This window comes from Nicotiana tabacum, chromosome 15 (assembly GCF_000715075.1).
Source record: "Nicotiana tabacum cultivar K326 chromosome 15, ASM71507v2, whole genome shotgun sequence".
Lineage (NCBI taxonomy): Eukaryota > Viridiplantae > Streptophyta > Magnoliopsida > Solanales > Solanaceae > Nicotiana > Nicotiana tabacum.
This window is the reverse complement of record NC_134094.1, coordinates 41,504,486-41,576,574: the sequence shown is the minus strand read 5'-3', so window position 1 is coordinate 41,576,574 and position 72,089 is coordinate 41,504,486. Positions and strand designations below refer to the sequence as shown.

The 72,089-nt window shown below is 39.2% G+C and overlaps 2 protein-coding genes and 2 non-coding genes across 14 annotated transcripts in view; all 4 read left to right on the top strand.

Annotated features, from left to right (window-relative positions):
* The first annotated feature begins 26,728 nt into the window (after positions 1-26,728).
* LOC107780522 (uncharacterized) lies at positions 26,729-27,319 on the top strand. Its single transcript, XM_016601077.2, has one exon. It carries the CDS (start codon positions 26,790-26,792, stop codon positions 27,234-27,236), a length of 447 nt encoding a protein of 148 aa, XP_016456563.1. The 5' UTR covers positions 26,729-26,789; the 3' UTR covers positions 27,237-27,319.
* Positions 27,320-35,009: 7,690 nt separating this feature from the next.
* Positions 35,010-41,358, top strand: LOC107780518 (putative mitochondrial protein AtMg00820). 11 transcript variants are annotated; one of them, XM_075230781.1, is made up of 5 exons: positions 35,010-35,445; positions 35,540-35,641; positions 36,061-36,119; positions 36,272-36,372; positions 40,606-41,358. In XM_075230781.1, exons 4-5 carry the CDS (start codon positions 36,358-36,360, stop codon positions 41,032-41,034), a joined length of 444 nt encoding a protein of 147 aa, XP_075086882.1. In that variant the 5' UTR covers positions 35,010-35,445; positions 35,540-35,641; positions 36,061-36,119; positions 36,272-36,357; the 3' UTR covers positions 41,035-41,358. The 11 variants fall into 11 exon arrangements, with proteins under 11 accessions (XP_075086882.1, XP_075086881.1, XP_075086880.1 ...); XM_075230780.1 differs by having other exon boundaries at positions 35,011-35,445; positions 36,058-36,119; XM_075230783.1 differs by lacking the exon at positions 40,606-41,358 and adding an exon at positions 38,965-39,125 and having other exon boundaries at positions 35,042-35,445.
* Positions 37,051-37,169, top strand: LOC142169955 (5S ribosomal RNA). Its single transcript, XR_012699575.1, has one exon. It is a non-coding gene; the product is annotated as a 5S ribosomal RNA (ribosomal RNA).
* Positions 41,359-72,021: 30,663 nt separating the features above from the next.
* The window catches only part of LOC142170019 (small nucleolar RNA R71), a 107-nt gene continuing 39 nt past the window's right edge, over positions 72,022-72,089 (top strand). The window contains exon 1 of the small nucleolar RNA XR_012699638.1: positions 72,022-72,089. This exon is cut by the window's right edge and continues 39 nt beyond it. This is a non-coding gene — a small nucleolar RNA (small nucleolar RNA R71).

Sequence of the window (72,089 nt, the reverse complement as noted above, 5' to 3'; positions counted from 1 at the left end):
AGCATCACGTTGGTTATTTGAAAGTTCCCTGCCCTAATACGGGGTGGGACTATAGCACTTGCATACCCTTCATTCGGCAACACCTGGTGTGGAGCCGCCCGTGGTTGAGGTGGGGGGTGGAGCAGGTATATTGTCTTGAGGCAGTCGGTCTCGTCTATTGTCTTGGGGTTCAAGAGGGACCTTATCCATTTGATCATCCTCAACATCCACATCCCCCAAGGCTATGTTTCCAAGCTCTTTGTTTGCCATGAGTGCACCTACAATACTCACACGTTAGTAACAAGGAAGGAAAAGAAGATATCCCAAAAACACACCTAAATATATAGCTAACACCATTTTTTTAGCTACCCGGCAACGGCGCCAAAAATTGATCTCGTCCAATTTCACTCCTCAATTCGAGGTTATAAAAACGGTCAATGCAATAACAATATATCCAACAAGAGTCGGGGTCGAATTTCGCAGGGAGCTATAAGAGTGGGAGTTAGTAGTATATATCGTAGCGTGTGAATTTGTATATCTAAATTTGCACTTACGCAAAATTTGGTTCTTTTAAAGTCTAATTTAAACTACAGTTGCAATTTAAGAAATAGAACTAGGAAATTGTTTTTGTTGTTTTTTTAAAAACAAATTGTAAAAATCCTAGGGCTATGACCTTCGCCTAGGTGTTTGCCTAATGGGTTATAAACTTTAAAGCTTGTTTTATTGGTCGGGGTGTATTATAGCTATCAACACTCGGTTACCCACTCAATACCTCTCGGTCAGCGAGTGATTTTGCCCAATTTGGCTTTCTCAAGTTCAAATGGGTATTGAACAAAACGGTTGATGAAAATCTCAAGTCGGGTTTTACTATATCTAGGTTCAACCCTTTAATTGGGCTTATCAATCTCTCGATTGACCCAATTTCTTGTTAGGCAAGTTTTTCTAGACTAAGTCTCTCTTTCTACAGTAGAGACCAAGTCAAATAGGCATGAACTAATATTTGCAACCATTAATTCTACAAATAAAAGCAAGAACAATGCTAAATAATAAACACCCAACCATAAACAAGCAATAAATCAAACACCCATTAAGTTTACACACTAGGGTTGGGTCACAACCCTAGTGAAAATCTAGCTACTCATGCTTAAATTGGAAGAAAAAGAAGAAGAAATGATAATTAAACCCATATTGCTAATTAAAATGATGAAATCAATGTTCAACTCACTCAAGATAGAAAAAACTATTAAAAAGAGTAAAAGAAACATTCTACTATAGCAGCTGATGTCAAAAGTTGACCTAAAAAGTGAAACTCTTCTATTTATACAGGGCTAGAAATTTTGGACAAAAATGCCCTTTCAGAGGTTCTGCGGCCGCACAATTCCATGTGCAGTCCGCACTTTTCTTCAGCTTGACAGGATTGGAAATCTGCGGCCGCACTGCACTCTTTCTGCGATCTGCACAATTGTAAGTGCGGTCGCACCTTGCTCTTTTGTGGCCCGCATAATTGTAACTGCGGCCACATAGCTCTTCTTCTACGGCCGTACAATAATTGTGCGGTCCGCACTTTTGGTAGACCTGAAATGCAGGTTCTCTTAACTTTTGCTCTGACCCGGCTTCTGCGGCCACACAATTCATGTGTGGACCACACTTTGCACCAAACTCTGATGGATTTTTCTTCATAACCTGCGACCGCAGATGATATTCTGTGGTCCGCACTTCTGAACTTTTGTGCTTTTTTTTGTCCTTGATTTTAGATTACTCCTTCTTGAGTTGGATTTCATCTTGGGAGCTCATCTTCCAATATTACTGCAATTAAGAACATTTCATCAATTTTCGGGAACACAATTAAGCGCTTTTGGACTAAAACGAAAGCTAAAGGGCGCTAATAAGTAGTCAAAATCCCCACCTATCAATCCTCCCCTGGGAATGGATCTTGCACGAATCATTTATATTGAGGGATGGATCTTCCCTGGACTTGGATCTTGTTCGAATCATTTATATTTGGGGATGGATCTCCCCCTAGGCTGGATTGGCCTTATATAGTACTGAGTGACTGGATTGGCCTTGATGTATATATATATGGGATGGATCTTCCCTCGGCTGGATTGGCCATATACAGTATTGATGTTGTTACACCCTATATTTTCGTACGTAAAAATGCGTCGTAAGCAAACTAATGTAGGACCAAAAATGAGATAATATTTAAAAGTATATAAAGTAAGTTAATCATGTTACCTCTGAGGTTACAAATATTGAAGATCATGAACAACAAGTACAAAGAGGGTTGGACAGTTCAGAAGCTAAAGCAATTAAATAAAACAATGTTTCGTCGAAAGTCGACAAGTTGGAAATGTTATAACATGTACCTTTGGGGTGAGACTAGGGTGATTAACATGATAAGGAGATTATGTTATGATTTATATTAGTCGTATGACATCCGTGTGTTATGTTTTGAAGTCAAGCGAGTTGTGGAACAAAAGTCGATGAAAGTCATCACAAGTTACATTCATAAGTTTTACTGAAACTTTGGGTCAAATGTAACTGAAATTTTCTCCCAATATACTTAGAGTTATGGGGTGTTCCACCCATCAAATTAAAGATCTATGAGTCTATTTTCCAACGCATTAAACCGTTTGTCAATACGACATCGGAGTAGAGAGATATGGGCATTTTTGTGATACTGCACAAGCTGCTAGGTGACAAGTAGGTGTGTCACCTACTTGCTTAAATGAGAGCCCAAAAAATGGGCCATTTCGGGTCGTCCAAAGAGGCCTTTTAAGGGCCTATTTTCTTCATATATTAGATTTAAAATAGAGCATAATAACCAGACATAAGCTCTGCAAAGAATCCTCCCAAAAATTTCCCACAAACCCTAATTGATTTTCTCTCCCTTTCAAGTTCTAATTGGAGGTAAAACCTAGAGTTTGAAGAACCAAGATAAGAGCTGAGTTATCCAACAAATGAAGTGAGTTTAATGCTCTCTTTCATCCAATTTTTCTTCTGTAAATTCATGTTAAGTCGTTCTATACTTGTAAGAACTCACGGGACGGTGATCGGAAGCCGTGAGTTCGAGTTATTCATTTGTAGCGGACTGTTTTGTGGACTGTTTTGTGTTGCTGTTGGGCTGCATGTTTTACTACTGTTTTGTGGAGTTTTGGAGGAGGAAGGGGGTGTAGAAACACCATATAAATGTAGGGTGGTTGGCTGGTCGTTCGTCATAACATTTTCGAGTCGTTTGACACTACTACGGTGGTCGTTTTGTGTATGAAGAGATTGGGGTGTGTTGGGCTGTTTTGTAGTATTTGATGGCGTATATAGGGCTGAAAATGGTGTATATATGTTGTTATTATTCTGTTCTTTTATTGTTGGTGTTATCTTGAATTTGGAGGAAGTAAGGATTATAGGGGAGATGCTGCCCGTTTTAATACAAAATAAGTTTGTCGTTCGTTGTGCGATAGTTGTACCTTTCGTAACTTAAAGATAGTATTATTATCATTCTTGTAGATTAAGGTGCGAAGAGGTGAGTTCAACTTGGTGATTGGAAAGATTGTGATAAGGTATGTTAAGGCTAAGCCTTCCTTCATTTTGGCATGATCTCGTAGCTACATGTGTTAGTAATGAGACAAAAAGAGAAGTTCATATTCATGAATTTATTCACACTATTCTAGTCTCATAAGTTACAATATTATTCCTTATCGAGACTCTATATTCAATTTTAGTATTGTCTTCTTCCAGTCAAGAGAGAAGCAAGCCTATATATACAGTATTACAGTATTTTCATTACCATCGAGCTATAATCGATGGGCAGGCCCCTATTGGGCAACCTCTGATCAGATGGTAAGTTATATATACCGAGCCTACTGTGGCCGAGCGCCTATGAGCGAGCCCAGGATGGCCGAGATACAGAGCCCAGTATGGCCGAGCGCCTATGAGCGAGCCTACTACGGCCGAGCATTTACACGTACCGAGCCTTATAGGGCCGGACATTTATTTTACTTAATATATTGAGAGAGTTGAGTCAGTATCAGCAGGTAAGTATATCTCCAGACCATCTTTGACTCCCAGTTAATTTCAGTTATCATATTATCAGTTCAGTTTTAGCTTTCAGTTATTTTATTGCCTTACATACTCGGTACATTATTTCGTACTGACGTCCCTTTTCTGGGGGCGCTGTATTTCATGCGTGCAGGTTCAGACAGACAGACGGGTAGACCTCCTCAGTAGGTGTTTCCCGAGTTCAGCCTGATCGGTAAGCTCCACGTCTTTCGGAGTTGCCAGGTCTAGAGTTTTTGTGTACATCTTATGTATATCTGTATATATGTTATGGGTAGGTCGGGGCCCTGTTCCGATCATAGTACATCTATCAGTAGAGGCTTGTAGACATATCCTGTTGGTTAGTGCAGTATGTTGGGTTTGTAGGCCTGGTATGTATAATTTGGTGGTTTGTCAGCTGTAGTAGCTATGACGGCCTTTTCAGCCTAGCTTTATATTGATGTTTAGTTAGCGCTAGTTTCCATTCAATTTTATATTTTGCTTCGCAAATTGTCTTGCAAGGTGGCCCCATGGCCAAAGTATGACATTATGTGTTCAGAGTCCCTTAGTCGCAATTTGGTACGCCAGGTTAGGTGAGGCACCAGGTGCTTGTCTCACTCCTAGGTTCGGGGCGTGACAAACTTGGTATCAGAGCAGTTCTGTCCTAGGGAGTCTACAAGCCGTGTCTAGTAGGGTCTTGTTTATAGATGTGTTGTGCACCACATTATATAAGCAGGGCACTACAGGGCATTTAGGAGTTGGTTACCCTTCTTTGAAATCTAAATCGTGCTACAGAACTGAGTTATAGGAAATTTGAATTAAACTTATGTGTTGGTATTTGCATGCACAGATGACGGTGACTAGGAAGACTACGGCTAGCCAGAGGAGAGATACAGCAGTAGGTGAGGGGACCAGCAGGGTACCCCCAGTAGATGGGGCCCAGTCTGAGGCTCAAGGTGAGACCCCTACTCAGCCATTACCGGCTCCTCCACCAACTACGGAGATTCCTAGGGAAACCGCACATCTAGTTCCCCCTCCACTTCCATCAGATCAGGACTTGAGAAGTGCGGTGCATTTGTTGACACAGTTGGTAGCTACCCAGCAACAGGCTAGGGCATCAGCTAGTGCAGGAACTTTTGAGGGGTCTGGGAGTTCAAGGGTCCGAGAGTTTATTGCTTTGAGTCCCCCAGAGTTCACGGGGACAGATCAGAGGGAGGACCCGCAGGATTTCATAGATCAGCTTCACAGGATCTTTCGTGTTATGCATGCCACAGAGAAAGAGGCAGTTGAGCTAGCAGCTTTTCGACTCCGAGATATAGCCATCCTTTGGTACGAGGGATGGGAGAGGTCCAGGGGACGTGATGCACCTCCAGCTATTTGGGAGAATTTTTCAGATGCCTTCCTTGACCAGTACTTACCACGGGAGATCCGACAGGCTCGAGTCGATCAGTTTCTATCCCTCAAGCAGGGTAATATGAGTGTTCGAGAGTATAGTCTCCGTTTTGACTCATTGGCCAGATATGCACCATCCATAGTTGCTACTATGCGGGACAGGATTCACAGGTTTATAGCAGGGTTAGCCCCAGAGTTAACCGAGGCATGTGCCACCGCTGCATTGCAGGATAGTATGGATATCTCCCGGATTCAGGCATTTGCCCAGAATATAGAAAGGGGTAGGCGTCGGCAGCAGGGTACAGAGAGGGCTGAGCAAGGGCAACGTAAGAGGATGAGATTTCCCAGGTCTCAGGAGCAATCTCAGGGTAGTTATAGGACCCAGTACTTCGGACGGCCACCTAGGCCTCCGCCACCTCAGTTACAGGGTTACAGGTATGACCGCTATACTCAGTCAGGACCAGGTGAGAGCTCACGGGCATCGGGTTTGCAGCGACAGCGAGGTTCTGCGCAGACATGGTCATTTCCTCCACGGTGTGACATCTGTGGTAGAGGACACTTGGGCCAATGCCGAGCAGGTTCTGATGCTTGTTATACATGTGGGCATCCAGGGCATATGATGCGAGATTGCCCAAATAGAGATTCGGGGGGAATGGCACAACCAGCGAGTTCAGCAACAGGATCATCTATGTCCGTGCATCCTTCAGGGCGCGAGTCTCAGTCTTCGGCTGGTAGAGGTCGGGGCAGAGGTAGAGATTCCGGTTCAAGTGATAATCAGAACCATATCTATGCTTTAGCGGGTCGACAGGACCAGGAGTCTTCACCAGACGTTGTGACAGGTATATTAACCATTTGCTCTCACGATGCTTATGCTTTGATAGACCCAGGATCTACTTTATCGTATATTACCCCATTTGTCGCGAGGAAGTTTGGTATAGTGCCTGAAATACTAAGTGATCCTTTTGCGGTATCTACACTGGTCGGAGAATCGATTATTGCTAGACGGGTTTACCGAGGTTGTACGGTGACAATTTGTAGTCGTCAGACCTCAGCTGACCTAGTTGAGCTAGAGATGATGGATTTTGATGCTATCATGGGCATGGACTGGTTGGCAGCTTGCTATGCCACAGTTGATTGCTGAGCAAAGGCAGCCAGATTTCATTTTTCGGGTGAGCCAGTTCTTGAATGGGTAGGTAATACACCAACACCCAGAGGTAGGTTTATTTCCTATCTGAAGGCAAGGAAAATGATCGCAAAAGGGTGCATTTATCATATTGTGCGAGTTAGAGATGCAGATGCTGAGATACCTACACTTCAGTCTATTCCCGTAGTCAAAGAGTATGCAGATGTGTTTCCAAATGAGCTTCCAGGTATTCCTCTAGAGCGAGAGATTGATTTTAGCATCGATTTGCTTCCAGGAACTCAACCAATATCCGTCCCTCCGTATAGAATGGCACCTGGCGAATTGAAGGAGTTGAAGGAGCAGTTAAAAGATTTGCTGGAGAAAGGTTACATCAAGCCCAGTACCTCACCTTGGGGTGCACCAGTACTATTTGTGCAGAAGAAAGACGGCTCGCTGAGGATGTGTATCGATTATAGGCAGCTGAACAAGGTAACTATTAAGAATAAGTATCCACTTCCAAGGATCGATGACTTGTTTGATCAGTTGCAGGGGGCTAGATGCTTTTCAAAGATAGATTTGAGGTCGGGGTACCACCAGGTCAGAGTTCGGGAAAAAGATATTCCAAAGACAGCCTTCAGGACCCGATATGGCCACTTCAAGTTCCTTGTCATGTCCTTCGGGTTGACTAATGCACCTGCTGTATTTATGGACTTGATGAATAGCCTATTCCGGCCATTTTTAGATCTGTTCGTGATAGTATTTATTGATGATATTTTGGTTTATTCCTGTTCAGAGGATGAGCATGCGGACCACCTGCGAGCGGTACTCCAAACCCTTCGTGATCGTAAGTTGTATGCTAAGTTTTCTAAATGTGAGTTCTGGTTGAAGTCTGTAGCATTCTTGGGGCATATTGTATCAGATGAAGGTATAAAGGTGGACACTCAGAAGATTGAGGCCGTGAAATCTTGGCCTAGACCTACCACTCCGACAGAGGTTCGTAGCTTTCTAGGCTTAGCAGGATACTATCGGAGGTTCATAGAGGGTTTTTCTTCCCTTTCGGCACCATTGATGAAGTTGACACAGAAAGAAACTAAGTTTCAATGGACAGAGGCTTGCGAGCGGAGTTTCCAAGAGCTTAAGAACAGGTTGACCTCAGCTCCAGTTCTAACACTTCCAGAGGGTCTAGAGGGTTATGCCGTGTATTGTGATGCATCAGGTGTCGGGTTAGGATGTGTCCTGATGCAACATGGGAAGGTAATTGCGTATGCTTCAAGGCAGTTGAGGAAGCACGAGAGGAATTATCCGACCCACGACCTCGAGTTAGCTGCGGTTGTCCATGCACTTAAGATATGGCGGCATTATTTATATGGTGTTCATGTTGATGTATTTACTGATCATAAAAGCCTACAATATATCTTCAAGCAGAAAGAGTTGAATTTGCGACAGAGGCGATGGCTTGAGTTATTGAAAGATTACGATATTAACATTCTCTACCATCCAGGGAAAGCTAATGTTGTAGCAGATGCCTTAAGTCGCCGATCTATGGGTAGCTTAACACATGTAGAGCCCAAGAAAAGACAATTAGCTAGAGAGATTTATCAATTGTCTTCGTTGGGGGTTCGGTTAGTAGATTCTGAGGATGGTGGAGTTGTACTCCAAAATACTACAAAATCATCCCTCATAGCTGAAGTCAAGGAAAGGCAGTACGAGGACCTAGAGTTGGTCGAGTTGAGAGAGCGAGTTCCGCAACAGAAGAAGCCATTGTTAGAGCTCAAGGGAGATGGGGTTCTCAGATACAGGGGTCGTTTGTGTGTTCCAGATGTAGCAGGGCTACGAGACAAGATTATGTCAGAGGCACATTATTCATGGTATTCCATCCATCCTGGATCGACGAAGATGTATCATGACATTAAGGATGTGTACTGGTGGAACGATATGAACAAGAACATTGCTGAGTTTGTCGCCCAATGTACTAGTTGCCAGCAAGTGAAGGTAGAGCATCAGAAGCCCGGAGGGCTAATGCAGACTATAGAGATCCCGACATGGAAATGGGAGGCGATAAACATGGACTTTGTTACGGGTTTACCTCGTTCTCATCGTAAGTTCGATTCTATATGGGTGATAGTCGATAGGCTCACTAAATCAGCTCATTTTCTACCTGTCAGATCTACATATACAGCAGAAGATTATGCAAAGTTATATATTAAGGAGATAGTTCGGCTACACGGAGTACCCGTATCTATTATATCTGACCGTGGGGCTCAATTTACAGCACATTTTTGGAGGTCATTTCAGAGAGGTCTAGGGACTCAGGTGAATCTCAGCACAGCTTTTCATCCACAGACTGATGGACAAGCCGAGCGCACAATTCAGACGCTCGAGGATATGTTACGAGCATGTGTGTTGGATTTTAAAAGAAGTTGGGATGAACATCTACCTCTTGTCGAGTTTACATATAATAACAGTTACCACTCCAGTATTCAGATGGCTCCGTACGAGGCTTTGTATGGGCGTAAGTGCAGATCTCCTATAGGGTGGTTTGATGTTGGGGAATCTGGGTTATATGGGCCAGACCTGGTTCAACAGGCCATAGAGAAAGTAAAGCTTATCCGGGAGCGATTGTTGACAGCTCAGAGTTGTCAGAAGTCATATTCTGACGTGTGGCAACGAGACTTAGAGTTCAGGATTAATGACTGGGTATTCTTAAAGGTATCACCTATGAAGGGCGTGATGAGGTTTGGCAAGAAAGGCAAGCTTAGCCCACGGTATATTGGGCCTTATAGGATCATTCGGAGAGTGGGCCAAGTAGCTTATGAGTTAGAGTTGCCCTCAGAATTGGAGTCTGTCCATCCGGTTTTTCACGTATCTATGCTACAGAAGTGCATTGGAAATCCTACCCGAGTGGTGCCCACGGATGATGTATAGATTATAGAGGACTTGTCATATGAGGAAATTCCAGTTGCCATTCTAGACCGACAAATCTGCAAGCTACGAAATAAGGAGGTAGCTTCCGTGAAGGTTTTATGGAGGAGCAAGAATGTAGAAGAGATGACGTGGGAATCGGAGGAAGAAATGAAGTCTAAATACCCCCACCTATTTCAAACTGAAGATATGGTTCGAGATGGGACGCTACAACATAGCTCTATGTAGGCTAGCAGGTCATCAGGTAAGCTTTTATTTTTCACTTTCAATATTTATGATTTACGGTCGGTGAGGCAAATTGCTGCTATTTATAAAGATTGGCCATGTATGGCATGCATAGTATGTTTTCTAGCTACGTGCAGGTTGGTTTTAACCTAGTGTACGAAGGATACTTTGGCAAAATTTTCCAAAGTCTCTAAGAGTAAACATTCGAGGACGAATGTTCCCAAGGGGGAGTGATGTTACACCCTATATTTTCGTACGTAAAAATGCGTCATAAGCAAACTAATATAGGACCAAAAATGAGATAATATTTAAAAGTATATAAAGTAAGTTAATCATGTTACCTCTGAGGTTACAAATATTGAAGATCATGAACAACAAGTACAAAGAGGGTTGGACAGTTCAGAAGCTAAAGCAATTAAATAAAACAATGTTTCGTCGAAAGTCGACAAGTTGGAAATGTTATAACATGTAGCTTTGGGGTGAGACTAGGGTGATTAACATGATAAGGAGATTATGTTATGATTTATATTAGTCGTATGACATCCGTGTGTTATGTTTTGAAGTCAAGCGAGTTGTGGAACAAAAGTCGATGAAAGTCATCACAAGTTACATTCATAAGTTTTACTGAAACTTTGGGTCAAATGTAACTGCAATTTTCTCCCAATATACTTAGAGTTATGGGGTGTTCCACCCATAAAATTAAAGATCTATGAGTCTATTTTCCAACGCATTAAACTGTTTGTCAATACGACATCGGAGTAGAGAGATATGGGCATTTTTGTGATACTGCACAAGCTGCTAGGTGACAAGTAGGTGTGTCACCTACTTGCTTAAATGAGAGCCCAAAAAATGGGCCATTTCGGGTCGTCCAAAGAGGCCTTTTAAGGGCCTATTTTCTTCATATATTAGATTTAAAATAGAGCATAATAACTAGACATAAGCTCTGCAAAGAATCCTCCCAAATATTTTCCACAAACCCTAATTGATTTTCTCTCCCTTTCAAGTTCTAATTGGAGGTAAAACCTAGAGTTTGAAGAACCAAGATAAGAGCTGAGTTATCCAACAAATAAGGTGAGTTTACTGCTCTCTTTCATCCAATTTTTCTTCTGTAAATTCATGTTAAGTCGTTCTATACTTGTAAGAACTCACGGGACGGTGATCGGAAGCCGTGAGTTCGAGTTATTCATTTGTAGCGGACTGTTTTGTGGACTGTTTTGTGTTGTTGTTGGGCTGCGTGTTTTACTACTGTTTTGTGGAGTTTTGGATGAGGAAGGGGGTGTAGAAACACCATATAAATGTAGGGTGGTTGGCTGGTCGTTCGTCATAACATTTCCGGGTCGTTTGACACTACTACGGTGGTCGTTTTGTGTATGAAGAGATTGGGGTGTGTTGGGCTATTTTGTAGTATTTGATGGCGTATATAGGGCTGAAAAATGGTGTATATATGTTGTTATTGTTCTGTTCTTGTATTGTTGGTGTTATCTTGAATTTGGAGGAAGTAAGGATTATAGGGGAGATGCTGCCCGTTTTAATACAAAATAAGTTTGTCGTTCGTTGTGCTCTAGTTGTACATTTCGTAACTTAAAGATAGTATTATTATCATTCTTGTAGATTACGGTGCGAAGAGGTGAGTTCAACTTGGTGATTGGAAAGATTGTGATAAGGTATGTTAAGGCTAAGCCTTCCTTCATTTTGGCATGATCTCGTAGCTACATGTGTTAGTAATGAGACAAAAAGAGAAGTTCATATTCATGAATTTATTCACACTATTCTAGTCTCATAAGTTACAATATTATTCCTTATCGAGACTCTATATTCAATTTTAGTATTGTCTTCTTCCAGTCAAGAGAGAAGCAAGCCTATATATACAGTATTGCAGTATTTTCATTACCATCGAGCTATAATCGATGGGCAGGCCCCTATTGGGCAAACTCTGATCAGATGGTAAGTTATATATACCAAGCCTACTGTGGCCGAGCGCCTATGAGCGAGCCCAGGATGGCCGAGATACAGAGCCCAGTATGGCCGAGCGCCTATGAGCGAGCCTACTACGGCCGAGCATTTACACGTACCGAGCCTTATAGGGCCGGACATTTATTTTACTTAATATATTGAGAGAGTTGAGTCAGTATCAGCAGGTAAGTATATCTCCAGACCATCTTTGACTCTCAGTTAATTTCAGTTATCATATTATCAGTTCAGTTTCAGCTTTCAGTTATTTTATTGCCTTACATACTCGGTACATTATTTCGTACTGACGTCCCTTTTCTGGGGGCGCTGCATTTCATACGTGCAGGTTCAGACAGACAGACGGGTAGACCTCCTCAGTAGGTGTTTCCCGAGTTCAGCCTGATCGGTAAGCTCCACGTCTTTCGGAGTTGCCAGGTCTAGAGTTTTTGTGTACATCTTATGTATATTTGTATATATGTTATGGGTAGGTCGGGGCCCTGTTCCGATCATAATACATCTATCAGTAGAGGCTTGTAGACATATCCTGTTGGTTAGTGCAGTATGTTGGGTTTGTAGGCCTGGTATGTATAATTTGGTGGTTTGTCAGCTGTAGTAGCTATGATGGCCTTTTCAGCCTAGCTTTATATTGATGTTTAGTTAGCGCTAGTTTCCATTCAATTTTATATTTTGCTTCGCAAATTGTCTTGCAAGGTGGCCCCATGGCCAAAGTATGACATTATGTGTTCAGAGTCCCTTAGTCGCAATTTGGTACGCCAGGTTAGGTGAGGCACCGGGTGCTTGTCTCGCTCCTAGGTTCGGGGCGTGACATGAGTGATCGAGTATTTTGAGATTTTGAGTACACGAGGTTTCCACTGAGGTGTATCACATACAGCATGTACATTAGCATGTAGATATAGAGATGTCATATTCCTCATATCATTTAGAATCGATATATTTTACTTGTACTGAGTTTAATTGTTAAACTTGAAAGCATGCCTACATTTTTGTATTGTTATTTTTACACTGGACTGTACCTACTGAACTCGTCACTACTTTCAGCCCAAAGGTTAGTCTTGTTACTTATCGAGTACATGTGTCACGGCCTAAAATTCCCACCTTCAGAACCGTGATGGCGCCTAACAATTTACTTGCTAGGCAAGCCAACGTTAAAATAATCTTAACCATTTTTAAAAAATTAAATTAAATAGAAGTCAATTACTGAAATAAAGTGCAGAAGACCATAAATACCGAATTATCAAAATACATCCCCGAATCTGGTGTCACAAGTGCACGAGCTACTATAATAATACAATTAAAGGTCTGAATAAAATTCAAGCTGTTTGAAAGATAATACACAGCTAAGATAAGATAGAAGGGGACTTCAGAACTGCGAACGTTGTACAGTTATACCTCAAGTCTCCTCTGAGTAGCTGAATCCGAGCACGTCTATGGTACGCCGCTGGGACCAACTCCAATATCTGCACAAGAAGTGCAGAGTGTAGTATGAGTACAACAGACCCCATGTACTACGTAAGTGTCGAGCCTAACCTCGACGAAGTAGTGATGAGGCTATGACAGGACACGTACTTAAATAACCTGTACAAGTATATACAAATACGAAACAATAATAACACAATAAATAATAATTTATAAATTTGGGAGGGAACATGCGAAGGGGAGTGATATAGAAATTTTATTAGGAGAAGTGTCACATAGCAGCCAATTAATTCATCAACAATAAAATGAGCAACTGATAATATAAAAATGGCACGGCACCACCCTTCGTGCTTTTACTCTCATTCCTCCCATAAACTGACAAATAAATAATAATAATTGGCATGGCATCACCTTTCGTGCTTTAACTCTCTTTTGGCACGGCATCACCCTTCGTGCTTTTACACTCTCTGAAATTGACACGACATCGCCCTTCGTGCTTTTACTTTTGGCAGTGCATCACCCTTCGTGCTTTTACACTCACTAAAATTGGCACGGCATTACCTTTCGTACTTTTACACTCACAAATGGCACGACAACACCCTTCGTGCTTTTACACTCTTCCTTACCATGAAAATAATAATATAAATTGGAAGAGTATTTAAATGTGGGGATATATACTTATCAATCAATTCAATACCAGAATACCAACTTCACCTTCCAAAATATTCAACAATAATTAAATTAATAATAATTTCATGAATAATGATCAAATAATCAATAATAAACTTAAGTAGGAATATCTTAATTAAATAGGCAATTATTCTCGATAAACAAATTCCACCTGCATGCTTTGACTCAACCACAACGCATAAGTACTCGTCACCACATATATACGTTGTACCCGCACATTAAATCAAGTATCAAATAGACAAATAAGTCCTACTCCCTCAACTCAAGGTTAACCACGACACTTACCTCGCTTTGCAACCAAATTCAAGAATCCAATAAACCTTTACCTCGCAAATTCGTGTCCGAAATCCCCAAATCTAGTCATAAACAATTCAATATACTCAATACAAATTGTAGGAATTAATTCCATATAAATTTACAAATTTTTCGGATTAAAATCTGAAATTCATCTCAAAAATCATCAATGGGGACCACGTCTCGAATCTCAAAAAATCTTACAAAATCCGAACGCCCGTTCCAAGACGAGTCCAACCATATAAAAATTATCGAATTCCGACATCGGATTGGCTTTCAAATCTTCATTTTACATATTTGGAAGATTTTATAAAAATCTTATATTTCTTCCATAAATTTACGGATTCATGACATAAATGAGTATAGAATAGTGAAATATAATTAATATAGGATAAGGAACACTTACCCCAATGTTTTCCCGTGAATATCGCCCAAAAATCACCTTACCCGAGCTCAAAATCTTGAATAATGAAAAATGGGACGAAATCTCATTTCCAGAACTTAAGTTGTGCTGTCCAGGGATGTCTTCTTCGCGAACACGACATCACCCTCACGTTCGCAAAGCACATTTTGTGCTGCCCCAGATTTCTTCTTCGCGAATGCGAGGGCAGTCTCGCGAACGCGATGCCTTGCCAAACTTGTCCTTCGCGAACGCGTCTCCCCTTCGCGAACGTGAAGCCTTATCGCCTGGTGCCTAGCCAGGCCTCGCCATTCTACGCGAATGAGAACACTCCCCTGCATTCGCGAATGTGAAGAGTAAATTTTGCCTGCCTCCAGTTCCTCTTCGCGAACGCGAAGAAGGAAACTAGACAGTGCATCAGAAAAATTCCAGCAAAGTTCCAAGTCCAAAATTCCACCCGTTAACCATCTGTAACTCACCCGAGGCCCCCGGGACCTCAATCAAATACACCACCGAGTCCTAAAATATCATACGAACTTACTCGGGGTCTTAAATCATATTAAACAACACAAAAATTACAATTCACACCTCGATTCGGACTTTTGATTTTAAACTTTTCAATTTGCAAAACTCGTGCCAAAATATATTAAACGAATCCGGAATGACTTCAAATTTGTCACACAAGTCATAAATGACATCACAGAGCTATTCCACTTTCCAGAATTAGATTCTGACCCCGATATCAAAGGTCAAATCTGTGGTCAAACTTTTGGAAATCTTTAGCCTTTAAATTACTAGTTTCCATTAAATGGTCATAACTTGAGCTAGGGACCTCCAAATTAAATTCCGGGCATACTCTCAAGTACCAAATCACGATACGGACCTACCGAAACTATCAAAACACTGATCCAAGTCCATTTTCTAAAAATATTGAGCAAAGTCAACTTAATTGAGTTTTAAGGCTCTATTTCACATTTTAATCTATTTTTCACATAAACACTTTTCAAAAACCTATGCGGATTACGCACGCAAGTCGAGGATTGATGAATAGTGATTTTTGAGATCTTAGAAAACAGAAATAATTATTAAATTTAAAGATGACCTTTTGGGTCATCACATTCTCGACCTCTAAAACAAACGTTCGTCCTCAAACGGAATTAGAAAAGTACCTGAGACGGTGAAAAGGTGTGGAGACTCAGACTCCCAGGTAGTTGTCTCAATTGATTGACCTCTCCATTGCACCCGAACTGAAGGATAACTCTTAGACCTCAATTGTTGGACCTGTCGGGCTATAATACCTACTGACTCCTCTTCGTAAGTCAAATCCTTATCCAATTGGATTGAGCTGATGTCTAACACATGGGACGGATCACCATGATATTTTCGGAGCATAGACACATGGAATACTGGATGAACTGCTGATAAACTAGGTGGTAGTGCAAGCTTGTAGGCTACTTCACCCACCCTTTCAAGAATTTCAAAGGGTCCAATATACCTAGGGCTCAACTTGCCCTTCTTTCTGAATCTCATTACACCTTTCATAGGTGAAACGTGGAGCAATACTCTCTCTCCAACCATAAATGCAATGTCACGAACTTTACGGTCAGCATAACTCTTTTTCCTAGACTGAGGCTTGCGAAGTCGATCCTGAATAATTTTGACCTTATCCAAGGCATCCTGTACCAAATCGGTACCCAACAACCGAGCCTCTCCCAGTTCAAACTAGCCAACTGGCGAATGACATTGCCTTCCATATAATGCCTCATATGGAGCCATATGAATGCTCGACTGGTAGCTGTTATTATAGGCAAACTCCACAGGTGGCAAGAATTGATCCCAAGAACCTCCAAAGTTTATAACACAAGCGCGAAGCATATCTTCCAATACCTGAATAGTGCCCTCTGACTGCCCGTCTATCTGTGGATAAAATATTTTACTCAACTCAACTTGCATGCCTAAATCACACTGTACAGCCCTCCAGAAGTGCGAAGTGAACTGCGTACCTCGATCAGAAATGATAGCACGGGCATACCGTGAAGGCGGACAATCTCATGAATGTAAATTTCAGCTAACCGCTCTGAAGAATAGGTAACTGCCACTGGAATGAAATGTGCTAACTTGGTCAACCTGTCCACAATTACCCAAACTGCGTCGAATTTTCTCTGAGTCCGTGGGAGCCCAACAACAAAATCCATAGTGATACGCTCCCACTTTCACTCAGGAATTTCTAACTTTTGAAGCAAACCACCAGGCTTTGATGGTCGTACTTGACTTGCTGACAATTTAGACTCCGAGATACATATGCAACTATATCCTTCTTTTTTCTCCTCCACCAATAATGTTGCCGTAAGTCTTGATACATTTTGGCGGTACCTGGATGAATAGAATACCTGGAACTGTGTGCCTCTTCAAGAATTAATTCACGAAGCCCATCAACATTAGGCACACAAATACGACCCTGCATCCACAGAACTCCGTCTTCCCCCACAACCACATGTTTGGCATCACCGTGTCACACCGTGTCCTTAAGGACAAGCAAATGAGGATCATCATATTGCCGCTCTCTGATGCGCTCATATAAAGAAGACTGAGCGGCTGTGCAAGCTAGAACCCAATTGGGCTCTGAAACATCTAAACTCACGAACTGATTAGCCAAAGTCTGAACATCTGCAGCTAACGGTCTCTCACCAACCGGAATATACGCAAGACTGCTCATACTCACAGCCTTTCTACTCAAGGCATCGGCCACCATATTGGCTTTTCCGGGGTGATACAAAATGGTGATATCATAGTCTTTCAACAACTCCAACCATCTTCTCTACCTCAAATTGAGATCCTTTTGTTTGAACAGATATTGTAAGCTACGATGATCAGTAAATACTTCACACGAGACATCGTAAAGGTAATGCCTCCAAATATTCAGCTTATGAACAATGGCTGCCAATTCCAAGTCATGAACAGGATAATTCTTCTCGTGAACTTTCAACTACCGCGATGCATATGCAATCACCCTGCCATCTTGCATCAATACTGCACTAAGCCCAACGTGAGATGCATCACAATACACCGTATAAGATCCTGAACCAGTGGGTAATACCAACACTGGCGCCGTAATCAAAGCGGTCTTGAGCTTCTGAAAGCTCAACTCATATTTGTCTGACCATCTGAATGGGGCACCCTTCTGGGTCAATTTGGTCAATGGAGATGCTATAGACGAAAATCCCTCTACAAATCGGCGATAATATCCTGCCAAACCCAGGAAACTCTAGATCTCTGTAGCTGAAGTAGGTCTAGGCCAATTCTAAACTGCCTCAATCTTATTAGGATCCACTTTTATTCTTTCAGCCGACACAACATGCCCCAAAAGGGCAACTGAGCCTAACCAAAATTCACATTTTGAAAATTTAGCATATAACTGATTATTCTTCAAAGTTTGAAGCACAATCCGAAGATGTTACTCATGCTCCTCTCGACTGCTGGAATAAATCAAGATGTCATTAATGAATACAACCACAAATGAATCTAGATAGGGCTTGAATACCCGATTCATCAAATCCATAAATGTTGGGGCATTTATCAGCCGAAATGACATCACTAGGAATTCGTAATGCTCATACCGAGTCTAAAAAGCTGTCTTAGGGACATCGGATGCCCTAATCTTCAGTTGATGGTAACCAGACCTCAAATCGATCTTTGAAAACACCTTGTCACCCTGAAGCTGATCGAATATGTCATTAATTCTTGGCAGCGGATACTTGTTCTTGATAGTAGCCTTGTTCAACTATCGATAATCTATACACATGCACATTGAACCATCTTTCTTCTTTACAAACAACACTGGTGCACCCCAAGGTGAGACGCTAGGTCTAATGAATCCCTGATCAAGCAAATCTTGTAATTATTCCTTCAATTCTTTCAATTCCGGCTGGGCCATATGGTACGGTGGAATGGAAATGGGTTGGGTGCCCGGAGCCAAATCAATACAGAAGTCTATATCTCTGTCGGGTGGCATCTCCGGCAAATCTATAGAAAATACTTCTAGAAATTCACGAACAACTAGTACTGAGTCCATAGAAGGAATATCCGTACTGGGATCGCGAATATAAGCCAAATAGGCTAGACACCCCTTTTTTACCATACGCCGAGCCTTCATATAAGAAATAACCCTGCTGGTAGAATAACCAAGAGTTCCTTTCCACTCTAATTGAGGTAACCCCGGCGTGGCTAGGGTCACCGTCTTGGTGTGATAATCCAATATAGCATGATAAGATGACAGCCAATCCATACCCAAGATGATATCAAAATCTACCATATCAAGAAGTAGAAGATCCACACTAGTCTCAAGACTCCCAATAGTAACCACATATGAACGATAGACATGATCTATCATGATAGAATCTCCCACCAGAGTGTACACACACACAGGAGCACTCAGAGAATCACGAGGCATCACGAGATATGAAGCAAAATAAGAGGACACATAGGAATAAGTAGATCCTGGATAAAATAGAACTGAAGCATCTCTATAGCAAACTAGAACAATACTTGTAATCACAGCATCGGATGATTCGGCCTCAGGCCTTGCTGGGAAAGCATAAAATCAGGGTTGGGACCCACCATTCTGAACTGCGTCCCTTGGACGGCCTCTAACTGGCTGGACTCTACCTCTAACGGCCTGACCTTCACCTCTAATAGTCTGACCTCCACCTCTAGCTGCCTGGCCCCTACGTCTAGTTGGCTGAGCAGGCGATGAAGCAACCGGTGCTGGAATCATAGCACGAGAACCCTGCTGTTGCATACTGCCCTAAGACCTGGGGCAGAATCAAGCAATGTACCTCGGATAACCACAAGTATAATAGAACCTCGGTTGCTGTGACTGCTGACCCTGAAATTGACCCTGTCGACCTGTGTAACCACCTTGAAAACCCTAGATCGGAGGTGCACTAATAAGAGCTGGTGGTGCACTGTAGGATGCTTGGAGTGCTGAATGAAACGGCCTGGGAGGATGACCCCTACCAAAATTACCCCTGCCTCCAAAATTACCGACCGAACTGTCGAGGCCTCTTATCAGACCCCTGTTGTCTTTCCTGTGCAAGAACCATCTCGATCCTCCTAGAAACATTAGCAGCCACCTGAAAGGAAATCTCACTTCCGGTCTCCTTGGCCATCTGAAGCCTGATAGGGTGAGTAAGTCCCTCAATAAACCTCCTCACTCTCTCTCCCTCAGTAGGAAGTAAAAGGAGAGCATGACGGGCTAGATCCACAAAACGGGTCTCGTACTGAGTAACAGTCATACTGCCCTACTGGAGATGCTCAAACTGCCTGCGGAAATCCTCTCTCAATGTAATAGGGAGAAACTTCTCTAGAAATAGCCGTGAGAACTTCTCCCAAGTCAGCGTAGGCAACCCAGCTGGTCTGGTTAACATAAGATCTCTCGACCACCACTTAGCGAAACCTGTCATCCGAAATAAAGCACAATCGACCCCATTGGTATCAACTATACCCATGTTCCGCAACACCTCATGGCAACGGTCAAGATAATCTTGTGGGTCCTCAGAAGGTGTACCACTGAAGTGAACTAGAAAGAGCTTAGTAAACTTGTCCAGCCTCAATAAAGCCTCATAAGACATGGTGGGACTATCACCGGCCTGTGCCGCAACAACTGGCTGAACTACCCCAACTGGCGGGGATGCTAGAGCCTGATACTGCGGAGCCATCTGCTTCGGAGCGGGAGTAGTGGGAGTTTGTTCTCCTCCCCCAGCCTGTGAGACGGTTGGTGCCACTGGAAATGTACCATTCTGGGCCACGCCCTCCATAAGACTCACCAAACGGACTAGAGCATCCTGAAGCACTGGAGTGGCTATAAATCCTTTCGGGACCTGAACTGATCCAACCGATACAGTCTGATTGAGAACCTCCTCCTGAAGATCCACCTGAGGTTCTACAATAGGTGTTGCTGCTTGAGCTCTAGACTGAGCTCTACCTCTACCTCTGTCTCTGCCTCTAGCATGACCTCGGCCTCGACCTCTACCCCTAGTCATAGTTGCCACCGGGGGCTCTGATCCCTGTCCGTCAGTAGATGTATTACGTGTTCTCGCCATCTGCGAGAGAATAAGAATAGAATGGTTCAATCATCGATGATAGAATAAAATCGCATGACAGAATAAGAAAGAAGTGATATTGTTCCTAGACTTCATAGCCTCTGAGAGATAAGTACAGACGTCTCTGTACCGATCCTTCAGACTCTACTAAGCTTGCTCATGACTCGTGAGACCTAAGTAACCTAGTAGTCTCATACCAACTGTCACGGCCCGAAATTCCTACCTTCAGGACCGTGATGGCGCCTAACATTTCACTTGCTAGGCAAGTCAACGTTAAAATAATCTTAACCATTTTTAAGCAAATTAAATTAAGTAGAAGTCAATTACTGAAATAAAGTGCGGAAGACCATAAATACCGAATTATCAAAATACATCCCTGAATCTGGTGTCACAAGTACACGAGCTACTAGAATAATACAATTAAAGGTCTGAATAAAATTCAAGCTGTTTGAAAGATAATACAAAGCTAAGATAAGATAGAAGGGGACTTCAGAACTGTGAACGATGTGCAGTTATACCTCAAGTCTCCTCTGAGTAGCTGAATCCGAGCACGTCTATGGTACGCCGATGGGACCAACTCCAAATTCTGCACAAGAAGTGCAGAGTGTAGTATGAGTACAACAGACCCCATGTACTACGTAAGTGCCGAGCCTAACCTCTACGAAGTAGTGACAAGTCTATGACAGGACACGTACGTAAATAACTTGTACAAGTATATACAAATACGAAACAATAATAACACAATAAATAACAATTTATAAATTTGGGAGGGAATATGCGAAGGGGAGTGATATAGAAATTTCAGCAAGAGAAGTGTCACATAGTAGCCAATTAATTCATCAACAATAAAATAAGCAACTGATAATATAAAAAATGGCACGGCACCACCCTTTGTGATTTTACTCTCATTCCTCCCATAAATTGATAAATGAATAATAATAATTAGCACGACATCACCCTTCGTGCTTTAACTCTCTTTTGGCACGGTATCACCCTTCGTGCTTTAACTCTCTTTTGGCAGGGCATCATCCTTCGTGCTTTTACACTCTCTGAAATTGGCACGCATTACCCTTCGTGTTTTTACACTCACAAATGGCACGGCAACACCCTTCGTGCTTTTACACTCTTCCTTACCATAAAAATAATAATATAAATTCGGAAGAGTATTTAAATGCGGGGATATACACTTATCAATCAATTCAATACCAGAATATCAACTTCACCTTCCAAAATATTCAACAATAATTAAATAAATAATAATTTCATGAATAATGAACAAATAATCAATAATAAACTTAAGCAGGAATATCTTAATTAAATAGGCAATTATTCTCAATAAACAAATTTCACCCGCATGCTTTGACTCAACCACAACACATAAGTACTCGTCACCTCACATATACGTTGTACCAGCACATTAAATCATGTAGTGAATAGACAAATAAGTCCTACTCCCTCAACTCAAGGTTAACCACGATACTTATCTCGCTTTGCAACCAAATTAAAGAATCCAATAAACCTTTGCCTTGCGAATTTGTGTCCAAAATTCCCAAATCTAGTCATAAACAAGTCAATATACTCAATACAAATCGTAGGAATTAATTCCATATGAATTTTAAAAAAAAATCCGGATTAAAATCTGAAATTCATCTCACAAATCACCAGTGGGCCCATGTCTCGAATCTCAGAAAAACTTACGAAATTCGAACACCCGTTCCGAGACGAGTCCAACCATATAAAAGTTATCGAATTCCGACATCGGATTGACTTTCAAATCTTCATTTTATATTTTTGGAAGATTTTATAAAAATCTGATTTTTCTTCCATAAATTCATGGATTCATGATGTAAATGAGTATGGAATCATGAAATATAATCAATATAGGATAAGGAACACTTACCCCAATATTTTCCCGTAAAAATCGCCCAAAAATCGCCTAAACCGAGCTCCATAAACTCAAAAATGAGTAAAAATGGCAAGAACCCCGTTTTATAGACCCTCAGCTATTTCGGACGTCACAGGTAGCGTGGGGCGCTGCCTATGGCGCAGTTTCCAGTATCCCAAAATTCCCAATAATTCTTCTTCGCGAACGCGAGGGCAGTCTCGCGAATGCGATGCCTTGCCAAACTTGGCCTTCGCGAACGCGTCTCCCCTTCGCGAACGCGAAGCCTTATCGCCTGGTGCCTGGCCAGGCCTCGCCCTTCTATGCGAACGCGAACACTCTCACGCGTTCGCGATGAACACTGTCCTTTACCCCTTCGCGAACGCAGTCCCCTCTTCGCGAACGCGAAGAGTAAATTTTGCCTACCTCCAGTTCCTCTTCGCGAACGCGAAGAAGGAAACCAGACAATGCATTAGAAAATTTCCAGCAAAGTTTCAAGTCCAAAATTCCACCCGTTAACTATCTAAAACTCACCCGAGGCCCCTAGACCTCAACCAAATACATCACCAAGTCCTAAAATATCAGATGAACTTACTCGGGGTCTCAAATCATATCAAACAACACAGAAATTACAATTCACACCTCGATTCGGACTTTTGATTTTTAAACTTTTCAATTTGCAAAACTCGTGCCAAAATATATTAAACGAATCCGGAATGACTTCAAATTTGGCACACAAGTCATAAATTACATAACGGAGCTATTGCAATTTCTAGAATCAGATTCCGACCCCGATATCAAAAGGTCAAATTCGTGGTCAAACTTTTGGAAATCTTTAGCCTTTAAATTACTAGTTTCCATTAAATGGTCATAACTTGAGCTAGGGACCTCCAAATTAAATTTCGGGCATACGCCCAAGTCCCAAATCACGATACGGACCTATCAGAATTGTCAAAATACTGATCCGGATCCGTTTGCTAAAAATATTGACCAAAGTCAACTTAATTGAGTTTTAAGGCTCTATTTCATATTTTAATCTATTTTTCACATAAAAACTTTTCGAAAAATTATGCGGACTGTGCACATAAGTCGAGGAATGATGAATAGTACTTTTCGAGGTCTTAGAACATAAAAATAATTATTAAATTTAAAGATGACCTTTTGGGTCATCACAACATGGGGTCGGTTGTACTCATACTATACTTCTGCACCTTGCGTGCAGATTTCTGATGCTGATGTAGCTGTGTACGATGAGGGCTGGATCTGAAGATGTACCTGCATTTCAGTCATTGCTTCTTCTTGTTCATGGTAGCTTTAGAATTTTTAATCTGTTCATGTATATTTCAGAAAGATGACGTATTTTTATTTCACACCAGTTTTGTAAATTCTAATCTTAGAAGCTCATGATTTGTACTACTAGTCCTTGGGGAGTGTATTAAAGTCAGTTAAATATTAATTGAATCGGATTGTTGTTATTTGGCTTACCTAGCGGGTGAGGTTAGGTGTCATCACGGCTAGTTAGATTTTGGGTCGCGACACTACGTTACAAAACTTCAGCATGTTTTGGTATGAAATTCTACCAAATGAACTAAATAATTTCAGCATGCATTAGCATGTGCTAATCGTATACTATACATGAGTATTTTTGTGCATTTTTAATCGTAAAACATAACAAACATATTTAATATAGTAATTATTTTGCGTTGGGGTATGTGTTAGTGTAATAATTACATTAATGTGACATTCATGCACCCTTTACACTAGATGTTCAAAAAAATCCTTTATGCCTTTTCATTTATAATGCAGAAGTTGTTTCCTCCTATATAAGTACGCTATGCGTTGTGAGTTTATTCACTCAAACACATATATTTTTAGTAGATAATAAACAAAAGGCATAAAAAACGATGTTGTCATCAGGCAAATCATTGACGAAATAAAATAAGATATCATAGAGGCATTCGAGTTGAAACTCGATGAGTTCATAGACAAGTATGAAAGGGATTTGGGAGAAATCAAGACCAAGCTCGACAGGCTCGAGATCTTGCCCAAAGATGGCTCCTATGATTAGTCTTGGAGCCGCTCGTGGGTCTAACGATGATGACCACGACGATGGAATGGATGTTTAGTTTTTTTTTTTTTGTATAATCCTTTTATTTAAAGGGTTGTTATATTATTTTTAGTTTTAAGTAATTTCTTTATTTAATTTTAATTTCTATTAATTTAGTTTAGTGAAATATTATATATTTTTGTTTTAATCTTTTTGTGTGTTATTTTTTTATATTAATTCTCTTTAAACTCAGAAAATAACATAAGGAAAACATAATTTTTCCTTCAGCATAATACTACAAAACTTCAGCATGTTTTGGTATGAAACTTTAGGAAATGAACTAAATAACTTCAGCATACATTAACAAAAATTTATTAGAAAATTATATACTACAGGACAAAAACTTAAGCATGTTTAGTCTGAAATTTTAGCAAATGAACAAAAAAACTTCAGCATATTGTAGACTGCTTTAGAAAACTTCAGCAATTGTTCGTATGAAGTTTTATCAAATGTACTAAATAACTTTAGCATCCATTAGCCTGAACGTTTAGCTTTAACGTGTGGCATGGAGTTTTAGCTTTAATGTAGTTTTAGCTAAATTTTAATTTCTATTAATGTAGTTTAATGAAATATTATATGTTTTTGTTTTAATATTTTTGTGTGTTATTTTTTTATATTAATTCCCTTCAAATAACAGAAGTAAAAACATAATTTTTCCTTCAGTATAATACTACAAAACTTCAGCATGTTTTGGTATGAAGTTTGAGCAAATGAACTAAATAATTTCAGCATGCATTAGCAAAAATTAATTAGAAAATTACATACTGCAAGACAAAAACTTAAGAATGTTTATCCTGAAGTTTTAGCAAATGAACTAAAAAACTTCAGTTTGTTTAGACTGAAGTTTCGGATAAAACTCATGACAAGACTGTAGACTGCAGGACAAAATTTCAGCATGCTTTAGTATGAAATTTTAGCAAATGAACTAAATAACTTCAGCATGCATTAGCAAAAATTCTTTAGAAAATTACATATTGCAGGACAATAACTTAAGCATGTTTAGTTTGAAGTTTTAGCAAATGAACTAAAACACTTCAGCATACTGTAGACTGCTTGACAAAACTTCAGCAAGTGTTGGTATGAAATTTTATCAAATGAACTAAATAACTTCAGTATCCATTAGAATGAAGTTTTAGCTTCAACGTGAAATAACTTCACGCTACATTAGCATGAAGTTTTAGCTTTAACGTGAAACAACTTCATGCTACATTAGAATGAAGTTTTAGCTTCAACGTGAAATAACTTCACACTACATTAGCATGAAGTTTTAGCTTTAACGTGAAACAACTTCATGCTACATTAGCATGAAGTTTTAGCTTGTATTTGATTAAAAATTCAGACTTCAACGTGAAAAAACTTTATTTTATATCTTTCATGCATTAAATTTGAAGTTTTGAAAAGTTTTTGAAGATCTATAAGTGAAAACTTCATGCTATATCCGTCAAACAACTTCATGCAAGTGTGATTAAATGAGCGTTAATTGAATTCTGATTTTTTAAGTTTAAAACTTAAAAGGATGATGAATTACAAAAATAATTCCAGAAACATTATCATGAAGGTCAATCAGTTTCACAAACTAATTCGAATTCTAAAGATGAATTGCAATACTTACAATGTATTTTGTAATTTTGAATTCGGAATATGAATCTAGTTTAACTTTCTGATTTTTTGATAAAGTTGGTGAGAGGAGAGGAGATTTGAGGAGGGACGGAGTGATGGAGGAGAATGCGATTAATGCGTGATGCAGCTTTTATATCTTTTGTCAGGAGTATAATTGTCATATTATTACGGATTTTTTGTTAGTTGGCTATCAAATCAATAATTTTTAAAAATATGGTACAGGTTAAAAGGTGACACAAAATATAGGGTACGACTGCAAATCTCTTGGGATTCGAACCTCAAAAAGGCTCAATATGAAGATTTTTAGCTCTTCTACTTAAAAAATAACAATTCCACCCCCAAGACCTCTCATTCGAGGTGAATAAACCTTTACCATTTTAACTATCACCTACACATAGCATCGGTAAACATCACTACCAACCTCTCTTCATTGCATAAAGAACAAATCTTCACATTCCCGGAAATATTTAGGACAAAACCAGCCAAGAAAACTGACATTTTACCTTTAAAAATGACTCCAAAACTGATCCTTAAGCAACCCCTTCAATAGTAAACTTTAGAATTATTTAATTACCCGATTTGTGAAAAAGCACCTTAGACAAATAGTAAAACAACCAAGAAGAAGAAACAAAAATATGGAAAGTGAATGTTTTCCAAGAAAACTGCGTTATGATATTAGTATGTCAAAAAGAACAAGAAAATCACCAGTGAATATCAAAGAAGAAGCTATCAAAAGCCCCCAGCACCCTCAACAATTGATCAATTCAGTGGAAAGCAGAGAAGATGTGAATGTAGAAGAAAAAGGGGTAATTAGTAATGAAGAGGAAGAAGAAGATCAGAAGAAGAGTTTGAAGCAGCTGATTGAAGGCAGAGGAACTTCTTTGGGGCACCATTTTACCGAAGAAGAAAAGCAACTTCAGTTGGTAGTGAAACAGCCAGAAGGAAGTTTGATGAATGGATTGAAATTCAAGCAAATGGTGAGTCGTTATACCAAAGTTTTAAGTCACATGATTAAGCTCAAGAGAAAGAAGCCTGCATCTTTCGGATTGAAAATGCAGGTCCATAATAAGCCTACATCTTGAGTTTTATAGGTCAATTGAATATTCCTCGAGCTCTTTTCTATTTGTAAAAAAGAGCCACTCACCACCTGCACAAGCACAACAACAGTGTGCAACAGAGAGTGTGTGTGTATGTGTACCTTCTCTACTTCAATTTAAGCTCTTATACATGCATCTCAATAATTACAAGACAAGCACAGATTTATGACGGATAAATTGATCAACGTTGTATTGCTGTCTCTGTTTTGATGAATATTTGTCACGATCCAAAGCTGAAACAGGCATTCAACGGGCTTGATTCTACCAACTGAACCATCTTGACGAGGCTATCTTCAGCAAAGTTAAACTCATTTCATAAATCACATCTCACAAATAAGGCTTAGGCATGCTAAAGCAAACACAAACATAACATAAACATACTTTAAATTAATATCTGAAATTCTCAATATATTACTCAACATAGGACCTGTACATGGAACAAATTATACTCTAGATCTAGTAGTGTCTTTTATTTCTACATTGCACACTAATACTCCTAAAGATTCATTTTGTTTCAAATTTTAACGAGACTATACTGTCAATGCAACCAAAATATACAGACACAAGAGGTTCATCTTTAGACACTGCAGTGTCCTCATTGGATGTGGTGTTCAAAAAAAAAGGAAACTTCCTTCTCTGGCAAAATTGGGTTATCATTTAGACACAACGTTATCCTAATAGGAAAGGACACTTCATTTTTTCCATAGCATCCTCATTTTGCAGATGCAGGTGTCTCTGGTGTATCAAAGTTTAGCTTAGTTGCTTCGTAGAGGTGGGAAAAAAAATGGAAACTTGGAACTTCACTACTGCAAAAAGTTAGCTTCAGTTTTTCTCTGAGTAGCACTACATCACCATTTAAACTTCAATTTGCATCGGTTAATTCGAGGTTAACACAATGATTCTTTTTATTCAAAGTTACATGCAGAGCTTTTGGAACAGAGGTAGTATTATGTTTGTGGATTAATAATGGTGAAGAAAATGAGAGAAAAGAAGGGGTAAAGAAGAAGGAGAAGGCTGAAAGGAGTCTATGGTACTCATGTCAAAGAGAAAGAAGAAAAGAAAAAGAAAAAGAAAAATCAAAACAAAAAGCGGTATTAAAATCGTTTCGATCGCAAAGTTTTAAGTATTCTTCTGAAAAAACTGGTCAAGTCCAAGCTAAGGGGGAAACTATGTATTAGCCCTATTTTAAAACGTAAGTATCATTAACTCACATTCCGAAAACTGATTTTTTCCTTGGAAGAAGTCAAATTATGTCATCGTTTGTGAAAAAATAAGGGTTAGTTTAATGGAGCTTACGAGCAATTGGGGTACTTAAGAGGTTTGTAAGCAGCAGAAAATGATTTGTTGCTACCAAATTCAGTCTTCTCCTTGGAGGAAGCATTCGCCCCGTTACAGCTTTTCCTGGAATGGAGTAAATTATTTAAAATATATCTACATCCACATTAATTTATTACTATTCAATTGAAACAACTTCCTCAAACACTGCATTATTTATTATTTCCTCTGTTTTATTCCATATGATACACTTTTTTTGAATTCGTTAGAGAAAGACTGACACATTATATTTTATATTTTTCTATTTTGGTGTTAATTTGTTCGTGAAGCATTATTCGAATTCTTGCAAAAGGAATAAGAAATTTACATGGCATATTTAAGACAACTAGATAAAAATGGTGCTTTTGGTATGTTTTATACATTTAATTTATGTGTCAAAGATTTGTTTTTCCTTCAAATTTGCGGCCGCTGAAATTACTTCCATATAAAATGAAGTGGAAGATTTATTTGAGTTAGTCAATAAATTAAAAATAAATTGCGCAAACATAGTAATTAAAGAAAAGTACAATCACTTCCTTCCTTATTGTATCAGTTAACTTCTAAATTTCTTATTTAGAGACTTAGTAGTTAGTACAACTATACTCACGGTTTTGACCTTATTCCAAAGATATATCCCTATACTTGGACGTTATTGGGAGCTATTGCTATAATTCCCCTTTTTCTCCGTATCTAATTATTATTATTATTATTATTATTATTAGCCACATATGATGCATTAACTAATAACTAATTCAGCCATATGGCATAATCAAAAAAAGCCATATATAATTTATTTCTGAATTAATTAATAATAAATAACTAAATCAAAATATTGGAAATTTTAATAAAATATCTATCCATATTTTTAAAAATAAATCTGGAAAAAAAATTCCAACGATCTTATTTTATTATAAATTTCAAATCATTGTTAACCATCCAAAAGGAGTACTTTTCAGCAGTTGATTTCTATATTTTCGGCGGTTCTTCAAAAAATAATTATAGACTAATTCCAAAAAATTGGAGTTTTAAAATTATTTTATAATAAAAAACGGAAAAAAACAAAAACAAACAGCCCATTCAAATTACTAGTACATTATCTATAGATTTATTCACGTTCTAAAATTAGAAGAAAAATGCAAAAATAAGTTTAATTTGTAGCAGAGGATATAGTAATAGTTTTTTGGAACTCCAAATCCAAAGACCAGAATCTTCAAAATGGACTGTTTATTGCTATGTGGTTTTAAACTAAGACTGATTAAAATCTTTCTTATAATTTATCCAAAGCTGTGAATTCATGATCTTATGAAGTGGAGTTTCCTTTCATACTTAAAAGAATAAAATGTAAATTACCTTCCATTAGTTGGTTGAGTATCCCAATCAGTGCTTAATAACCTTTGTTGAGACGCTACAAAATTCTCACTTTCACAAAACTCCATGAACAAACTAGTCGATTTGTCATTGGAAGCTCTAAAGGAAGGCATATTTGTTCGATTCATGGTAATTATGGAGGAGTCATTGGTCTCCACAGCTCCACAAGTAATGAAGTTCCGAAAAATATTAAAAGCTCCACTGGAATTTCTCCTGCTCTTACTAAATGTTGAGTTATCCGAAGTAATTGTGGCACTATTGTTTTGTTCATTTTGATTCTGATAATCAACCTTCTTCTTTTCGGCCTCCTTGTTCGAAGAAGAATGATTCTCAAGTTTTTCACCATGTATGATTATGTTTTGTGAATGTTTATCTTCTTCATGCTTGGGAGAATCATTAGTCATTGGAGATGTATTAGAGCCAAAAGTTAGAAATTCTTCTACAACAATTGATGGGGTTCTTTTGCTTGATAAGTCCATATATGGCTGGATTATTTGACTTACTGGGGTTTAGGTTCTTGTTTTTCGAGAGGTGATGCCTTTTTATGTGGATTCTACTTTTTCACCACATGGAACATCTGAAAGGATATAAGTATTTACCAAGAATACCTAACTGAAGACTGAAGAGATTGACTTGAGTTTTTTTTTCCCCTCAAAAGAATGAACATTGATTGTTAAAGATTGACTAGAAATTTTCCATTTTTTAAATAAGAAAATGTCAGTCAATTCCTTTACCTTGCTATAGAACGTCAAATTTTCTTTTTAGAGGAAATCGTACACGGCAACCTTTATTTTGTATAAATGTAACCGAATTGAAATAATGTGATGGAGTATGCAGGTAATAACATGTAGTAGCAATTTATTCTCAGTCATGCTTTAAACATTAAGCCTCTTGCATTAGTAGACTAGCTTCTTTCTGATAAAGCTTGCCAATCTTACACTCCTTTTTTATGCTCGGTAGAGATATATATTCCCAACCAACCAGAGCTAAATGAGGACCTTACTTGAGATGCTCTTTTTCTTCCAAAGCAAAATAATCACTCCTCTAATTTATTTAGCTTCTAAAAGATTTGACAAACTTTCAAATCTTCAGAGAAACCAACACTATGGCTAAATTTTATTCAAATATGGTTGTACTAATAATGCAACTACTATTGTGCTAAGTATTATTCTAAATTCATGTAATCATAAAAAAGATTGTGACATCACTTGCCATTAACAAGAAAATCTCTCTCTATGTGAGAGCAAGACCTCTTGTTGAATACAAGCCCTATTCTTTTCTTATCTAAGCCCTAGTTTTCACTTTATCTGATCTAGTAATACACGCAAATGAATTATGCTTCTCGACCCAATAGTGACACTACACCTCTGGAAGAGAGATACGCAGGGTTGAATATAAATGACGCGCCAGTCGAACTGGATTATGTTGATGATGAAGAAGTTGTTGTTATAATTATGTATTGCTGTAATAAACAATTAAACTTTCTGGAAAAATAAAACAGAAAGTTAGTAATACTTGTTTAACGAAATAAATTCTGGAAAAACAAAAACAGTAATAAATCGAGCCCACTGAATACACAGTGTGTCCTTAAGGAAATTATTCCCCTCAAGTACCCGAAGTGCTGGAATATATCCTCCCAGGATAGAACGATTTAACTCACCGGAGTGTTGGTATCAAAACGCCGGTGAACAGCGAGCCACTCGAAAGCTGTAAAACACACTGGAATTTTTATGCAGAAGAAGAAGAAGAAGCTCAGAAAATTTCGTAAGGAAAGATTCTAGGATTCAAACTCTATTTATAGAATTACTGGCATTGTTTCTGATAAAATAAACCGGGGAAGAAAACGGACCTGACCGAACCGGGTCGCGGGTCATGGGTTATTCCGGATTGAATTTTTCGTTAATTATTTAATTAATTAATTAAATAATTAAAAGAAATTTTATCCAAAAAAGATTAATCAATCAATCTTTGACCAAATCCGAAGCCGAAGCCGAAGCCGAGCCGAACAAGCGACGACGACGACGGCGCGAGGCTAGCCTTCTTCTTAACTCTTTAAGAGCTAGAAGAAGAGCAATTATATATATACCCATCAAAAGCCTTTTCTTCCTCCGATATGGGACAATGTCCCTTTGCCAAAAGAAACTCAAATATTTCATTTTCCCTCCATTTCTCATTCACCCTCTTTAAGCTACACAAGCTTAAAATCTCAACAATCCCCCACATGAATGGGGAATGGCTATAAAATAAAGGAATGCGCGGACGCGTGTGTGTTTTACATGCAAGAATTAATTGCATCTGGATAAGTAGGTTTCCCTTTGAACTTTCCGTAGTGAACTTATATCGGATATACTCGGCCAATCGGTAGATTTGATATCTTTGAACCGTCGAGCTTTGTTGTATACCTAGACAACATAAGTCACACAATCAATCCTTAACCATCTATGGTTCTCACGGTTGTGTTCGTTTCAGCCATGAACACCGTCTGGTTTCATGAGTGCTTAGAGAATGGGCCTTTGCTTTCATTCCCCTTGAAGCGGCTTATACTTCACACTCACATAGGTGATTTCTAAACGTGTAATCCTATAGACACACTATCTGGTCATATCCTGCCAGACTTAGCAAATCATTAAAAAACCTTTAAGCTTTGTTGACTCATCAAAAAGCCTTAATGCTTTACCTCGATTTCTGAACATTGTCTTCATTACAAGAATGGGTTGAGTTATTTGACAATGTTGAAACGCCATTCATAACTTTGTTTGATCTCTTTGAACCTAGCTCGTGGGATCTCCAGTCGGCTAGGTAGAGTTACCGTCATGATGACTTATCTTAGACCTTAACCCCATTCCCTTTGATGATCTTTCAACTGCCTTTCTAGATAGATCTTTTGTAAGTGGATCCGACACGTTATCTCTTGACTTTATGTAGTCAATTGTGATAACACCACTAGAGAGTAGTTGTCTAACGGTATTGTGTCTCCGTCATATATGACGAGATTTTCCGTTATACATAACGCTCCCTACCCTGCCTATTGCCGCTTGACTATCACAATGTATACAAATAGGTGCCAAAGGTTTGGGCCAAAATGGAATATCTTCCAAGAAATTCCGAAGCCATTCAGCTTCTTCACCGGCCTTATCTAAAGCTATGAATTCAGATTCCATTGTAGAACGGGCGATGCACGTTTGTTTGGATGATTTCCAAGACACTGCTCCACCCCCAATTGTGAAAACATATCCACTCGTGGATTTAACTTCAGATGATCTAGTGATCCAACTTGCATCACTATATCCCTCGATCACGGAGGGATATTTGTTATAATGCAAAGCGTAATTTTGGGTATGTTTGAGATACCCCAAACTATCTTTGACCAAATCTTTGACCGAAGCCGAAGTCGAAGCCGAGCGAGCGACGACGACGACGGCGCGAGGCTTGCCTTCTTCTTAACTTTTTAAGAGCTAGAAGAAGAGCAATTATATATATACCCATCAAAAGATTTTTCTTCCTCTGATATGAGACAATGTCCCTTTGCCAAGGGAAACTCAAATATTTCATTTTCCCTCCATTTCTCATTCACCCTCTTTAAGCTACACAAGCTTAAAATCCCAACAGTTGCTGCACACGAAAATCATGAAGGTAATCCGCAATTCTGCATCATCAGTCGGGTACTTACGGATAGGAATGTTGTGCTTCCATCGTTTCAAGACGCGATGGGAAACACTATACGACCAATGGAAGGGATGGTTCTAAAAGAACTTGGGAATAATGTTTTTGCCTTTAAATTCTTTGATGAATTGGATTATGAGCGAGTCCTGGCCGATGCTCCATGGAATTTTATGCAGAGCCCTATTGTCATGTGGCCACTCTTACCGGGACAAAACCCAAGACAAGTTGAGTTGACACAGTTAAATATTTGGGTGCAAATACATGGGTTAGTCGGTGGCCTGAGATCAGAGAAAGGTATTCGAGACATTGGAAATGCCATTGGAATTTTTGTCTCGGTTTACTCTAAAAAATCATGATTCAATTTGGCGAGAGTATATGCAGGTTATGATTAGTATTGATGTACGTAACCCGCTGAGGAAGAACATGAACATTCGACGGCCAGGAGGAACATGTATTCATGTGACATTTAAATAGGAGCGGCTGGGAATTTTTTTCTTCTACTGCGGTATGTTAGGACATACTGATAAATTCTGTCGAAAGCTCTTTCAAACCCGGGGAGTAGATAAGTCACAGTTTCAATATGATAACTCTTTACGGGCAGAACGTCGATCGTCGAGCATGTGTGTGTGTGTGTGTGGGGGGGGGGGGGGGTCCAGAAGGTTGCGAACAGAGGATTGGGCGGAGAGGCACGGGGAAGCAAAGATGAAAGGTACGCACGGTAGAGCGGAGATCCCGCGTAATGGTGCTAACCCAGCACCGCGAACTGGGAAAGAAAATCTTGGAGATTTAGGGAATGAGCAGACTGGAAAGGAAATGCTAAATATGAGGGAGTGAGAAGGGAAACATTTTCTGGAAATCAGGGAAGAGAGAATAATTGTAGGGAGAACGAGGAAAGCGAAAATAGTAAGGGAAAGAAGCAGATGATATTAACTTGGAGAGGAGATGACAATAGTGATTGCGTAGAGGAGGACGAGGATGATAACGAGATTAAAGTAACAAATATGATAACAAATGCCTTATTTCCTTTGGATAAAAAGAGGAAACTTGATGAGTCGAGTGCTTTGAGCATTGTGGATGGGTCAAAAACCTTGTTAGTGGCGGGCTCTGGATCCCACACCCACCAAGCCCAATGAGTTCTCTATGCTGGAATTGTCGTGGGCTTGGGAACCCAAGGACAATTCAAGAACTGAAGGACATGGTTTCTTCAAAGCAGCCCCGTATTATTTTCCTCGAGGAGACAAAGACAGGTTGGGCCACTTTAAATCAAATTCGGGCCTAACTAAATGTGGGTTAGTGGCGAGTAATCTAATTGTCGTTGAAAGTTGCGGTTTTAGGACCGACAAGTCAAGTCGCTACAGAAAGTTCCACAATTAGTGGCAGATTTTAAGGAGTCGCTGCTAGTACATGCCACTCTAGGTGAAAATTTTCGACTCCCGTGATTAACAAAAATTTAGGCCAAAAATCTTTACTGGCGACCCATTTAATCGCCACTAATCAAATTTTGGAGCGACTAAGTCGCCTCTATTGGCAGCACTTAAAAATAAAACTTTCATAGAGTAAATAAAAAATCAAGCAGTAAATAAAGAATCTTATTTCACTACAACTAATCCATATCTTTCCAAAACCCTTATCTCCCAGGGAGTCTATCGTCTCTCCAAATCCACATCCCCAATGTCTCTCCAAAATTGAAGCCCATCGTCTTCAAAATCATAACAGCTTCGTTTCTCCAAAACCGAAACCCGGTCGTGGAACGTTTCTTCAAAACTCCATCGCCAACGGAAGGTTTTCCCAAATGAAAGCTGAAATGGAAGGAGTTATAGAACATCATAGTGACCCCGATGACGAAGCCGTTAAGTTACCCTTTGTCTCTAGCATTATTAGCACTTCTCTTTTTCTGTGAAAAGCCCTAATTAGTAGTCGATCTGAAACCTTTTATTTGTAAGGAATTGGATGAGATGAAACAATGATTAAAGGAGATGGAATATGAATCTGTTGCTCTCGTGAGATGCAAGCCAAAGTTGCGAAAGACATGGGTTCTGTTCAAGGTCGTCTTTTTACTTTTTTATCCTTGATTTTTGTTTGATCTGTTACTTTTAGTGGATGATGTTTGATATTCTGACAATTTCTGTAAAACAAATCGTGATCTTTGGGTTATTAGATGGAAATAAGAAATTTTTTGTTAATCCCCTAAAAAGAGTGCCGGTTGCACGCCTTATTTGAAACTACTATAATGATACTTTCTTTCGCATAGAGTTATCTATCTTAACTGATTAAAATATTACCGGAGACATTGATGAATTTCGGCTTGTCCTTGAAAATGAAAGATCCAATTTTCAGTACAGATGAGTTTATTGGTTGCTGTAATATTTCAACTCCTCTTAGTTGACATAATTAAATTCCTATTCTAGTCTATGCACACGGACAAAATTTTTTATTTTTATATCCTTTTGGAGTATCTTAGTAGGATCATACGGACACAACTTGAGTGGAATTATATGGAAGATTAATACAGCAAAGCCAATCGTAAGTAGTAAGCCTAATTGTTGTTTTATTCTGTTTGGAGTATTAAATTAATTGCTATCGTCCTATGCCAAAAATATGGATATCAAATTTCATGTTATATATGAATACACAAATATTATTATTGATTATGAGTGGATCTGATTAATTCTCAGGAATTGGATGAGATGATGAAACGATTAAAGGAAATAGAAGATGGAGTTGCTGCTCCCCGTGAGATGCAAGTCAAAGTTGAGAAAGAATGGTGTTGTTCAAGGTCCTTTTTACTTTCTTTTTGCCGTGATTTCTAATTTGATATATTTATTTTTTATTTTTTTTATTCTTTTTTATCAAATCCTACTAATATGTTTGATATTCAGAAAATTTCTATAAAAGAAGGTGATCTTTGGGTTATTGGATATAAATAAGGATTTGTTCTACTAGGGTTTGCCATAGTTACCCCTTTGAAATTTTTTTTTTTCAATTCACTAGAATGCCATGTTATCTAACACTTTGACTCTTCTGTTTTTTTATTTTGCATGTACTTTGATGTAGGCTCTACTTTGCTCTGTCTGTCTTACTGTGGTGTTTCATTCTATGTTGATTCTTTTCTAGTTATGGGGCTTGAAATCAGTGCTTTTTTAGTTGATTTTGGACACAAACCTGTTTCATTATTTGTGATATAATATTTTCCTCCATTATTTACGAGTAAGTTGTTGGGGATATTTATTTTCTTTTGTTTAGTTTATTGCTCTTCTTTTTAGTTCCTACCATTCCCGACTTCTTAATATGTAGTCCTTCCTTTTGTCTCAAACTAACTGTGCTAACTTGAGTTTGGCAGTTATTGTGAAATTTGATTATAAAACACTTGGTTTTAGCTTTTAAAACTAGGAGATTTCATGGTACGTGTAAAATATTAATGGGATATTACTACATTATAGTCTTTCATGGTCGAGGATGCGATCATACCAGCACTAACGCACCGGATCCCATCAGAACTCCGTAGCTAAGCGTGCTTGGGCAAGAGTAGTACTAGGATGGGTGACCCCATGGGAAGTCCTCGTGTTGCATCCCTCTTTTGTCTCGCTTTCTGCTGGTAGTAGGTTTTATGATTAACCGTTGTTTTCTTTCATTGTTGATCACCTTACTATCTTGTTATTTTTAGTATGCTTTTATATGGTTTTTGGTACTGTCCCCTATATTTTCATTAATGTGGTGCTTATACTTTCCTGACCCGAGGGTCTACTGAAAATAACCTCTCTATTCTCACAAGGTAAGGATAAGGTCTGCGTATACACTATTCTCCCCAAACCCAATAGTGTGGAATAATATTGGGCATGTTGTTGTTGTTGCAGTCTTCATGGTCGAAGTAAGTCTTATAACCATGAAAGACTGTCAAACAAATTTATTATGCAGTCTAATGAGCTTGTTGGACTTCAAAACCTTGTATGCCCAAAAAAGAGCTCTACTTTAGCTATGCTTTGCGTGTAAAAGTTTCATAAAACTACTTTACTACAGATTAAGGTTTTGGTTCTAGGAGAAAATTGAAGCTGAAAATTAAGTTTCTTAGTCCAACTAGAGCCATATTTTCCACTTTAAAGTTAATGGTGTAATTCAAGATGAGCATTGTGTACAAGATTTTTATCAACAAGAAATATACAATTTGCATAATTCTTTATTGAGGAACAAAGAATGAGAAATAGGCACGTAATTGTAATACATCTTTAATGATTCAATTGTGAGCTTGAAAATTTTTAAGTAAGGTCTTGACGTATAATACCCTCCACCATATGATATTTATGTTTTTTGCTTTTGTGTTGATGGCATTTGTTGAACACCCTCCACCATAATATTTTGAATCTGTTATTTTTGACGGTGAATGCTTGATACTCTGTTTGTGGTGCATGTCACTGCTAATTTCAATTGATCGCATAGTATTTTGAAGGATTTGTGGATTGGTTTAGTTGACTTTGACGAGATGGCGTAACCTATTACAAACTTCTGTTTTATCAAAATCTTTGCTAGTCAAATTGTCCCTTTGCTTGGTCAGTTAGGGTAGTGTGGATTACATTCTTGTTGTTTATTTCTTTTTTCTCAGAGTTGATTGAATTACAACTAGTATAATTAATACTTTTGCATATTTGTAACACATCCTTGTTTATAGTCCATGTAACATGGTCCATTTGTTAAATATTGTGGCAACTAAGAGTTGAATATGGACTCCAATGATTTTAGTCGTGGGGGATTAAGCTTCTTGTCTAGTGGGTGTAAGCTAACTTTATGGTTTATTTCTGCTACGAGCGTAAGAAAATAAAAAATTACTCTAGCTATCTGAAACTTTGTTTCTTGCTGCATTTATTTTGTGCCTAGCTACTTCGTGACACATTTTATACAACGACCTTGAAGCAAGAGTACTTAAGCATTAAATGAGAGTGTGATAATGATACTTTTATGAATTGCTTGTCTTAGAGTGTGTCACATTGTCTAATAGAAAGTTAAGAAAAATGCATGTGCTGAAGCTATGATAAATTGCCTAAATAGCTTGTAGCACACAAGTGATAATGTTGTACACTAGTAACATGTCTGAAGATGAACAACTCGTACAAAATCATTACTTTATTGTCGAGGAATACCATTTTCTTTTTCTGTTTTTACTTCATTAAAGTAATTTGATAAGGGTGGATCTGCTCGATTGACTATATTATATAGAGATGTTAATTGTTTTAACATAAACTTTGCTTGGTCATATTGCCCTTCGCACTCATATTAAATGTGTTTCACAATCATCTATAATAATGTTACCTTGGACACCTTTTGACATTATATTATGAGAAATGTCAAAGTGATCAATGTATTTTTTTCATAACAGGAACAAGGCTCTCAAATATTACAAATGTCGTCGACCAAGGAGTTTGAAGGCGTTTAGTGTTTTATTTTCTAGTCATTATTATATGCGTACAATGACAATATGAACAATAAAGTATTGTATAGTATTTTATTAACTTTTTAGTAAAGGAAGTATTTATAATATTTAGCTTGAGAAATATTTTTGGTGTTTGTTGAATAATATGGATGCTTTTGGTGTTGTAGGTAATTGATAGAAATCTATGTGTATTAGTTTTCGGAAGTTAGGTCGCATATGAAATATATTACAAATTTTGGCTGTTGTAGTTTGAAAGAAAAAGTGGTTTCAGTGGAAGCTTGTCACAAATGCTATTGGTTTTTTGTAGCGACTAAGATTAACACTATACATCAGGAATTGTGACGATTAAAGATGTCACTGGAAGGTATAATGTTTTAGCGGCGACAATAGTCGCCACCAAAGGTTATTCTTCAGCATCGACTTATTTAACACCTCTTTTTGTGAAACTCTTGTGTCATATTTATTTACTTTTAGTGGCGGGTAAAGTCGCTACAAATATGTCTTGTTTTGTGGTGACTTCAATTGTTGCCGCACGTAACATTTAGTTATGGTGGTTGTTGCAGCAACCTTGTAGTTGCTACTAAAGGTATCTTGTGGCTGACTCTTGGAGCATTTGTAGCGACTTTAGTCGCCACAATAAGACAAATTTCTTGTAGTGTTCACTTCATTTGTTAGAAAAACTAAAAAACAACTAGGTAATCAACTTGCATCAATTAGGTCTGATCATTGTACTGAGTTTGAGAATGAAAATTTTTCTGAATTTTGTGATGAATTTGGCATAGATCATAATTTTTCTGCTCTTAGAACTCCACAACAAAATGGAGTAGTTGAAAGAAAAATAGGACTTAGAGGAAATGGTTAGGACCATGTTACTTGTTAGTAAGTTGCCTTATAGCTTCTAGGCAGAAAGGATGAACACTGCATGCTACATCATAAATAGGTGTATGACTAGACCTCTTGTTGAAAAAACTCCCTATGAGTTACTTAAATGGAGAAAGCTAAATATATCCCATCTTAGGGCACTTGAAAGCAAGTCCTTTGTTCGCTATAATGGAAAAGACTCCCTAGGAAAGTTTGATCCCAGAAGTGATGAGGGAGTATTCTTTGTATATTCTTCACATAGTAAAGCATATAAGATTTACAATGAAAGAACTATGTATGTAGAAGTAAGTATACATGTTGTTTTTGATGAAACTAACATTATTTTTTAGAGAAAGGAACATGATAATGAAGAGATTGGGCTGATAAGAGGTTCAAATGTTGGATTACAAGAAGGAACATGTGATAGACTAGGCCCTTCCACCCAGGGAAACGTGACAAGGGAACTGATAAGAGAGGAACTGATCCTTAAACATCGAAGGAACCTGTCTATCAATCTGTTCCTCAACAACAAAACAATGAAGGAACATCTAGAAAAAATCAGTTGGTTGTGAAACCTTACAAGTATCAAAGTTCTCATCCCATTGGAAACATAATCACTAATCTAACCTCTGTAATCAAAATCAGATCTTCTTTAAAGAATCTCTCTTTGCTTTTGATGCTTTCTTGTCTCTTATTGAACCTAAAAATATTTTTGAGGCTTTGCAGGATGCAGATTGGGTGAATGCATTGCAAGATGAACTCAACCAATTTGAGAGAAGTCAAGTTTGGCATTTGGTACCAAGACCCAATGACAGAAAAATGATTGGCACTGAATGGGTCTTCAGAAACAAACTTGATGAAGAAGGAACAGTTACAAGGAACAAGGCAAGATTGGTGGTTCAAAAATATAGTCAAGAGGAGGGCATAGACTATGATGAGACTTTTGCTCCAATTGTAATATTGGAAGCAATTAGACTCCTTATAGCCTTTGTTGCTTACATGGAATTCACTCTCCATCAGATGGATATCAAGAGTGTCTTCCTCAATGGCTATCTAAAGGAAGAAGTATTTATTAAGCAACCTCCTCGCTTTGAAAGCAAGGAATGTCCCAAGCATGTGTACAAGCTTGACAAAGAACTATATGGGCTCAAGTAGGTCCCAAGAGCATGTTATGAAAGATTGTCCAAATTCGTGCTTGAGCATGGCTACCACGAAATTGGATTTGGATGAACCTAGTTCATCTGCTGATTAGAAAATGTATAGGGGAATGATTGCTCTTTGTTATATCTCACCGCTAGTAGACCTGATATTATTTTTAGTGTAGGCCTTTATACTAGGTTTCAGGCAAATCCAAAGGAGTCTAACTTGAAGGCAGTCAAGAGGATGTTGAGATACTTAAAAGGCACAACTAATCTTTTCCAATGGTATCTAAAATGTGGTAATTTTGTTTTGGTGGGATATGCTGATACTAATTATGCAGATATTATTGTGGATAAAAAGAGTACTTTAGGTATGACACGTTTTTTTGGTTCATATCTTGTATCTTGGGACATCAAAAAGTAAAATTATGTGGCCTTATCTACTGCTGAAGCTGAGTATATGGTTGTTGCCTCATGTTGTGCTAAATTATTGTGGATTAAATATCAATTAATGGACTCTAGAATTGATGTGTGTTGTATTCCTATCTTTTGTGACAATACTAGTACAATCAGTATGACCAAGAACCCGCTTCATCATAAAAGAACTAAGCACATAGATGTTAGGCATCATTTTTAACGGATAATTTTGAGAAGGGTTTGATCATTATGGAATTTTGTGCTACTGATAAGCAAATTACTGACATCTTCACAAAAGCTTTGAGTAGGGATAACTTTGAAAGTACCATATTAGAATTAGGGATGATTAAGATTACCTATAAGAAACCGGTTCTAAGTTAATGGTTGGTTAGATAATATTTTACTTTTGTAAATAATTAGATTAGATATTGCTCTGTCTTATACTTTTATTAGTATACTCTTGTGCTATGTACTAAAATTTCTCATGTATGTCTAATGATATTACCCTTAATTTTTTGGAAAATTTAGTCTTACACAAAAAATTTCATTGAAGAACCTAGTTCATTGAGCTTATAAGTTATGTATTCCACACTCCGCATAAAATGAAATAACTGCATATGAATCATGATCTGAAAAGAGTCCCACTTTATACCAAAATCTTTTAGAACCAATTAGTTACAAACGGACCAATTTCACCACAAGAAACCACACGTCATAATTGTCGAGATTTTTGGGAATAGTCCAATGTCTTTTCAAACCAAAACTCCCAATGAGAAAAGACTTCTATCTCCAAAAAGCTATCACTAGACACTCAACCTCTCCCTCTTTAAATTGATCTGACCTTGCCCCTTTTATTCATCTCATATTTTCTAAAGATCAAAGATTCAAAACCCTAAATCTCTCTCGAATTCTTCCATCTCTCTACACTGATCGAATGGCAAATGATAAGTAGGGATTTTGACCGCTTATTTACTCTCTTTTATTTACGTTTTAGCTCAAAAAATGCTTAAAGGTACTCTCGAGAACTAATGAAATGTGCTTTCTTGCAGGAATATTGGGAAACGAGCCAAAGAAGTGAAAATCAACTCAAAAAGGAGTAAAATTATATAACAACCAAAAATGGCTACAGTGCGGACCACACAATACTGTGTCCGGCCGCAAACTCTGAAGAGGCTCTGATAGATTTTCTTCATAGAGTGCAGACCGCACAATTATTGTGCGACCGCAGAAGACTAGATTCAGAGAGCTGAAGTTTGGGAGCTTGAAGATGTGCAGACCGCACTATTATTGTGCGGCCGCAAGATGCCAAAATGCGGCCACACTCATAAATGTGCGGTCCGCAAAATGGGACCCTGATCCAGTCCTAGAGCAAGAGTGCTGCCGCACTCAAATATGTGTGGTCCCAATGAGAGGAAGTGCAGTCGCATCTCACTTTTGTGCGACCGCAGAAAGCCATACCCACCAGTCAGTCTCAAAGTGCGGATCACACACAGAATTTCGAGGCGCACAACCTTCGCAGGGAATTTTTTTTTAGATATTTTCAGATGGGTATAAATAGATCTTTTTGTCATTTTTAGGTTAAGTTTGGTGCACCTGAACATTCAGAGCCGTTTTTATTTACTGTATTGGGCAACTTTGTACTAGTTTAGCATTTAAACATTAGATTTTCTTTCCTTAATCAATTATTATGCATTTTATCTTAGTTTCTTCTTTAATTTCTTCATTTTCCATGAGTAGCTAAACCCTTAGCTAGGGTTGTGATCCAACTCTAGTATGGGTACTTAATGAGTGATTGATTTAGGGCTTATTTGTGATTGAGTATATGAATTTTAGACTCGTTCTTGCTTGATTTTGAGAATTGATGGTTGCAAACATTGATTCATGCCTAATTGACTTAGTCTCTACTTGAGGGAATGTGACTAAGTCTAGGAAAATTTGGATAACAAGAAATTGGGGTGAACTCAAGAAATTGATAGCCCCAATTAAAGGGTCTAGTCTAGAGATAGTAAGACCCGACTTGAGCATTTATCACTTGTTTCATGAGATACCCATTTGGACTTGAGAAAGACGAATTGGGCAAAATCACTCAAACTACCAAGAGGTATAGAGTGAGTAATTAGGTGTGATTGCTATATTGTATCCCGATCAACCAAACATGCCCTAAAGATATAAATCCATTAGGTAACCGACTAGGCGGAAGTCGCAACCCTAGATCTTTTATAACTTGAAAAACAACCAAAACCAAAAATATTATCTCTTAGCTTTACAATTGCAAGCATTAGTGTAAAAGTAGAAGTAGAAACAACAATTGAAAATGTGGAAGTGTAATCTTAGGCACGTCATACATTCACACTAGATATATACCTAATCCCACATCAAGCTCCTTATGGAATTGACCCCGACTCGCGTTGAATTTGTATTATTACATCGACCACCTCGCAACCTAAATTAGTGGTGTGAGTTTGGGCGACATAAATTTTTGGCGTCGTTGCCGAGGAGCTAAAAACGGATTTAGCTATATATTTGGTTTTGTGTGTGACTTGTCTTCTTTTCCATCCGGGTTACTAACCTTTTTGTGAATCGATTATATGTAGAAAAAATGGCTCTAACCAATGATCCTCTCGGAAACATGCCTTTGGGGGATGTGGACGTGGAAGATGACCCAATTGAAGAGGTCCTCTTGAACCTCAAGCAAATAGACGAGGCTGGCAGCCTCAAGACAACATTCCCGTTTCTCCCCCAAATCCACCAACAACAGCTCCACACCGGGTGTTTCCGAATGAAGGGTACGCAAGTGCCATAGTCCCGCCCCGCATTAGGGCGGACAACTTTCAAATCACAAATGTTATGCTTGCACTGCTTGAGCAATGGGGATTTTTTACCGGGGCTCCGAATCAAAATGCGTACAAGCACTTGAAAGGATTTGTGGACACCTGCTAGGGTAGTAAACAGACCAATGTTTCTGAGGATGCTTTAAGGTTGAGACTATTTCCCTTTTCTCTACGGGGGAAAGCCTTGGATTAGTTAGAAAGATTGCCAAACCATTCTATCCATACATGGGATGAATTGGCGGAAAAATCCTTTGCTAAGTTCTTTTCTCCCGGGCATATGTCTACTCTTAGAGACGAGATTCTAGAATTCAAACAATAATCCAATGAGCCGTTGCATGAGATATAGGAGAGGTACCGCACTATGGTGAAAGAGTGCCCAAATATTGACATGATCGAGGCCATGATTCAACAAACCTTCTACAGGGGGATCAATACTACCAATCAATGCGTGGTCAACCAACTTGCCGGTGGAAATTTTATGACAACACCATATGCCAAAGCTTGTAGAATCTCAGATGAAATGGAGGATACTTCATCGGTATGGCAAAATAGAGCAAATGTTCCTCAAGGTGATCCAAATATGATTCACCTACACAAAGAATTGCACGATCATGGGCAAGCAATTGCCGAGTTGACCACTAAAATGAATTAATTGGCCAAAGCTCAACTTCAACAGGTTCAAGGTCCTAAGCAAGTAAATGCAATCGAAGGTGTCAATATGATGGTGAACAAACGAAGGAAAAAGGGTCAACAAGTGCAAAATCGTATAGAACAATTTGTGCAAGATAGTGGGTTCGACCAAGATAAACCATATAATGAGCAAGAGGAAGAAGTGCAATATGTGAATAATTACCAAGGGCAAAAGAACAACTCTCAAGGCCCGAATCAACAATGGCGATCTCAAGGAAATCAAGCAAATTGGAACAATCAAAACCATCAAGGCAATTGGAGTGGTGGTACCAACAATCAAGGTAATTGGAACAATAACAATAATCAAGGCAACCAAGGCAATTGGGATGGAAACAATCAAGGATATTGGGGAGGCAACAACCAAGGAGGTTGGAACGGTAATCAAGAGAATCGAGGGCCGGGCTCTCAAATGCCCCCGATGTATCAACAACCAAACAACCCGCCTCTTTATCCGTCTCTAGGTTCTAGTTCTTCCAACAATGAGATGGGACGGATTGAAAATATGTTCAAATAAATGATAAAGAAAAATGCCGACTCCGATGCACAATTAGCCTCTCATAACACTTTAATCCAAAATGTAGAAGTTCAATTGGGTTAAACACTCGTCCTAAGGGGGCACTACCTATTGATACAGTGGTGAACCTGAAGGGTGGGAACAACACGGGATATGCCATGGCTGTAACAACATGGAGTGGAAGAGGTGGAGATGCAACCACCTCAAATCAAAGAAGAATTGTGGATGATGATGTAGTGGTTTAAGAAGATGAGATTCCAAGTAATGTAGTTCAAGCTAATGAAGAAGTGATAATTGATATTGATGAGACTGCGGAGGAGACCCAAGAAGAAGTGAACCTGTCTAGGGAACACGTGATTGACATACCGGAACCGGTAGTGCCAAAGGCCAAGGCACCAATGCCAAGTCCTCCTCCTCTATACCCTCAAAGGCTTGCCAAGAAAAATAGTGAGAACCAATTCAAGAAGTTTATTGACATGATAAATAGCTTATCCATTAATGTTCCATTGGTTGAGGCGTTGGAACAAATGCCCGGGTATGCAAAGTTCATGAAAGATTTGGTGACAAAGAAAAGATCAATGAATTGTGAGACTATCAAGATGACACATCAAGTGAGTGCTATTGTGCACTTAATGGCTCCGAAATTGGAAGATCCCGTTGCTTTCACAATCCCTTGCACTATTGGAAGCGCCGAATTTGCCAAAGCTCTATGTAGTCTAGGGGCGAGTATCAACTTGATGCCCTACTCGGTGTTCAAAACTTTAGGAATTGGAAAACCAAGACCCACATCTATGAGGTTACAAATGGCGGATCGTACTATGAAGAGACCATTGGGTATTATTGATGATGTGTTGGTTCGTCTTAATAAGTATATCCTCCCGGCAGACTTTGTGATCCTTGACTGCCAAGTACACTATGAGGTGCCTATTATCTTGGGTAGACCTTTCCTTGCTACGGGGAAGGTGCTTGTTGATGTGGAAGCCGGTGAGCTTACCTTTCGGGTGGGCGATGAAAAGGTGGTTTTCCATGTGTGCAAATCTATGAGGAAATCTAATAGCAACGAAGTTTGTTCGTTTGTGGACTTAGTGACCGAGGTGATAGTTGATGATACTAGTGCCATGATGAATGTTGATGATACTTTGGAGGCCGTATTAATCATGATGATGATGAGAAGGATGGCTATGTAGAATGTGTAAATGTATTACAAGGAATGGGGTCGTATACTTATGAACCCCAAAAATTGCCCTTAGATCTTGAGAACCGGAAGACTCCTCCAAAAAAGCCCTCAATCGAGGAGCCTCCCACTTTGGAGTTAAAGCCATTGCCTTCACATCTCATGTATGATTTTCTTAGCCCATGTTCTACTTTACCTGTTATTCTTTCCTCTTGCTTGACTTACATGCAGGTAGATTCTACTTTGGCGGTGCTTCAAAAGAGGAAGAAAGTTATAGGATGGACACTGGCAGATATTCGGGGTGTAAACCCTGCCTTTTGCATGCACAAGATTATTTTGGAAGAGTATTCCAAACCCTCCATTGAACATCAAAGAAGGTTAAATGAAGCAATGCAAGTGGTGGTAAATAAGGAGATCATAAAGTGGTTGGATGCCGGGGTAGGTTACCCCATTTCCGACAGCTCGTGGACCTCTCCGATGCAATGTATCCCAAAGAAAGGGGGCATGATTGTGGTCACCAATGACAAGAATGAATTGATTCCTACAATAACGGTGACCGGGTGGAGAGTGTGCATGGAATATCGGAAGCTCAACAAAGTCACTCGGAAAGATCATTTTTCTTTTCCATTTCTTGATCAAATGCTTGACAGGTTGGCCGGACGAGCTTTTTATTGTTTCCTTGATGGCTATTCCAGCTACAATCAAATTCTCATTGCTCTTGAGGACCAAGAAAAGGCTACTTTCACTTGTCCCTATGGTACTCTCGTATTCCCGCGGATGCCATTTGGGTTATGCAATGCACCGACGACTTTTCAACAGTGTATGGTGGCCATCTTCACCGACATGGTGGAGGATTTTCTTGAGGTATTTATGGATGATTTCTCCGTGGTTGGGAATTCCTTCAATGATTGCTTGAACAACTTGGATAATGTCTTGGCAAGATGTGATGAGACAAACTTGGTTTTGAATTGGGAGAAATGTCACTTCATGGTCGAAGAAGGCATGGTCCTCGGCCACAAAATTTCAAAGCATGGTATTGAGGTCGACAAGGTCAAAATTGAGGTGATCTCCAAATTCCCTCCCCCTACATCCGTGAAGGGAGTGAGGAGCTTCTTGGGTCATGTGGGGTTCTATCACCGATTCATCAAGGACTTTTCTAAGGTGGTGAACCCCTTGTGTAAACTTTTGGAGAAGGATGGCAAGTTTCATTTCAACGAGAATTGTATGAAGGCATTCGAATTGCTCAAGTTCAAGTTGACTACTACTCCTATTATCACCGCACCAGATTGGAGCTTACCTTTTGAGCTCATGTGTGATGCTAGTGATGTGGCAGTCGGAGCAGTTTTGGAGCAGCGTATTAACAAAATCTTTCATCTGGTCTATTATGGTAGTAAGACCATGAATGATGCACAAGTCAACTACACAGTGACCGAAAAAGAGCTCCTTGATATTGTTTTTGCTATGGAAAAGTTCCGCCCATACTTGATGGGTACAAAGGTGATTATTCACACCGACCATGCGGCGCTTCGATATTTGATAAGCAAGAAAGATTCTAAAGCAAGACTAATGTGGTGGGTGCTTCTTTTGCAAGAGTTTGATCTAGAGATTCAAGACCGCAAAGGTAGTGAAAACCAAGTGGCGGACCACTTCTCTCGTTTGGAGGAGGAGGAGAGGCTACATGATAGCCTTGAGATAAATGATTCATTTCCCGACGAGCAACTCGTAGCCATTTCTATGACCGAGATGCCATGGTTTGCCGACTTTGCCAATTATCTTGTGAGTGGCATTGTACCGGATAAGTTCTCTTCAAACCAAAGGAAGAAGCTCAAACGGGATTGCCTCGACTATTATTGGGATGAGCCTTATCTCTTCCGGATTTGTACCGATGGTGTGATTCGACGATGTGTACTGGAGGAGGAACAAATGGAAATTCTTGAAGCTTGCCACTCATCGCCATATGGTGGTCACCATGGTGGAGCTAGAACGGCAAAAAGAGTGTTGAGTTGTGGATTCTATTGGCTTACTTTTTACAAGGACGCTAGCGATCTCGTCAAGCGTTGTGATGAATATCAAAGGGCCGGTGGGATTTCTAAGAAAAATGAGATGCCCCTCACCACCATGTTGGAGATTGACATTTTTGATATGTGGGGCATTGATTTCATGGGTCTATTCTTAAGCTCTTGTGGGAACATACATATTGGTAGTTGTGGAGTATGTGTCAAAGTGGGTTGAAGCCGTGGCTTTGCCCAACAATGAAGCTCGGAGTGTGGGGGCATTTTTGAAAAAGAACATCTTCACAAGGTTTGGTACTCCAAGGGCCATTATTAGTGATGGGGGATTGCACTTTTGCAACAAAGCTTTTGATACCTTACTTACAAAGTATGGTGTTACTCACAAAGTTTCTACTCCCTATCATCCTCAAGCAAGCGGGCAAGTTGAAGTTTCCAACCGGGAGATCAAGAGTATTTTGTCAAAGACCGTGAATGCTAACCAGACAGATTGGTCAAAGAAACTTGATGATGCTCTTTGGTATTATAGGACGGCTTACAAAACACCGATTGGTATGTCCCCGTATCGGTTAGTGTTCGGGAAAGCTTGTCACCTACCGGTGGAACTTGAGCATAAGGCTATGTGGGCATTGAAGAAGCTTAATCTTAAATGGGATGTAGCCGCTAACTTAAGGGAGGCACAATTGAATGAGCTTGATGAATTCCGGTTCCATGCATATTCAAGTTCGTCCTTGTACAAGGACAAGATAAAGTACCTCCATGACAAGTACATCCGGAACAAGGAGTTCAAAGAAGGTGATCTTGTGCTACTGTTCAATTCTCGGTTGCGGATGTTTCTGGGAAAGTTGAAATCCAAGTGGAGTGGTCCATTTGAGGTTGTGCATGTGACACCCTTTGGTGCATTAGACTTGAAGAACAAGAATGAAGAAGTATTTAGAGTCAATGGTCACCGGGTGAAACATTATCTTGGCAAAGTTGATGATGGCCACGTTGTGGCGTTAATTAATTTCAAGTGATTGATGGTAACCTGCATCGTGTCGCGACGTTAAATCAGGCGCTTCTTGGGAGGCAACCCATGTGTCTTTTTCTTTTCTTTTTCATTAGATAGGCTTTGTTTTGTGCTAACTAGTTTTGAAGTGTATACAGGAATGGATGTGCATTGCAGGGACTGTGTCAAAATATTTGGCCAAGTGTTGAAAGAGTGCTGACCGCACATTAATTGTGCGGACCGTACATTAATTGTGCGGACCGCACAATTCTAAAGGCAGCAGCAGAAATCACTCTGTGACCGTACAATTCTGTGTGCGGTCGCATAATTGGAAGACAAAAATTGCAAGTTCTCTGATGTTGGCCTGTCAAAATTCATAGACAATCTACGGCCACACTCACTTTTATGCGGACCGCAGAGTTGCATTGAGGTCCAGGTAAAGAGTGCGGTCCGCACTCAAAATTGTGCGGCCGCACTCGTCTTAAGTTTGGGACGACTTGGTCATTCTACAAATAGAACCTCGAGACACTACTCACCTTTCCACTCTGAAGTCTTGAACCCTAAGCAAACATAGTGCACGATCGATTAATTCACAATCTTCCTTCATTTCATCAGTGTAGATTCTTACCTGCATCTTTAATAACTGGTATCTTCATTACATCTTTAGATTTTGAAATTTCAATTAGTTTTTGTTCTTTTGTGGTGTGAATTGTTAGACCTAAATTGCCAATTGTTAGTCAAAGGTGCTTAAAATCATGTGGGTTGTTTCATAAATATTCATTAGGGACTGGGTAGACCATTAATCATGTTAATTCGTGCATGCCATGTCTAAAGTTTGAAAAATTGCATGAACTCTAACTTTACGGTCGTAAATGCTAAAATTATACGGCCGCACACAAATTTGTGCAGTCCGCAGACCACTTGATTAGGGTAAATGTTACGCTTGCAAAGTGAGGACCACACTCAAAATTGTGCGGTCCTCAAAAAAGAATTGTGCGGCCGCATAAAAAGGTGTGCAACCACACTTTTGAACTTTAGAGAATCAGTATTTCAGGAGTGGATTTGTGCGGCCGCACTCAAAATTGTGCGGTTCGCAGTAAAATTATGCGGCCGCATAAACATGTGTGCGACCTCACTTGTGAACTTCAGAGAATCAATATCTAAGGACTGGACCTGTGCGGTCGCACTTAAAATTGTGCGGTCCGCACTTCAGGGTGTGCGACCGCACTTCAAAATTGTGCGGTCGGCACTAGACAGTCTGCGGTCACACTTAAAATTGTGCGGTCCGCACTGTCTCCTTTGATGACTGTTATGCTGTAATTGTTCTGTAAATGTTTGAAGTATTTTGAACTCAACTAACCTATGTACCTTGTATTGCAGATAATGTTTAGATCACGTGGTAGAGGAGATACATCAAAAGGGAGAGGTGAACCCTCCCGAGGCAGAGGAAAATGCACTCGCCCTTTGCGAGTGCAATCGAAGCCCATTTCTAAAAAGCTGACCACCGAGAGAGGAAGGGACACATAGCCCTCATAATCCAATTCCTATGCCCCATCCAGGGAAGCCTCCGAGGGTCATTCAATGGAGATCCAACCAGAGGCCCAGTCCCAACCATCCCAACCCACTAGGCGTTTCAATTGCGCGACGAACCTACATCTAGTTCTTCTGGAGGTTCTGATGCAGGAAGCCAGGGTTCCGAGCCCTTTTCTACACCTAATCCTCCGGCACCAGTACCTATTAATGTCGATGATAATAATATCCCGGGTGATGGTAGAGGGGTGGACACACAAGTGGGCGGCCTTGAGAGGTCGAAGAAAAAGGAAATGTGGGAGGATCGGTTCGTGAATTTGACAACCTTTAACAGGTTCCGAGAATTGTGGCCCCAGAGGTCGCTCACACTTGAGTGACAATTTTTAATGAAGGATTTGGATATTCATAATCCAAATGTCCTTAGACAGTTCCACGAGCGCAAGGGGTGGAAGTGGTTCACCCAAGTGTCATCGATACAAATGAGCACTTGGTCAGGGAGTTCTACGCCAACGTGGCTCACATCAAGAAGGCGACAAAAGTGACAAAGGTGAGAAAATTGAAAGTCCGCTTTGACTCCTGCTCTTTGAACACTTATGTGGGATTCGAAGACGTGGAGGCAGTCCAGTACCTAGAGAAGTTGGCTCTGGGTGACGCAGCTCGCCCGTGGCTAGTTGAGATTTTGGCCGCCCGAGGACCATCACCACCATGGATTACATCTCATTGGCAGTCCGAAAAAGTGAAAAGTCTTACCCTTACCCAAACACCCTCACAGAGTATTTTAATGATGCCAAGGTGGAGCCGAGATCATATGACACAAAAGCAAAGGCCAAGAAGCCTTTCTCATGGTACCACCTGCAGGGTGTTGACAACCCAAAGTTCAAGGGTAAGGCACTACCACCGTTAGTCAGTCTGACGAGCCATCGGTGGTGGGTTCTGAGACTGCTGCTGAGCCATCTACAGCTCCCATGCCTTCCACAGCAGCCGGGCCTTCCACCGGGATAGTCACCATGGCACCATCTTCATCTTCTACGCCATCAGATGTAGTACTAGTGCCAGCCTCATCCACTTATCCTCTCACTGTGCTGCGAGTCTCCCAGACTTTGGTGAGCCTCAACAACTGGATGCAGACAACCACTTCTAAGTTGTCTGACATATCCAGTACTGTTGCAGTACAGTACTCCACCCCAGCAGCACCACAGGTCCCTCTGTTAGTGGAGGAAATATTGAAGAAGATTCTAGACAACCAGAAGACCATTATGGATACTCTGGTGGCTCACGAGGGTGCTATTGAGGAGTTGAGCAAGCAGGTGAAGAAGATGAGGAAATCTCAGGCTTCAAAGAAAGCAGTGGAGAGTTTGAGCAGGGAGGTGAAGAAGATAGCAGCAGCAGGTGATTTGCCCTTTGACCTACTGATGGAGACAGGTCCTTCAGTACCAGCTGACCCAGCAGCACCATCAGTAGAGGCACCAGCTGGCCAGTCTGACGAGCCAGATCTCACTGCCCCCATTGCTAAGGAGATGCTTCAGATGCTCACCAACCCTGTTGTCCCTCAGCCCGGTGATGATGAGATACAGCTGGAGGAGACGGAGGATGGTGATGCCGCCAGTCACCCTAAGACCACATAGGGAGTTTTCTTTACTCTCTATCCTCTTCTGTTTTGATGTTGCTAAGCATTGAGGATAATGCTTATTCGTATTCTGGGGGGGGGTGGCCTATTTTGGTTCATTTTGGATGGCTGTGATGACATTTGATTACATTTGGGCATGTAATAACTTTAATACTCTTTTTCTTTTATCTTTGTTTTTATTTTCTCCCTCATTATGTATATATTCATCCCGCTTGTATATATTCCATTCCTCTCGGTTTGTATATTCAGTTGCCTTACTTTCAGTATTTTATGTCATAGCTTCTTCAATTTGTTTTCTTAATAGTATAGCTTCTTAGTTACTTTATTAGCTTCTTTTTGATTTGTTAGCTTCTTTTTATGTTTTAGTGAACAATAAGCCTTTGGTTTTCTTAATGCTATAGTTCTTTCTAAAGGTGGGTCTTGTGTGAACCGGGTGGCTATTCCCAATGATGGTGGCGTAACAACCTTCTTAAGGGATCGAGTCAGTTTTTGATGATTAGGTAGAAACAATTAGTATTAATAAATAAATAAGGGTCAAGCATGCTTCACTTGGTACCAACACACTTAACTACACGCTTACGGTTAAAAATTAGTTTTTGTAAAGAAATAGCCCTAGTTAGTGACCTTGTGACTTTTGTGTTGACTTAGGCAATCATCGGGTGATTTAGTTGAACAATTAGTGATTTTAAATCTTGAATGTGGTTGTTTTGGGCCCTCGACTCTTTTCTCTTTGACAATTCGGTTGTGTGAGAGGTGAGGTATTTTGTTACAAGTCCAAGTACCCGTGTGAGTGGTCTAGAATTTGCCCTGAGTGTGTTTCTAGGTGAAATTCTAAGTTAGCCTGGTCTGAGAAGAGATTATAGGCTTTCCTTGACCCGTTTTGAAACCTTCCATGGCCCACCAATGATATCATCCTTAGTAAACCCTTTTGAGCCTAAAGCCTTCTTATTCGATAACCACATTACAAGCCTTTACCCATTTTATAGTGACTCTCTCTTGGCACCTGAACTTTCTTTAGCACTCATGTGATTCAAATGGCAAAAACATAAGTTTGGGGGAGAGACGAGGAGTTTAAAGATGGTCTCAAGGCATAAAAAAAATAATAAAAAAAAAGAGAGAAAAGAAATGAAGATGAGGAAAGGCAAAGAAAAAGAAAGGAAGAACTAAAGAAAAACACAAAAAGAAAGTGAGTAATGTGAAAGGGTTGAAAAGATGCAAAAGAATGCAAAAGTTCAAAGCATGGACAACAAAGAAGGAAAGTATGAATAGCATGGCAAAGAAAGAGTGATGTCAACTCCCTATAATCCTCCTAAGGGAAAAGAAAATGACTCAAAGAGTCGGCAAAGTAAGAGCCAAAAAGAGAATATGAAGTGCTAAAGGGAAGATGAACCAATTCCATTCCGATATTTCACTCCTTAGTCCAAAAGCCTTCATTACATGCCGAAAAAGCCCTACGTGATTTCAAGTCGAGCGAGCTTTCATTAGTGGTGATCTACATGAGGGGAAATCATATGGTACTTAGAGCCGGGCTTGTGACATTGTTTTGAGAGTGATAAGCAAATCTTTCTCGAGTCATTGAATTGAATTATTCATTCGTGACAAGAGTGGGTTGCTCTAGTGGTAAGCACCCTCCACTTCCAACCAAGAAGTTGTGAGTTAGAGTCACCCCAAGAGCAATGTGGGAAGTTCTTGGAGGGACAGAGCCTAGGGTCTATCAGAAACAGCCTCTCTACCCTAGGGTAGGGGTAAGGTCTATGTACACACTACCCTCCCCAGACCCTACTAGTGGGATTATACTGGGTGGTTGTTGTTATTGTTGTATTCGTGAGTGAGATGAGCTTCCGGAGTGTATAGGAGGAGGAGTTTGGGATCCACAATGACCTGCATGAAAGTGCGATCTTCCTTGATGAACAAAGTCAACCCTTGATGCTCAAGCGTCACATTAGAGCCATTTGTGCTTTAACATTCAATTCATAGGCTTGTTAATGATTCATGAGCGTGTAAGTAATTGTTGGTCCTAATTGATTTGTGTTTGACTCAATTTAGTCCAGCTGAAATAGCCTTTTTCTAGTGGAGGTAGGAAATTGCCTTAATTGCTTGAGGACAAGCAAAAACTTAAGTTCGGGGGAGTTGATAAGTAGGGATTTTGACCGCTTACTTACTCTCTTTTACTTACGTTTTAGCTCAAAAATGCTTAAAGATACTCCCGAGAACTAATGAAATGTGCTTTCTTGCAGGAATGTTGGGAAACGATCCAAAGAAGTGAAAATCAACTCAAAAAGGAGTAAAATTGGACAACAACCAAAAAGGGATACAGTGCGGACCATATAATGTTGTATGCGACCGCAAACTCTGAAGAGGCTCTGATAGATTTTCTTCATAGAGTGCAGACCTCACAATTATTGTACGGCCACAAAAGACTAGATTGAGAGAGCTGAAGTTTGGGAGCTTGAAGATGTGCGGACCTCACTATTATTGTGCGGCTGCAGGTTGCCAAAATGCGGCCGCACTAATAAATGTGCGGTCCGCAGAATGGGACCCTGATCCAATCCAAGAGCAAGAGTGTGGCCACACTCAAATATGTGGGGTCCACATAATGAGAGGAAGTGCGGTCGCAACTCACTTTTGTGTGACCGTAGAAAACCATACCCACCAGTCAGTCTCAAAGTGCGGACCGCACACAGAATTGTGCGACCGCACAACCTTCGCAGGGGCAATTTTGTCAGATATTTTCAGCTGGGTATAAATAGATCTTTTTGTCATTTTTAGGTTAAGTTTGGTGCACCTGAACATTCAGAGCCGTTATTATTTACTGTATTGGGCAACTTTATACTAGTTTAGCATTTAAACATTAGATTTTCTTTCCTTAATCAATTATTATGCATTTTATCTTAGTTTCTTATTTAATTTCTTCATTTTCCATGAGTACCTAAACCCTTAGCTAGGGTTGTGACCCAACCCTAGTATGGATACTTAATGGGTGATTGATTTAAGGCTTATTTGTGATTGGGTATATGAATTTTAGCCTAATTCTTTCTTGATTTTGAGAATTGATGGTTGCAAACATTGATTCATGCCTAATTGACTTAGTCTCTACTTGAGGAAGTGAGACTAAGTCTAGGAAAACTTGGCTAACGAGAAATTGGGGTGAACTCAAGAAATTGATAGCCCAAATTAAAGGGTCTAATCTAGAGATATTAAGACCCGACTTGAGCATTTATCACTTGTTTCGTGAGATAACCATTTCGTGAGATACCCATATGCCCTAAAGCTATAAATCAGTTAGGTAACCGACTAGGCGGAAATCGTAACCCTAGATCTTTTATAACTTGAAAAACTACCAAAACCAAAAACATTGTCTCTTAGCTTTACAATTGCAAGCATTAGCATAAAAGTAGAAGTAGAAACAACAATTGAAAATGTAGAAGTGTAATCTTAGGCACGTCATACATTCACACTAGATATATACCTAATCCCACATCAAGCTCCCTGTGAAATCGACCCCGACTCGCATTTTTTTATTATTGCATCGACCGCCTCGCAACCTATATTATTGGTGTGAGCTTCGGCGACATCAACAAACACCCCCGAAAACCCCAAGAATTCTGAAAATCCTTCTTCACCACACAAAAAACATTTACCCACACCTTCAAACACCCAAACCCCGAAGAAAAGGCATGTCTAGATGATTGTGCACAAAACAGTAGCAAGTAAAAAATAGGCCAAGAAGTTGAATGAGAAATTAAAGACTAGTCAAGTAGAAGAACCTCAAAAATCTGATGATTCTTTCAAGTATGTGACTGAGGGGGAAGAACTAGTTTCATCTGAAACTAAACAGGTAACTTCTAGGTTATAAACTTCTACTCTTTCTTCTGAAATTGCAAAAAATCTTAAAACTAGGTTTGTGTTGGTTGGTTCGATTATTGGTGTAGAAACCGTTGGTACTGACAAAATTGGTAGTAAAAATGGAAGGAAAAAGAAAAGAAGAGTGAGGGTGTTGAAGCAGATGTGAGGGGAAGGGAAGAAGAAAGAGTGTCTGGATCTACTTCACCCACTCTTGTTGGTTTGAATGAAGAAATAGAGGCAATGGTGTTATAGAGTAAGAAGAGTGCTGACGGGGAAGAAATTGTTGAAAGAGAAGGAGGTAGTGGTTATGGGGACACTACTGCTGTAGAGGGGCTGGTTAGGTTGAGGAAAAGGTTCCAAAAACTTGTTCCTTCTAGAAAGGAACCCCTTCATGATCTGTTGCTGAACGTGTTTGATAGCTATAACCCCAGAAAGAAGAAGAGTATTGGAGTAAAAATCCTTGGAAAGACTATGGGTGGAAAGAAGAGAAAGGTTGCGTCTTCTATCCCTGTAGAGACTCCTCCTACAAGATGAAGAACTACAAGGAGGCAGAAGAAGTAGAGTGAGGCCAACTTGAAGAAGTCCTTAACTAAGTGCCAAGAAGGTTGCTGCTAAGAGGAAGAAGAAAACTGGAGAAACAAGTGAGGCAGTTTAGATAGAGGAGATGGACCCAGTCCTTCATGATGAGGATGAGACAGAGGAAGTGGAAGTGGTCACTTCCAGTGCTAAGAAAAGTTAAACTTCTAAGAAGAAGTCTCTAAAAAAGGCTGATGAGGAAGAAGACTCTGTCCTATCCAAGAGAACCTTATCTGCTAGAAAATCAAAGAAAGTTCAAGTGGTGGAGGAAGAAAGTGAATAAGAGACTGATCAGGAAGAAGATAAGTTGGTAAAGTTCCAAAAAAAACTATTTTGAAAAGAAGGCTTCTCAGTGATTTAGAGTAAGAAGGAATGGTTCTGCTGTTGTAAAAATTGAGTTACAAGGTTGGAAGGACGTGGTCCTTCAGCTGGAAGGAAGGTTGGCCAGGGCTGAATTGTGGAATTCTTTGCCAACTGTGAGATTGAAAATGGAAAAGTCACCAGTAAAGTGAAAGGAGTGAAAATCAGCTTTGATGATAAAGAGCTTGAGGAGATTCTAGGTATACTTGCTGAGGGGTATAAAGACTATACAAAGTTAAAATGGCCTAGTCTAGAAAATCTTCCCACCTCACTGGCCATCACCAAGAAGTTTGCTGATAGGGACATGGAGCAAGAACCCAGAGTTGTGTAACAAAGTGAAATAAAGCCCTCTCATAAGGTGCTTTTCGAGTTTGTGAACAAGGTGGTTCTGCCCATGCAGGAAAGAAGGCATTTGGCTACCTTCATGGACCTGGTCCTTATGGAATGTCTGGACAGTGGGAAGCAAATTAACTGGCCAGGGTTCATAATCTAGCTCCTTCATAGGGTTGTTTGTGGCACCAAGACTCATGCCATTCCTTATGGCTTTTATCCTAACTATTGTGCTTGCCGCCTTTAGGGTTTCCCTCAAGAAATTGGATGCTTGTACTATAAAGACTACTTTGGGGCCGGGACTTTGACTGGTTGTGACTACCAAGTCCAAACTGCGCCCAAAGAACCTGATTCATCCAAGAGGGTACCTAAGAACAACAAGATTAAAGCAGTGGAGCTAAGGATGTTGAGATTGAAAGACTAAAGAAAATGTTGATTGAAGTAGAAGCTGAGAGAGGCTCTCTCAAGTCCGAGCTTGCAAAGGAGAAGGAGAAGAATGAGGGTATTCTTCAAGATATGTTGAAACTGCTGCAAGCCCAGAACCTAGTCCTTCCCAATCCTAAACCCTTCCTAGCCCAGTTTGTAACTAGTTACCCAAGTGGGATTTCTCTATTTTTTGCTCACGGTTCTATGTTTTTCTTTTTTCTTTTACTTTGCAGTAGGATCTTATGTGTCACGACCCTAAAATTCCACCTAAGGTAGTCGTGATGGCACCTAGTATAAGAATATTAAATAAGTTGATAAGTCTCATAAATACATCAATATTGAATTACAATCATAATATTTTTCCAAATCCCGGTGGAACTGAGTCATAAGCTCTAAGAAGTACAGTAGAAGTCTCAAAATACAATAATATTTGATGCGAAAATAAATAGTAGAAAATACAGTGGTAGAAGGTGACTTCGAGGCTTGCGGGCGTCAAGCAGGTATACCTTAAAGTTTCCAGAATATCTAGTCCAATCATTGGCGTCCGACACGAGCAGAAGTACTTGGATCTGCACAAAAATGTGCAAAAGCAAAGCATAAGTACGCCACAATGGTATTCAGTAAGTATCAAGCCTAACCTCAGTAGAGTAGTGACGAGGCAAGGTCAATACACCTACTAAACAAAAGAAACATAAACAAAATACAATATAATCTAATAACGGAAGATAAAGGCAATTCAAGGACAATACGAAAATTTATCAATATAGGGCTAACAACGAAAGTAAAGCAACAAAAGAGTACATGTGAAAAGACAAGAAGTAATCAATTGCAATCAAAATACTAATGGGAAGAAATAAGGGAACAAGAACAAAAATTGTTCAAATCATCAAGCCTTTTCAACATAAAGTGTACAACAAAAATCATACCGAGGTACTACGCCTCATATTCGCGTTTTACAAGTCACAATCACAATCTTCCTTATATCGCCTCGTGAGCCTTGCATTTATTTTAAAAATACTTTTTCGAAATAGCTACACGTGTTTTAGCCCCCTTATCTCACCGTGTGGCTTCAAGTAATTCCCTTACAAGCAACACGCGTATAAATTTCACCTTATCTCATTGCATTCATATCAACCCCTATCCTTATACCGCCGCATGCGCATCAATATCACAACACAATAATTAACTCGCACCACACGTGCCCATATGTCTGAACATTTTTAAAATCAACTATACCAATGTCACCACATCATATAGCCCAAGTATCAACCACAATATGTACAAGAATCTCAATAGCAACAAAAAGGATGAGAAACAACTCAATAAGGAAAGATATCCCATGAAATGGCAACTTCCAATTCAAGCACATGATATAAGCTTAACAATGAAAGAGATAGCATGAAATAGTGACTATGTCTAAATGCATGTGAATAACCCACCAATAGAAGAAATGTCATGTAACAACTACTACAAGTAAATACAAATAAGATTAACTTAACGATGAAAACTAGGGCATATAATGACAATTTCAATTAAAGCATGTGTGAATAAAATTAAGAACTAAAGATAGAACAAATAATAATAACTTCAATTAAGTGCTTATAAGTAACCTACGAATCTAAACCGGTCAAGTACCACATATAAGCCCGTGTACACACTCGTCACCTCATGTACATGTCTTCCAAATAATCTGAATAGTACAAACAACCCAAATCCTAAGGGGTAGTTTCTCCCACACAAAGTTATACAAGATACTTACCTCAAATAAGCTAAATTAATCCACTAATAAGCCCTTCTCGCGCAAATCCAACTATGGAGGGCTCGAATTGGATAATAAAGATTCGATCTTCAATCAAATTCAAAGAGTCAACCCCAGGCCCTCATCTTGGAACCTGACCAAACTCTCAAATTCCGAACACCCATTCCGATACGAGTCCAACCATACCAAAACCATCCAATTCCGACCTCAAATCGACCTTCATATCCTCATTTTACACTTTAGGAAATGTTTTACAAAGATCCCTAATTTTTCCAATTCAAATCACTAATTAAATGATAAAAATAAAGATGGAATCGTGAATAATAAAAAAATCCGAGTAAAAAATACTTACCCCTATCCAAACATTGAAAATCCCCTCCAAATTCTCCCAAAACCGAGATCTCTAACTTAAAAAGTGAAAAATGAAATAAAATCCTCGTTCCAGCCAATTTCTGTCCAGGCATTTCGCATCTGCGGGCTATCAGTCACATCTATGAAAAAGTTATTGCAAATCCGGCTTACACTTACGGCCCAACACTTCTGCTTCTACGGGCCAAAGGGCGCACCTGCACTCCCGCTTCTGCGCAAAAGTCACCGCACCTGCGATTCTTCGCCATCAGTCCAAAATCCGCATCTGCGAAGCATTGTCCGCTTATGCGGTTGCGCACCGACACACACTTATCCGCACCTGTGGACCCAGCTCACCAATCCCATACTCGCACCTGCAGCTATACAACCGCTTCTATGGAGCCGCACCTGCGGCCCAAATATCGCAGGTGCGAAAGCACCAGACTTCAACAGTCTTCAGCAAATCTTCTAAGCCTCCAATTGGTCCGAACTCAATTTGAAACACACCCGAGGCCCCGTACGAACATACCATCAAGTCCCAAAATACAAAAATAACCTACTCGAGACCTTAAATCACACCAAATAACATCAAAACTACGAATCGCACTCCGATTCAAGTCTAATGCCCTAATGAACATTCAACTTCTAAAACTAATGGCGAATCATATCAAACCAACTCCAAATGAGCTCAAATTTTGCATGCAAGTCCGAAATGACATAACTGAACTATAACAACTCCCAAAATCTCAATCCAAACCCGATGTCAATAAAGGCAACCCTCGATCAAACCTTTCAACTTTCCAAATCTTTAACTTTCTAATTTTTGCCAAAAAGTACCAAATCAACCTACGAACCTACGAATCAACATCCGGACATACGCCTAAGTCCCAAATTACCATACAAAGCTATCGAAATCATCAAAACTCTATTTCGGAGTCGTATACACAAAAGTCAAACTCCGATCAACTCTTCCAACTTAAACTTCTAACTTTGAGGCTAAGTGTCCCAATTCATCCCGAAACCTTTTCGAAATCAATTCAACCACCCCGACAAGTCACATAACCATAAATGAATATAGAAAAGGTAATAAACAGGGGAACAAAGCTACAATATACAAAACGACTGGCCGAATCATTAAAATATGAATCAATGAAATTCACTGATTATGATCTAATTATTTGTTGATATTTCTAAAATAGATGGCTAATATCCTTAGATTGAAAAAGATAAAATTGAATCCATGAGTGCATTTGAAGTAGCCCTGGTGACTTTGAGTGATATTTGTTAAAATTTGGTTACTTGACTTAATTATGCAATTTTCAATGATGCCAAAATGGGGAAGATAAGGTGTACTTTTGCTTTGGACTGTGACGTTTATAACTTAATGAACCTGGTTCTTGATAATTTATGACTTTAAATGGAAAGTTTTCTGACATTGTGTTTGATGTTGAGTTGAGTTGAAACACGTTCCATGCTTCTGAAAAGCATAGAGTTTGTCATCATCAAAAAGGAGGAATTTATTGACATGAGCGATTTGGGTTTTGATGATTGATAAATGAACACATGCATGAACCAGGTCCATAGACACTGTACATAGGTTACATTCAGAATCAAATAAATGCATGCACGTGTAAGGGATAAATATAAGTGCTTATTTCTGATAATTTCTGAACGAAAAGATTGCATATTTGATAAGGAGTAGGACTCCTTACTTGGAAGAGAATTCTATCCAATATAAGGAAAGAGCTAGAGGTTGAACTTAACTAGAACTCTTCCATCAAGGAAGAGTAAAGCATCAGATTTCTTGTTAATCCTGATTCTACTAACTCTATAAATATTAGTTGTGTTCTCTTTTACAGGATTGCACACATACTGAAGTTAAGCAAGAATTGAGATAAAAAAAGAAAGGCATTTTGTGAACAATTTCTGTGAGTTTCAAGAGTGCGAACCTGAAGCTACATGAACCAGATTGAAGAACCAGTTCCATATGTCTGTCTTTAATTGTAGTTCAATTGTAGTAGAAGAAAATTATACTTGGTACATGAGTTGTATTATTTAAGTTAGAGTTAACTTGAAGTAGACGCAACAACATGTGGCATGTTGCTACAAGGGTTAGAGTTAATCCTTAGGTTTGCAAGAGGTTGTAAACTCGGGTTTTATTGTTCAAGTTAGAGTTAACTTGGGAAAAATTCTAATGGGAAGTAGGTCGTATTTTTTTTTTTACCTTTTGTGTCGGTTGTTTTCCACATAAAAATACTTGTGTTCTTTGCTTTTTACATTATTTATTCCAGTTGTAGTTTAAGGAATGCATAGAAGAACCATGTCCTTCTATAATTCAGTGCAAGCGAAAATTGGACACCACACAAATCAACCTCTCATGTGGTATTGAAGTATAAAATATCATAATTGTAGTGCCACAAGTGATAGCAGCTTCTGAAGCTGGTACAAGTATGAGAAGAAACATAAAAGACTTAATAAATGGAATTGCTGCTTGTGTAGAAGAGTTCATGATTATAAGACTAAAGACGAGTTTACACAAAACTGAGAAATTAATTTGCTGCTTAGACTCTTATTTTGTGTCTGGTTTATATAACTGAGATGTAAGATAACTCACTGGCATAAGAAAATATATTAAAATGAAAAAACAAAAGTTTGATTAATGGTATTTTGGCAGAAATTTGAGACTTGTACAAGCTAATGATCACTTGCTATTTAATTTGTCTAGCTGGTTTGAGCTGTAATTGGGAAGATCGAAAATCCTGAAAGTATACACGGTACGTAATGTAATGTCCTCGATCGAAATAGACACTAGAATATAGGAATGAAAATTTTGGCTAGACTGATAAGATAGGGCATTGCTAAAAGCCTCCAGAAACAGTAAGTCTTACACCACTATTTATAAGGTAATCAATGAGATTTACTGAGTACTGTGGCGATGTACTCAGTCCGAAAGGGTCTGCTTCCTTTTTGGATGCAGCCAATAGGTAACATTGTCACCAGTTAGACTAGTATCCATATCTAGTACTCTTCCGCTAGTCACTCAGTGGAAAACTTCCCTTATTAGTTTGTTTACAGTTGCTTTAGTATTCCTGAGTATACTTTGAAGATATTATGTATATCAGAGTTTCAGTGTTCTTTAAAAGCTCATGACTTAGCCTAATGGATATTGTTCAGTTACATTTACATCTCTAGCATTTTCTTTGTGGATTCACATCTCGTATATCATTACCACATACATATATAATCAGATATTTCAGCTATTGTTTATATTATATATATTTTTCAATTAATTCAGTAAATATAATAACATAACAGATAAAATGAGGATTCACTCGATCGGCATATAGTTTAGGTTAGCCAATCATGTCCCACCTAAATTTGGGCTGTGACTGCACATAAAAGACTCATAAGCTTAGCAAAATTTTCAGGATTATTACAGATAATCTTCACCATTTATTACTTGTTTGATCAGATATATTTATATGTACGTTTGAGGGGCCAGCCAAAGCAAAAACTTTTGGTGTTTTAAGTTAGTTGTGGTTTTACTTGCTTTTATAGGGTGCTTGAGCAAGAAACGATCATGCTATAATACATTTATTTGGGGCGTGTGAATAACAATGATGCTGTGGCTTATGAAAATTTAGTGGGCCAGTTCGAACCAAAACTAAAAATAAAAATTCTAATGGGGTAACCGGTTTTCATCCAACTATTTAAGTTATACTAGTTTCTATGTTCGTGCGATGCACGAATATCATTTGTCAAATATTTTAACGCGTACCATAAATAAAAAACTTTTAATTCAATATATACTATAAAACTAATCATGGATATGAGCGGATTTTAATAAACAGTTCCTTAAAATAATAAAATAACAGAATATAACATATAGTGCAATAAACTCATTAACCTTATAAAAAAAAGAGTATATTAAACTCATCAATAAGGTTTTGACGCAATCACAGGACAAAACGAAACTATTTGGAATCACATAGTTAGAGATTAAAGTTGTAAAATCACGTTAAGAATACAATAATACCCTTTTTTTTGTGATGTAAAAATTTACTTTAGTTAAGCCTTAATGATCCATGTTGTTATTCTTCTTATTTTAAGATTCATTAATGACGGTGTCTAGATTGATTAATTGTAATAGGTCTCCAATATTAAAATTGATTTACTATTTAGAAACAAATCTCATTAACAACTACCTAAAAAGAAGCAGTTTAGTGCGATCTTAACTTACTTATTGTACCACATCGGTTTCCGAAAGCAGTTCTTATTTGGACTTTTTTTCTTCGCTTGTTTGATAAAAATTTCGACTACTTCATCTATTAACAATGTAGTTAATGTAAAAGTTTGTCTCTGGGATAGAAGTTGTTGCTCCCAAATGCACACGCAAGTATACGTGGTCGTACAAGTAATAAAATGATAAGTCGAGTGTCGAACCCACAAAGACTTGTATCAACTACCCACTAAATTCACCAAGATTGTTATTTAGTCGAGCCAATTCGAGTTCAAGAGTTTAATTATACTAAACTATAATTCTAAGTAGTAACTAAATTATCAAGCAGCAAAACAGTTATTGTGTATTCAGTAGAGACAATATTCCAAGGTTGTGATCGATTCACCAATCCTATTGTGTTCTAGTTAACACTCCCTTTCATACAATTCACTCATGATTGCTAATTAATCGAACAATTGCTCTCATAACCTTCTCCCGAAGTACTACTCGCCTATTCAAAATAGATTAACGCCTATATTCCTATGAAATCAATCTATTAAGAACGCATTAAGATTACAATATTTAATTAAGCACGGTGACTAGGTATATTCCTATCCTAATCACAAAGTCGCCTCCCCTCAGAGTTAGATCGTGCTCTCTTCAACTCTTCTCTAATCTAATCATGGCTTTCCCAAGCATAGCATAGATAGTCAATAGAACATAACTGTTGGCTAGACAATTAAGCAATTAATCATAGAATTGAAGAACCAATCATATATTGGTGAATTGTAATCAAGGTTAACTCAACGTTAAATAATAATATTCATAGCTAAACCACAACCCCAGAACTATGGGTTTTAGCCACTCATTATAGTATCAAACAAATTCATAAGTGTTGGATATTAAAAATACAAAGAAAAGATGAAGAAATCTTAGATATCCTTGCTCCCGAATGTTCCTCGTGTGTCTCTAGTTCTAAAGTGTGTCAAAAGTCCAGAAAATAACATTTTTCCAGGTATTTATACCAAGTAGGGTCGGACCTAGACGAAATCTCCCTTTCCTAGCCGAAATAGGAAAACTTGCAAACTTAATGCTTTCCATGCGTCGCACTGTGTGTCGCCCAGTGCGCCGCACTAATGCTTTTTCCTGTTAAACCACAAAAAACCCAGTCTCTGAAATCTGGAAATTTTTGACATAAATTTGCACTAATGCGTCGCACAGTGCCTCACACTAGTGCATTTCTTCAGCAGTTGCTTCTTCCTTGAATTTTGACGTCCAGAATTGATACTCGACCCCCGAACACTATCCCGGCTTAGTCCCTTGGGCTTTTACTCAGACTTCAAGGCTCCACATAGCTCGAATTAGTTACACAACATCTACATAACTCAGAATCGCGCCTATAAGGCATAAAACACACAATAAGTGCAAAACAATAGCGATTAAAATACGCAATTATAGCCTACCATCAATACCCCACACTTAATTCATTGCTCGTCTTCGAGCAATCAAACTACACTTTATATAGACACAACCTTTTTAAACAATCCTCCTAACTCATTACACCAAGAATATTTAAAATAGACTAAGCACAATAGTGTAACATCATCACCTCAAGATTTGACTCACAAGCACCCCACATGTTTCACAACCCTCTCACTTACTCTAACGTAGAGTTCAATCATTACCCTTCCTTTATGAATAAAGTGCCCTCACACAATAAAAGAGAGTAGTTCCACACTCAATAAAATTTAAGAATAATTAGGACTCAAGATAGAAAGAATTCTCTCACTCTCACAAACAACATTCATATGCCACAAAAGATGCACCATAGGCTTGCCCGTAATGTACTGCTCTACTAATCGAGCTCATTCAGTCTAAGATCAAGTATGACTTTAATTGGTTGTAATGTAGGTTGCGGGACGGGTAGGATACATTTAGATATAAGAGTGACTACACCTCCCTAAGCACTTTAATACATACACTTTAACATTTAAAACCCCACACTTATGTCAAACCATACCTCCACGTTCATATCAATATACATCAACTTCCTACTTCTTTAAGCATAATTACATCAAGAGTTACCACTTTCAAGGAATATTTTTCACAACAATACAACTATTTTTCTTTCTTTTCTTTTTCAATTCAAGTGGCTCTTACTTTTTTAAAATAATGCACCTTTCTCCTTATTTCATTAGTTTCACTCAAAAGCCAAACCAACCACCACACACTTTAAACTTTTACAAAGTTCATAACAATTTTAAGTGCTCATAAGAGGTAAAAAAGTTCAAATAGATGGTTAATTCAAACAAATGGGTAAGGCTTGTAATGTGGTTGCCAAAGAAAAAAGATTACAAACTCAAAAAGGTTAACTACGATATATAACAATTAGGTGTGTAAAAGCATATGACTGGCTCAATAAAGAAATGCCTATATCACTTCCTAGAGTGACCGAAACTACTAATTCGTTTTACAAATACGCGGGGCAAGTTCTAGTTATCAAATGCAATGCACAGAATAACACACAAACCTCACACACACATAGCACATAACTCACTCAGGATTGGACTCATCAAGACATTCTAGTCAAAACAATTAAACAAAGTTAAGATCATATAATTTAAGGTACTTATACAAGAGTCAAAAACTGAGCCTAAGGGTCACAACCAAAGTGCTCACTATTCTCAAGGCATAACAAAGTCAAGAGATATCACCTCAATTCTAATCACAACACACTGGCTCCTACTCCTAAAAATAAATACAACTAACTACACCCGGTTCAAACAAAATCCTTAGAAAAGAACCGCGACACAAAGAAAAACCAAGGGGAAATTATTACACTACCTACAAAAAAAACATTTATTGGACTTTAATCCCTCAAGAAAGTTGTCCACAAAATCCATCATCGGGAAAAGTCCAAATTTTCTGATTTTTTTTTGTTTCTCAATTTTCGTCATTTTTTTTGCATCACTATACTAAGAAGGAATACTACAATTAGGCTAGGATGGCATAGAAAATCACCCAGACAATCTCCTCACCCTACACTTAAAATTGTGCAATGTCCTCAATGCACACTATAAATAACAAGAAAGAGACTCCCTGATAGGCCAAATATCGAAGAATTAGCAGCTCACGGGGTACTCAGACTTTCCCCAAGTATGGTCCTTTGTGTGGGAACCCCACACTTAGTTCTCACCATCTAGCTCGCTTTTTGCACCCTTCCAATGGCTTTTCTTCCTATGCTTATAATCTTACAACATCAAAATAACCACTACAAAAATAATATAATAAAAAAATAAAAACAAAAGAAAGCAGTAAAGCTGGGTTGTCTCCCAACAAGCGCCTGATTTAACGTCGCGGCATGATGCAAGCCTCGCTTACTCATCAGCGAGTACAACACTGGTCGTCTCACGATCAATTATTCCTCCCCAATAGTGCTTGACTCTTTGTCCATTCACTAAAAATTTTCTTTCACCATTTAAAGCACACAACTCAATTGCACCATAGTGAATGACTCTCACCACCTCAAACGGGCCTAACCATCTTGATTTTAACTTCCCAGGAAACCACTTGAGCCTAGAATTGAACAATAATACCTATTGGCCTGGCTCGGAGTGATGTGGCTTGATATGCTTGTCATGTCATCTTTTCGTTTTCTCTTTGTAAAGCTTAGCATTTTCATAAGAGTGCAGTATGAACTCATCTAACTCATTCAACTGCAAGAGTCTCTTCACATGACCCGCGACTTCAAGGTCCATATTCAACTTTTTAATGGCCCAGTACGCTTTGTGTTCAAGTTCAACAGGCAAGTGACATGCCTTCCCATAAACGAGCTTATTCGGCGATGCCCTAATTGGCCTTTTGTATGCAGTTCTATATGCCCACAAGGAATCATCTAACATTGCAGCCCAATCCTTCCTATTCACACTCACCGTCTTCTCTAAGATTTGCTTTATTTCTCTGTTAGACACCTCAACTTGTCCACTTGTTTGCGGATGATATGCCGTAGCAACTCTATGGCGGACTCCATATTTAGGTAGAAGGTTATTCAAAAACCAATTGCAAAAATGTGTCCCTTCATCACTAATCAAGGCACGTGGAATCCCAAACCTCGAGAATATGCTCTTTTTCACAAATGCAGCTACCACCATGGCATCATTTGTTGGCAATGTGATCGCCTCTACCCATTTTGACACGTAGTCAACTGCTAGCATAATGGGAATAGTCCCATAAAATCTATCCCCCACACATAAAAAATCTCGACCTCCAGGATGTTATTAAAGGCATCTCATGCCTCTTTGTGATTGTTCCTGTTCTTTGACACTGGTCACACTTCTTTACAAATACATGTGCATCCTTGAATAATGTTGGCCAAAATAAACTGGATTGTAATACCTTTGCAGCTGTTCTATCACCTCCACGATGGCCCCCATAAGGTGATGCATGACAATCATATAAATCTAATTCCACCTCATTTACTGGAATAAATCTCCTCATCAGCACACTGCTTGTACAAGTATGGCTCATCCCAGTAGTAGAAGTTCACATCATGTAAAAACCTCTTTCTAGCTTCAGATTCAATTTCAGGATGAAGTACCCCACTCACAAGATAGTTCACATAGTTCGCGTACCATGGGGAAGGGTCTTGGGTGATAGCAAAAAGTTGCTCATAAGGAATTGCCTCTTTAATTTCTCCACCCTCCTCTACGTGGTCATGATTTTCTAGCCTTTATAGATGGTCAGCTACTTCGTTCTCTATGCCCTTTTGATCTCGTATTTCTACATCAAATTGTTGCAACAATAAAACCCAGTGCATCAGTCTAGCCTTAGATTAATTTTTTGTAAATAGATACCTGATTGTTGCATGATCGGTATGGACTATGACTTTTGTTCCCACCAAGTATGCCCGAAACTTTTCAAAGGACCACACAGCGGCTAATAACTTCTTTTTAGTGGTGGTGTAATTCAGTTGTGCATCATCAAGAGTCTTACTCGCATAGTACATGGAATAAAATATCTTGTCCTTCCTCTGGCCTAGCACTGCTCCAATAGAATGGTCACTTGCATCACACATAAGTTCAAATGGTAAGGACCAATCTGGTGCCGCAATAATGGGGGCAGCCACCAACTTCTTTTTGAGCTCTTCAAATGCCTTCAGGCAGGCGTCATCAAAATTGAATGTTACGTCCTTTTCAAGCAACCTCCACAAAGGAGCAAAAATGTTTTAAAAATCCTTTATAAAGCGCCGATAGAACCCCGCGTGTCCCAAGAAACTCCGGACACCATTCACGAAAATGGGTGGAGGTAATTTTCAACCGCCTCCACCTTTGCCTTATCAATTTCAATGCTGCTTCTAGTCACTCTGTGACCCAACACGATACCTTCCTGCACCATAATGAAACTTTTCCCAGTTCAACACTAGATTTGTTTCTTCATAACCATCTAACACCTTGCTCAAATTCTTCAAACAGTCGTCATAAGAAGATCCAAAGACTGAAAAATCATCCATAAAGACTTCCACAAATTTTTCCACCATATCGGTGAAAATAGCCATCATGCATCTCTGAAAAGTGGCTGGTGCGTTACAAAGAACAAACGGCATACACTTGAAGGAAAAAGTGCCATAAGGACAAGTAAAAATGGTCTTCTCCTGATCCTTTGGGCATATGACAATCTGGTTGTACCCGAATAACTATCAAGAAAGCAATAATACTCATACCCTGCCAATCTGTCCAACATTTGATCAATGAATGGAAGTGGGAAATGGTCCTTCCGGGTTGCTTTGTTGAGCCTTATGTAATCAATGCAAACTCTCCACCTCATTACAGTGCGAGTAGGAATTAGCTTATTTTTCGCATTCTCTACCACAGTCATCCCCCTTTTTTTAGGCACACATTGCACTGGGCTTACCCAGTTGCTGTCAGAGATAGGAAGGATGATACCTGCATCGAGCCACTTGATTACTTCCTTTTTCACGACTTCTTTTATAATGGGATTTAATCTCCTTTGGTGCTCAACACAGGGGCGGTGTCCATCTTCCAGAAAGATTTTATGCATGCAAAACGATGGACTGATTCCCTTGATGATAGCAATTATCCACTCAATAGCCTTTTTATGTTCGCGAAGTACTTTGAGTATTTTTTTTCTTGTGCATTAGTCAAGCTGGATGAGATAATCAATGGCAATGTCTCAGAGTTCTCCAAATAAGCATAGCGCAGATGCGTTGAAAGGGGCTTAAGTTCTATCTTTGGAGCTTCTTCAATAGATAGCTTAGGAGGGGTCAGAGTGACATGCCTGTCCAACTCCTCAAATCTCCCAAACCCATGGATATAACAGCAAGACATGTCAAGTACTTGCTCAATTTCTTCCATCATCTCATCCTCGATGTCTTCTTCATCCCCAATCAAAGCTCGTTCAAGAGGATCTATGGGGCTCATATAAGGCACCAATGACGTAGCATCACTTTCCATCATAGAAATCATGGATAGATCTTCATAGTGGGCTGGCAATCTGAGTGCTTTATACACATTGAATACCTCCACTCGATCACTGACTCTCATCGTCATCTTTCCTTCGCATACATCAATAATAGCTCGACCCATGGCTAAGAATGGATGCCCCAAAATAAATGGGACTTCCTGATCAGTCTCGTAGTCCAAGATAATGAATTCAGTAAGGAATATGAAAGAACCCACTTGAACTAACACACCTTTAATCACTTATGCAGGATGAGCAAGGGCGATCAACCAACTGTACGATTACCATTGTTGGTATGGCTCACCCAACTCCAACTGTCTGAACATAGATAGCGGCATCAAATTGATGCTCGCTCCAAGATCACACAAAGCTCGCCCGACTTCATGCTTACCAATCGAGATTTGGATAGTGAAACTACCTGATCCTTCAATTTCTGAGGTAGCTTGCTTTGGATTCTAGAGCTACATTTCTCAGTGAGTGCCACAGTCTCGAATTCAATCAACCTCCTTTTATTTGCCACTATGTCCTTGATGTACTTTGAATATTTGGGCACTTCTTGCAGGATGTCTACCAGTGGAATATTGATTTGCACTTGCTTCAAAATATCAAGAAACTTTTGCCGCTAGTGGTGGATTAAAGCAAGAAATCTGTGCTGATAATGCAGAGATGACATCTAACTCGAGAACCCCTGCAGATTTTTGCACTGTGTGTCTTCCCATCTCTGCTTGCCAATCGGGATTACTTTTGGAGAATTTGTTCAATAATGCATATATCTCATCAAAGCTTTTCTCCAACACTTGACCTCCGGCTGCAGCATCTACCACAATCTTTGTCTCAGGATGTAGCCCTTCTATGAAATGGAGAGCTAACACTTTGTTTGTCTAATTATGATGAGAACAATCTCTGAGCAGCCCCTTAAACCTCTCCCAAGTTGAGTGTAAAGACTCCCC

Coding starts and splice junctions, on each gene's coding strand:
- LOC107780522 (XM_016601077.2), top strand. CDS start 26,790: ATGGAAAGTGAATGTTTTCCAAGAAAACTGCGTTATGATATTAGTATG.